This window comes from Lycorma delicatula, chromosome 13, assembly GCF_047948215.1.
Source record: "Lycorma delicatula isolate Av1 chromosome 13, ASM4794821v1, whole genome shotgun sequence".
Taxonomy (NCBI): domain Eukaryota; kingdom Metazoa; phylum Arthropoda; class Insecta; order Hemiptera; family Fulgoridae; genus Lycorma; species Lycorma delicatula.
This window is the reverse complement of record NC_134467.1, coordinates 26,845,256-26,917,344: the sequence shown is the minus strand read 5'-3', so window position 1 is coordinate 26,917,344 and position 72,089 is coordinate 26,845,256. Positions and strand designations below refer to the sequence as shown.

The 72,089-nt window shown below is 31.3% G+C and overlaps 1 protein-coding gene across 1 annotated transcript; it reads left to right on the top strand.

The window, feature by feature from the left end:
- The first annotated feature begins 14,274 nt into the window (after positions 1–14,274).
- On the top strand, positions 14,275–61,802 carry hry (bHLH transcriptional repressor hairy). The gene is made up of 3 exons (XM_075381029.1): positions 14,275–14,615; positions 57,230–57,325; positions 60,474–61,802. The coding sequence occupies exons 1-3, from the start codon at positions 14,451–14,453 to the stop codon at positions 61,563–61,565; spliced, it is 1,353 nt and encodes a 450-aa protein (XP_075237144.1). The 5' UTR covers positions 14,275–14,450; the 3' UTR covers positions 61,566–61,802.
- Positions 61,803–72,089: the final 10,287 nt, after the last annotated feature.

The following is a 72,089-nucleotide window of genomic DNA, read 5'->3' as shown; positions in this document are numbered from 1 at the left end:
ACTGCTAGATTTGAGTATATATAAAGATTAAATTAACAGAAATGAAAATTTGATAAAACATTAACAAAATGAACATTACGGAATTCACAAAATTTAACCTTTCACTTAATCCCTTTTCTCCCTTTTACTCTTTTCCCCGTTTCTATTTTTCCCCTTTTCAAATTTTCCTTTTTCCCTTTTCTCCCTTTTTCCGAGCGTAAATCGGTCCAGTAATTTTTTTACTCTGCAGCGGACACATATACAATCATTGCCTTTTATATATATATATAGAAGAAGAAGGTTTGTTTGTATAATTGTTTGTTTCATACATATCTCGACACCGGCGCCGCCTAGCGAGTTTTAAAAAAATAATTTTCACGTAACTAATATACAGTGTCCCATATAAAACGCAACCCATCAATCACTCATCCATGAAATGTCAAAAGTCAAGCTTACTCCCCTACTCGTTACTGAAATGGACTCGTCCAACATCTGAACATCGCGGCGACGCAGTAGAACACTACCGATAGTAACAACAATGCAATCATAACATTCAGTGTATTTCTAGAGACAAGATGGTGTTTTCGCTAGATGATCGTGTTTTCATTGTCGAGTCGTACTACAGTACGAAATCAGCGGTTGCAGTGCAAGATTTGTTTCGCCATAAGTACCCAGATAAACCAGCTCCTAACAAACATCAGTATTAAGGTAAGTTGCAAAATTTAGAGAGACCGGTTCTGTTAATAACAAGGAACGCAAAAGATCTGCGTCAGTGTTGAATACAGATACAGTCGCTGAAATCAGAGACCGATTACTCGCTTCGCCAAATAAATCGATCAGACGTTTGTCTGCTGAAATTAATTTGTCTAAAACAACTGTTCACCGGCGACCAAACGATTACAATTACGACCTTATCGCATTCAAACGGTTTATCGACTTCTTGAGCCCGACAAAGAAAAACGGCTACAATATTGTCAACGGATCCGTCGATTTCTGCGTGATTCATTATTTTTCACAGATGAAGCACGGTTTCATTTGGACGGCTAAGTAAACAGCCAAAACAGTAGAATTTGGAGCGCTAAAAATCCCCACGTTTATCAGACACGAAGACAGACACTGCCGGCTACAACATGACGGTGCGACATCGCACAACGCAGGTTCAACTTCTGATTTCGTTGAGGAATTCTTTGGTAATCGTGTTATCGGTCGAGGCTTGTGGCCACCAAGATCTCCAGATTTGACTGTGGCGGATTTTTTTCTACGGGGTTACCTCAAAGAAAAAGCCTACAGCAACAAACCACGAACACTTGAACGATTGAAAGTCAATATTGAACAAGCTGTATTAAATATCCGGCCAAAAACTTTGAAAAAAGTTGCAAGAAATGCTGTAAAAAGAATTGAAGCTTGTATTGAAGAAGACGGCGGCCACTTCCAACATTTACTCTAAATGTAAGGTAATGGATGGTAATAATAAAAATTACATTTACATTTACACATGCCTTTTTATTATTTCAATATCTACCAATATAAGGTTGGGTTGCGTTTAATGTGGGACATTATGTATATTCTGAATATGAGTCAAATCGGGCCATAAATACATTTTTTCAAATATCTAAACCCCAGCGCCACCTAGCGGGTTCAAACTAATTTAGAAACCTTCGCGGGCACGCACACAACAACTCAATAAAGTTTAATTGCAATCGGATAAATGGTATAGGAATGCATACAGGACAACTAAACAAATATACATTCATTTTTATATTTATAGAAAATTATTACTGTACTGCATTCCTGCAATGTCCCACAAAAATTAAAAATGTTTAAATGGTGAGAAATATATCTCATCCCTTTAGCTGGAAAATTTCAAAAATTAATGACATAATGGTAATTAAAATTTTCTTAATTATTAAAAAATGTATTTATTGCTAAACGATGGTTTTTACGAAGTAATATCTAAATATATTGCTTAAGTTATTAAATTGCCGGCCTCTGTTATCGACTCGGCCTTTCATCCGGAGGTCCCGGGTTTGAATCCCGGTCAGGTATGGCATTTTCACCCGCTAAAAATCATTCATTTCATCCTCTGAAGCAATATTTAACAGTGTTCCCGCAGGTTAAAAAAAAGAAAAAAAAAAGATGTTATTAAATGAAAAAAAAAAAAAAACTAACTAAGACTAGACTAATTTAAAATTTAAATGTTACGTATCGAAAAATATAAAGGAAAACGATGTTTTACTAATCGTGAGAATATATTTGTTAAAAGAGTCCCCAAAAAATTTAATGACCATCTTACATTATAATATATGTTATACGTTTAATCTGTTACAGAAACATTGGTACGCCACAACATAATAAACGGAACGTGGTTCAACCAAAAACTACAAAAAAAAAAAAAGAAGTGAATTCCTGTTGTCACGTCTCAATCTGATAAATGTTTCCCATCAAACCCCCCTTCCGTTTCCACACCTCCGTTAACTGAACCGTATAACACCAAATCCTTAACCTATTGGGTTATCCGCTTTTTTTATCGGTCTCACACACACATACGCGCACGCACGTCTATTTATATTTCTGTTTCATATCCACAACATCTATCGTCATCTTTTATCCTTGTTGTTCCGGCCACAAAATGACCATCTCCCATAAATAAAAATCTATATCTACAAGAAACAGACAAGTCACAAGGGAGCACCACATCCTTGGTCTAATCTGTTGACTTTTCATTTCAGAGTTCACACCCTCCAACTAAATTCAAACAATTTTTACAAAAACCACCTACTGTGTTAAAAAGCGTGAGAGAAATAAAATTCAGTGTGACATAATATATTTTTAACAAAGCATATCATACAAATGTAAATATATATATATATATATATATATATATATATATATATATAACAATGTGCCTGTAAAATAATAGTGTGGTGTCTAAATGGTTATAGCTTCGAAACAAAGCTTTGTAGAGAGATGAACAATCGTTAAATGAAAGAGAAACACTCAAGTTTCTTATCTGTTTAGTAGATTTCGATGTGTGCTTCCGTAGTTGCCCTGCAGAGACGTCAAGACGATTTTCAACCCTTGTCATAAATGGCAGAGAACATCCGGCGAGAGAGAAGAAACAGTTTCATTGATTCTTTCCTTTAAATTGTTCCAGGTTTTGTAATAGAACGAAATACACTTATTTTTAAATAACCCCACAAATATAAATCTATGGGATAAGTTCTGGAAACCATAGGGCCAAAGTAATCCACCCTTCTCCATTCGCTGAGAAAATTTTTCACTAAGAAAATTCTCCACGATTGCGAGAAAATATGTAGGAGCTCTATTTAACTAGAAAATGAAATGTTTCGGTATTTGGGACGCTGCAATTCCTTCTAACATATCAAAGAAGACGTTCCTCGTTATTATTTTTTCAGCAATAATACAACTGGTTTATAACTCTGTTTCGTCCAATATTACACCACATATACACATTTCCAGTGTCACAATGATATTCAATAACGGCATAAGGAGGTTCACTGCCGATGTATTCGTCCAAAAACATGAAACGTTGATTCATCACTGAAAATGAACATGTTAAAAAATCATTATCCTGCTCTAACCTATCCAGAATGTCTACAACAAACAAAAAAAAAAATTATTGGATTTCACACCATATTTTTCAAAAATTATAACAGATACGGTACTGGGACATATTTTATTAGATTTTCCATATCAAAACCCATAATAAATCTTTAATTTTATCTCTTAATTAAGCTTCTAAAGATTTCAGTGTGTCCTCATTTCGCCGGGTACCTGAAATCCGAGCGAAATCATTTACTAGCCGTAACTCACAAAAGAAGCATTTTAGAATATATGTTTATATGAAGTTTTTCCATTATTTTTACGAGTTGAATAGGTTATGAAATTCCCGGGGGAACTTCGGGATACATTCAGTGTATATATATATATATATATATATATATATATATATATATATACTAGCTCTACCCGCCACGCTTCAATGTGGCACATTGTGGTTGCATGGATGAGAAATGAGAAACAAAACAAAGCATACTTTTCATAGACGTTTAATTTTGCAATACTTGTGGATATACAATATTTTTTTGTTTTTCCACTGTCTGCGTAGATATAAAGGCTATCTGGTTTGCCGACTCGGGAACACGCAACATGCAGTTGCCCATGTGAGAAGCGATCCGCATCTAAATCTAAACCACACAATTCTAAAGATTGACCTTAAGCTTTATCGATTGTGATTGCAAATGCCAATCGAATGGGGAATTGCAATCTTTTAAATTAAAATGGTGTATCGGTCGGGATTATGGGTATTCGAGGAATGAGGACATCTTCACTTTTGAAAGGCCCCGTTAAAATCGTTGCTTCCACTACGTTATTCGTCAATTTCTTAACTGCAAGTCGCGTGCCGTTGCAGAGTTTTGGCTGATTAATATTCCGCAACAGGATAATTGTCATTTTTTGATCGAACCGTTGCTAGAATCGATCTAATAAGGAATGTTTTCCCAGTTCCTCCTGGCGCATCCAAGAAGAAGGTCCACCCAACTCCGTCATTTATCATTTGCATTATGCGATCGTAAATGCCTTCCTGTTCACGCGTTAATTTGGAAATGTTTGATCGGACATATGACTGAAGATCACCAATGTTGTAACTCTGTTCACGGCGTAAATCCACATCAAATGAAGCAATCGCAGCTCGGGTGGGTATCCTCAGCCATATGCGATCGATATCTTTCCCGTAACTCTGTGGGAGATGAAGGGAAGCAAGCGGTCAATATAATTGCGAATAATGCGTGAATTTGGTTTGGATGTGCAGTGTTGCACGCGTCATTAATACATATATCTCACTGTTGGTCGTTTTCTAATAAATTCAGAGCTTGGTGAAAGGCGCAGCTCAATCAAGACACGATCACACAAAAGTACCTCGATTAAAGTGAATATTTAATTCAGATTGTATAATAATCTGAATCAGATACAAGTGGATACGTTTTTTTTGTTTGTTAATAAACAATGTAATTGGGAACAGGTATTGTTTCATATGGGACTGCGGTTGTCGTTAGCTAGTATGGCGAGTGTTCCTCTCGCTTCCGGCAGACGGCGCGGTCACTGGTATACAGCTGAGCTTTAAAAAAACTGTTTTCTCGCTGTCGCGGATATGTGACTGATGCGAAAAATAGATAAAAACAATCTTTGATGCGGGTTATATATCGTGCTAAAATTTGAGCTCGATCGGTGCAGAACATTTTGAGTTTTCGAAGCGTACACAAACGAACTTAACATTTTTATATATAAAGATTTGTGGGCTGTGAAAAAAAGCCCTTAAGTCGTGCGAAAAAACACATCAGTTTAAATGCTTACAAAAGCAGTGTAATGCTTACAAATTACAGAATAATCAAACGGCGTTGATTTCAGATGTTAATAAACTGCTAACGTAAGTAGAAGTTGTGCTACTACAATGTACAATGTGATTCTCGAAAATGAATCTACTAATGTATTACGGTCTCCAAAGAAAACAAAACCCCGCAGGTTAATTGAGAAAAAGGTGAGATTTTGATAAAAACGCGATTCATAAAAAAATTACACGAATTTGAATTATTTAGAAATAGTTTAGCGGTGTATTATGTCCTTTGGAAGAGAATTCGGTTATTGTCTTCGACAACGCTTCTTATTATTAAACGAAAAGAATACCAGCCGTGTTATAGAAAAACAATGATATCAAAATGCGGCTTAGTTCAAAAGGAATAATTTTTGAAGAGGTTTAAGTTAATGTTCAATCGTTGCAAAGGGTTTCGCGTATTAAAAGTAATTATAGTCCGTATAAAATTGGTTTGACACACAACGCCATATTGGTAAGTCGTGTTTTTATTCGGCTCCCAATGAATATGTTTGCCGACCTCCGTGGCGCGAGTGGTAACGTCTCGGACTTTAATCCGGTGGTTCCGAGTTGGAATTCCGGTCAGGCATAGCATTTTCATACGCTATAAATCATTCATATCATCATCTGAAGCAATGGTGGCATCCATAATGGTGGTTTTGGAGGTTAGAAAAAACAAAAAAAAAAACGAATACTTAGTTGTGTGGTTTCACTGTTACTATTTGTGAATTTTGTTCTTTGCTTTTACATAGCAAAGAACGGTAAATGACCAAAAAACGATTGTTTGGTCATATATATGTAAAAAAATCACCTAACAAAGGATTTTTTGCTCATTATGTAGGGATATTATTTTCTGTGTATTTGGTTATTTTGAATTTTTTTGTTTGCATAGTCTTAAGTCTATCTGGGCTATAAGAAAGTTGGGTGTTTTAATTTATTTACTGTAAGTCATCCCTTCTTGGTGGCTTTTCTTTTTGTTTTGGTGTTTTTTTTTGTTTTTTTTAATAAAATACAGATGTTTTAGCTGTTAAATATAATTCAAAGAAATTTGTTACTTAATCAGTTGTGATTTTGTTTATATTGGCAATTGCCATACGGGCTCTTTGTGATTGGTAAAAAGAAGTTAAATAAAAAAGGAAATGAAGTCTGATTCAAACCGATGTGACTTGTAAGATCCAAATATTTCATTAATTAAAATCTTATTTGCTTATAACTCTGAAATCAATGCAAATAAGTCCACTTATGATACATCATTGAAAAGCTCTCAATGAGGGCTTATTACTGCAGTTAATAAAAGATCCAAATTCTTGGATTTTGGGCTTTTTTGGACACATTTGGTTCAGTCGATTGTAATTAAAAGGGGAGGTGCACAACTAGATAGTACAACAGTCCTAAATACAAAATTTCAACAACCTACGGCTAATCGTTTATGAGATATGCAAGATATATAAGTGCGTACAGAAGTCACGCTGAAATTAGTCAAAATGGATTCAGGGATGGTAAAAATGTATATTTCCGTTGTAATCTGAAAACCGAATTTTTTCGCGATCACAATACTTGCTTTACTTAGTACAAGGAAATAAATATGAAAGTGGAACGGCACGCGCATACGTCACCAGGCTTAACCTGTAGACTATACTTGTGAAACCACTCGAAATCATTAGTTTATAAACAAAAGCGTAATATAGTTATTAGAATTATCATTCCGGTACAATTACTATAAAAAAAAACCTTTTGAAATACGATAAAGACGTAAAGACGTCACACCGAAACTAGTCAAAATGTTTTCAGGGATGGTCAAAATGTATATTTCCGTTAAAATGTGAAAAACCGAAATTTTTCGCGATCACAAATGTTCCTTTACTTCGTACAAGGAAGAAAAAAGGAAAAGTAATAAATTCTAAATTTAGAAAATCCAGTATTATTCAGGAGAAGATTAAAATAAATCATGGAAATGAGGATTATCTAAAACAAACAAAAAAACATACATCGTGTAAAATTACGTCAATTGATAAATTTATTAGAATTACTTCTGTTAATTCTCCTATTGTGTACAGAAATATCAATCATATTGATCAGAGTATTTTAGGTTTTTTTCTTTTTGTTATTCTTTGCATTGTAGCTATTCATTTAAAATTTGTAATTCCTCTTATTACTGTAATAGGATAATTCAGGAAATACTTAAAAATTACTGGCAGAAAAGAAAACACAGTATCTCTAAAAATAATTGTTACCATATATGGGAAAAACGAAAAAAAAAAACAAATCTGACCTTTAATCATAAAATATATATATATATATATATGTATATAAAAAAAAAAAAAAGTTAAATGTGATATTTATTAATTTTATTATTTTTTTATATCGTTAATAAAACCAGTTGTATCATAAAAAAATGTATGCGCGATTGTAAAATAAATTTCTTTATAAAAATATTTATATGCACTAGATTTTTTTTTTTTTATATCTGCATAAAGAAATATTTTTATAGGTTTAGATTACTTGAATTTCACTGGATGATCTTTTCTTAACAATTTATTTTTACTGAATTTTTATATATATATATATATATATATATATAAAACCCTGATGCATTTTAATAATGTTATACAATGCAAGAAAAAAATAAAAAATAAATGAAATTGCATCGTCTTAATTAATTCTACGAATATATTTCTTTTTATTATTATTATTATACACTGAATGCTATTTCATTAAACTTTTTTTATACATTTTTATTTTTAAAAAATGATGACAACGAAGAAGTTGTAATACTTTTCTGGCATTGGTTATTTATTATTATAAAGTGGAAAAGTAATTATTAGAGACCGGATTATATGCATTTGCATATTAATGTCATTATCACCGCTTATTGCACATTTTCCTTAAAATCTACTGATGATGCAAATTTTTGTTATGTTTATAATATTTTTCGGTAGGGTACCTAGTTAATGATGTTAAAGAACAATTTAGATTCGGAGTAACAGTACAAGGTGCAAAGATAAAGACGCTACGATTTGCTGATGATATAGTAATTCTAGCCGAGAGTAAAAAGGATTTAGAAGAAACAATGAACGGCATAGATGAAGTCCTACGCAAGAACTATCGCGTGAAAATAAACAAGAACAAAACAAAACTAATGAAATGTAGTAGAAATAACGTAGATGGACCACTGAATGTGAAAATAGGAGGAGAAAATATTATGGAGGTAGAAGAATTTTGTTATTTGGGAAGTAGAATTACTAAAGATGGACGAAGCAGGAGCGATATAAAATGCCGAATAGCACAAGCTAAACGAGCCTTCAGTAAGAAATATAATTTGTTTACATCAAAAATTAATTTAAATGTCAGGAAAAAATTTTTGAAAGTATATGTTTGGAGTGTCGCTTTATATGGAAGTGAAACTTGGACGATCGGAGTATCTGAGAAGAAAAGATTAGAAGCTTTTGAAATGCGTTGCTATAGGAGAATGTTAAAAATCAGATGGGTGGATAAAGTGACAAATGAAGAGGTATTGCGGCAAATAGATGAAGAAAGAAGCGTTTGGAAAATATATAGTTAAAAGAAGAGACAGACGTATAGGCCACATACTAAGGCATCCTGGAATAGTCGCTTTAATATTGGAAGGACAGGTAGAAGTAAAAATTGTGTAGGCAGGCCACGTTTGGAATATGTAAAACAAATTATTAGGGATGTAGGATGTAGAGGGTATACTGAAATGAAACGACTAGCACTAGATAGGGAATCTTGGAGAGCTGCATCAAACCAGTCAAATGACTGAAGACAAAAAAAAAGTCTTTACTACTTTGCCTATGTATTTTAAATCGGTTAAAAATATACAATAAATAAAGAGTTATCTTTTGATTTTGGAGGAAGTAGAAATTTTGAGACAATTTTTTTTTTAAATGGTAAAGTAAGAATGCATTCATGTACTGAGCTTAATATAAAGTGAGAGTAGGTTTGCGAAATTTTGAATAAATTAACTCCAAAAAACAACCATCCCTTAAAGATATTGATCCCAAAATTTTACCAAAAAATTGGCAAATATATATAATCCTCTGTGTAAAATTTCATCAAAATCGGTTTACCCAGTCAAAAGTTATTAATATTCAAACACGTCAACACATGTATGCGGAGTATTCAAGATATATTCGCCGAACATCAGGAACTGATTCGGACATAAAAATGAGGAAAAAAGTTTATATCGACATTTGTTCAAAGTTTATCAACAAAAAAATTATTTCTCAGGAACGAGTAAACCTACTCTAATTAAATTTTGCAAATCTAAGAATTTTGTTTTGTTCTACAAAATAAAACATTTTGCAAACTTCACCATCAAAAATGTTATACGGCGACCATCTTAATATTTTAATATTCAATATATTTTTAATTATACAGGGCGTTTCATAATGTTCTTCGGAGATTCAAAAATTCATTAACAAAAAACTATTTCACTCATAAGAATAAAACAAGTACTGTACGAAAGACTACTTTGAATAGTTTTTTCCACATATACTAGGCAGTTAGTAAACCATTTGCTTGCTAGGCGTCGATAGTAGAGAAAATGGCTGCCACGGAAAACGAGAAGTCGTTTTGTGTGTTAGAATTTCACTTGTCAAAGTCAGTAATTTCTGTGTAACGTGCGTTTCGGTTGAAATTTCATAAGGAGCCACCAAGTGACAATTCAATTCGTGCATGGTATAAACAATTAAGTGAACTGGTTGCTTCTGCAAGCGAAAATCAGAAGTCAATGTCGAACGTGTACGTGCAAGTTACATTCGCAACCCGTCAAAATCGACTACGGCTGCAGGCAGAGAATTAGGAATTCCGAAAACAACAGTGTGGAGAGTTCTCCGTAAACGTTTATTATGCAAACCGTACCGTCTTCAATTAATCCAGCGTTTTTCGGATGGAGATAAAACACGTAGGCTCGATTTTTGTTTATAGTTACAGGAAAAGATGTTGTTAGATAAAGGTTTTCTAAACAAGAAAATTTTCAGCGATGAAGCTACTTTCCATATTAGCGACAAAGCAAATCATCATAACGTGCGAGTTTAGGGAACTGAAAACCCACACGCTTATGCGGAACACATTCGGGATTCTCCGAAAGTAAACGTTTTTTGTGTTATCTCTAGTGAGGTAGTGCATGTACCGTTCTTTTTTATGGAAACGACACCTAGTTCTTTTTTATGGAAACGATATACCTGGATATGTTACAATTATGGCTTACTCCTCAGCTACTCAACGACTTCATTTTCCAGCAAGATGGTTGTCCTGCCCGTTTTCATAACGAGGTTCGACAGTACCTTATCATAAAATTACCTCAGCGCTGAATAGGACGTGCGTCTGAAGAAGAACAACACATTATGCTTTGGCCACCAAGATCACCAGACCTCACGCCATATGATTTCTTTCTCAGGGGTTACGTGAAAGATAAGGTGTTTATCCCACCGATGCCGCACGATATCACTGAGCTAAAGGATCGCATAATCGATGCGATCAACTCTATCGAAAATGACATGTTAGAACGAGTTTGGCAAGAGCTAGACTTTTGTGTTGATGTGTACCGTTTCACCAGAGGAGCACATATTGATCATTTATAGATTTTATCAAAAACTGTTTGAGTCCCTGCATCACTTCATATAACTTTCATTTAGGTAATACTTTTTTTGTACTGAATTTTTGTAACTCCTAAGAACATTATGAAACGCCCTGTATTTGTTTGATAAAACTTTTATTTATTACAAAATCTATTAAGTAAATTATTTTGAACAAAATGACAACTCATTTGTAAAAATCCGTTGATTAATTTATTATTACAAATTTTTATTACATTTAGTGAAGGAAATAAAAACAGGCAAATAATTATCAGGTTACATTACGGCGCGCAAGCGTACTTCCGGGTTAATTGTGCAAACACTGTTTGCTCCCCACTCTTCAGGCCATTCATCACGTATAAGAAAAAAATTGGCAAAAACATGAAATTTCAAATTTGAAGCAAATGAATTTTTCACATAATCTTACCTCCACCATCAAAATTTGTTATCAAATCCATTCTGAGATACCGTCATAAAATTATTTTTTAACTTTTAGTGCGTTTAATTTAAGAGTAGTGTTTAACATATTTTTTTTTACATATTTTTCATTTATGTGATTGGTTTTCTTCATAAAATATAACCAAAAAGTAGGCCCCGGAATGTACCGATCACTAGCGGAAAATCCCGTTTCGTTAACATAAATTTCTAGAGTTAAATTTCTAATTGAACTTTCGTTATATCAATTTTCATCACTCAAAAAAAAATATTTTTACACCAGAGGTAATCAATTTTTGACACCTAATAATCCCATTTTGAGAAGGCGCCCGCTAGGGCAACCCACCCGGAGACCTACTTTTCACTTTAAAAAAAAATGTGTATATGTAATTTTATTAGGCATACAAGGAAATAATGTGGTGACTACATCAGATTTTTTATTGATCAAAATCTCTTAATTTTTATTATAATTTTTTTTGTTGTAATATTCTTCATCACTTAAAATGCTATTAAAATTAAATTAGCTATGGCACATTTGCATATATTATATATATATATATATAAACTAGAGATCTGGTCCTTCGCGATTTCTTTCTTTATTTTTTAAAATTCTTTACATTTATTATTTTCCTAAGTGTGTAAAGCCATTTCTCGTCATAAGAGATTAATTAAATCTCAAGTTATTGTAATTTTCATGTTTTTAGAATATTCTTATCACATTATAATAAAGAGAGTACCAGTGTTTACTCATATCTAGTCTCAAAATCGAGGAAAAATGTTTGGTGAGGCCTGATTACGTATAACTTGATTCTCCAAATATGTCTATATCCCGTCCTAGTAGATCAATTAGGTATCGAGTTATTAAAATTGTCGTGTATTCAGCATTTTTTCTTACTATTTTATAATATAGAGAGGATATATATATATATATATGCACACAAACACACACATTGTATAGAGGATTTGACAGGAGAGTGGCAGAGGTGTTAGGAGAAGATCAATTTGGTTTCAGGTAAAGTATAGGAAAAACTAAAGGGAAGAAATTTTAGCGCTCAAATTAGTAGAAAGAAAATCAAACCACATACATAGCGTTTATAGATTTAGAAAAGGCATTTGATAACGTAGACTATAATAAAATGTTCTACACTTTAAAAAATTTAGGGTTCAAGTATACACATAGAAAAACATTTACAGGAACCAAACTGCAACAGTAATAAGCGAAAAACATAAGAAGGAAGCAGTAATAAAAAAAAAGAACTCTGACAAGAATGTTCCCTATGCCTGTTACTTTCTAATATTTACATAGAACTAATAGTTAATGATGTTAAGGAATAATTTAGATCCGGAGTAACAGTGCAAGGTGAAAAAATATACATACAATTATTTTCTGATGTATAGTAATTCTAGCCGGAGTAAAAAAGATTTAGAAGAAACAATGAACGGCATGGATGAAGTCCTACGCAAGATCTCCGCATTAAAAAAAAAACCAAAAAAATGAAATGAAATGTAGTAGAAATAATATAGATGGACCATTGAATATAAAAATAGGAAGAGAAAAAATGATGGAGGTAGAAGAATTTTGTTATTTGGGAAGTAGAATTACTAAAGATGGACGAAGCAGGAGCGATATAAAATGCCGAATAGCACAAGCTAAACGAGCCTTCAGTAAGAAATATAATTTGTTTACATCAAAAACTAATTTAAAAAGGAAAAGATTTTTGAAAGCATATGTTCGGAGCGTCGCTTTATATGGAAATGAAACTTGGACGATCGGAGTACCCAAGAAGAAAAGATTATAAAATTTTGAAATGTGATACTATAAGAGAATGTTAAAAATCAGATGGGTGGATAAATTGATAAATGAAGAGGTGTTTGCGACAAATTGTTGAAGAAAGAAGCATTTGGAAAAGTATAGTTAAAATAAGAGAAAAACTTATAGGCCATATATTAAGGCATCCTGAAATAGTTGCTTTTATATTTGTAGGACAGGTAGATGGGGTAAATTGTGTAGGCAGGCAACGTTTAGAATATGTAAAACAAATTGTTAGGGATGCAGGATGAACGAGGTATACCGAAATGAAAAGACTGGTACTTGATAGGGAATCTTGGAGAGCTGCAAGAAACCAGTCAAATGACTGAAGATATATTTATATATATGAAACCTTATATTCGCGTGTGTATATACTATAGTACCTGAACACGCAAACAAACAACAAAATCTTTCAACGTAAAATTCTTTGAAAAAAAAGAGTTATTGGGTATAAAATTTATATTTTTATTTTTCAATTGAGTGTAACAATAAAAGTATGTGAAACGCACTTAGGTTTTGCCATGTTGTTATTATAAACGAAAGGCTAAAAGCAACAAGCAGGTAGAAAAAAAGTAGCAAAGAAAAAACATTGCGGTACGGTACAGGTTCAGACAGGTAAAGTGAAGAACGAGATAAGGTAGCAGTGTTCGTAGGGGACTAGGGTGGTACGTAGGTAGTTAAAGGTTTGGTAAGACGGTAGAGATAGATGATGAAGTGAGGGGTGGTAAGACAAGTTACGAGAAGTAGAAGTGCTTCGTTAGAAGAAGCCTGTTGCCTAAGGAACTCCTCTTTCAAATGTGTGTGTATGTGTGTACGAGCGACAGAGAAGGTCGAGTACGAACGGATCTCGCCGCGTCCCACATGCACGCATAAGCAATATACATGCGCCTTTTTCGAACAGCGGCAGCAGGTGAGTGGCATGGCATGATATATACCCCCACCATAACGACCAAAGTACACACGACTTCTCCCACTCTAGATCTAATCCTACACGCGCCCGCACGCGTGGATCGTACGCCAAGACTCTCTCTATCCAGTGGACTACTCATTCTGTGTATCGGCATCGCGGCAGCTTCTTTTGAAAGAGCGCGCAACCGAACAGTCTGGGTGCTTCACTCACCCGAGTCGGACTATTGGATGTAACTTTGGTACCGTTCAGTTAATAATTTCTTTTTTAAAAAATATATAAATTAAAGTGATTTAAATTTTATATATATTTATTATAAACTAAAAGTGTGAAATGGTGACACATTGTATGGGTGAAGCTAATAGTATGACATCACAAGGTGTTACTGCCTCCGGAGGCGGGACCGGATCACCAGCAGCCTCACCATCACCGACACAAATTGATACGTCTACGACATCTGTACAATCACAACCGAGACGGACAAATGAAAATCGAAGGGTAAGTTTATTTTTATATAATTTTTATTAAATTAAATATTTCAAAATTATTATTTTTTTAAATAAATACAAAAATGAAAATTATAGTTAAAAATTAAGAAATAAACTTAAATTCTACTCAAAATGTTGCAATATAATATATAAATAATATCTGGTAACGTATAAAAAAATCTAAGTTTGACCGGGACTGAACCCGGAACTTTCTATATGAATTACAAATTTACCTCAAATGTTTAATTTTATTAAACATTAAAAAATCCAGAGTAGTTTACTGAAAATTTACAAAGAATAAAACAAAAAATTATAAGTCAAAAAGTCACTGGTTCGATTCCAGTTTAAGATTATAATAATACCATTTAACTAAATTTAATTAAAAGTAATTTGTTTTGATAATATTCAATCACCCTTTTCTGTACCGTTGGCTGAAATATATATTTACCAGCATTTTATTCTTATACCTTTATAATAATAATATTATCAAGTAATTACTAAAATAATTAATTCAAATAATTGTTAGAAAAATTCCTTATTTAAACCAAATTGATAATAGCGGGAGAATCAAGATAAAATATTAAATCATAGTATTATATATATTTTTTTAATAAAAATCAGATTTAAAATAAAAAAGTTAACGAATCAATTACTTAAAATATATTTTATGTTAATTTTTTTTAAATATATTACCAAAATATGTTTACAAATTGACGTATAATACAGTATACTGTTTTTAACATTTTTATTTACAAATAAATTAAAGAATTATTTTAAATGAAAAAAAGCATAAATAAAAATATAGGCATAAATTATTTATTAACTAAATGCTTACCCAAAAAGAAGGCTTTTCAAAAAAGCATTATTAAATTGTTATAAAGCATTTAAAAAATGCTTTGTACTTTAAACATTTTAATTATAGATAATTCAAAACATTAATTAAAGTTCTTTTCAAAAGAGAATAACTTTTCATTATTTTGAAAGAAAATTCACCTGTCCCTGAAAAAAAAAAATTATAATTTAAAAAAAAAATTAACCCTTTTTTTAAACATATATATATTTTTTTAATAATAATTTAATAAATAGTAATAAGTCTTTAAAATAACAATATTATTTAACTAAATTAATGTCAACTTCAGATTAAAAGCTGACAAAACAATTGTAGGATTTCTTGTCACGCGGTTTTTTTCTGCCGCACGACTTACACACACCATTAAAAATATTAATAATAATTTTATTTAAATACAATATTTTTCCTTTATTTAATTCTATGATTTTTAACTAAACCGCACGCGGATACCGGATTTCATTCGCACTGTTCTGGTGGTACTAACGGTCACTTTAAATAAATTTTTATACTTTAAATATTATTTATTTATTTAATTTTACCAGTCACCTGTGACGTCACAACATAGTGGACGACTACATCAGTAGTCCGGCCGCTATTACCGGGATGTGGGGTGTGTAAGGGTGGATTAAGACTGGGTTAAGACCCCGCTTTGATCCAACGAGGTGCTAATAGAAAAAACTGCAACGAAAAACACCCATTGTACTGCCTTCTACAACGTTTTAAAATTACTATTTTTTTTTTGTAATGGGAGTGTAATTTAGCAAAAAAAAACCTTTTGTACAACAGATGATTTTTTTTTAATAATTTTTCACAAAAATAATTTTAAAAAAAATGAGTTGAAAATCACCCCTTTTAACTCTTCATAATTAAAACTATTTTTATGAGTGGGGGTGAAATTTAGCCAAATTTTTTTACAAAAGTTGTTTATTAATATTCACAAAATTATAAAAAAAAAAATAGTATAACCTTAATTATGCAAAATCTGGAAACAATTTTGTTTTTCCCCTGTATCCCTTACTCATAGACTTTTTGAATTGAAAATTTAATAGCATCAATGCCCCCCTATTATAGAAATATTATAGTTAAAATTGGTGAAAATTTCCGCATATTTTGTCGCGGAAAATTCGATGTTATTTTATGGTTTTCTGGGGTTCTTAGGAGTCAATTCGTCGAGATTCGGAGAAAACCGGATATGCTCAATTTTGACCAATTACATTCTTTCCCTTCTATATAGCTATTACTGCTATATAGATAGGGAAGTAAAAAAAAAAAACAAACCTTAATTTGGTACTAACGTTAATCAGTTTTAATTTAAAGAATTGAAAAATTATCTTTTTTTTTTAATTCCAACTGATTTTTAAAAAATCTTAATTTTTATTTCTTTTTAATTAAAAAAAGAACCGTCCTTACGAAAAAAACAGTCTGTAGGAAATACAAAAAAAATCATTTTTAGTTGCAAAAGTTATTTTAAAAAAAAATTCAAAAAAATATTTTTTAGTATGTCTATAAAGTGTACTATAAATTATACTTCAACCTCCCGGTAACTTTAAACATTCGACCGGTTCCAAAATTAAAAGTTAAAAATTACTCCTCCCTAACATATACAGAATAGTAAAAAATTTCAGGAATTTATTTTCAATGTTTTACAAATTACTTAAACCCTGAAAAAGTTCAACGTATACATAAAAAAAAAACCTAGATTCTTTTTTAGAATTTAATTTTTTTTTCTTTTTTAGTTGAAAGAAAATTCATCTGTCCCTGGAAAAAAAAATTATAAACATTTATTATATTAAAAAAAAAAAAAAAATAGTCATTTTTTATAAATGTATATATATTTTTAATAATAACAATTAAATAAATAATATAATACAGTCCTTAAAAAATCTGATGTGGACACCACATGACTTCCTTGTACGCCTATTAAATTACATTTAAACATTTCTTTTTAAATGAAAAGCGCATAAAATTTTATTTCACTAATAACTTCTGATTTTTTTTTAATTGTTATTATTGAATTATTATTTATTGTAATTTTTTGTTTACAATCAGAGGTTAATAATTATTAATAGATCAATATATTTAAATTAAAAAAAGGAGATGAATTCGGATTTGAACCCTTCCCCTTGTAAGATCCAAAAATTTCATTAAATAAAATTTTACTTGGCTATAACTCTGGAACCAATGAAAATAAGTACCACTTATGATATATCGTTGAAAAGCTCTCAATGACAACTTATTACTGCAATTATGAAAAAGTCCAAAATCCAAATTGGATTTTGGGCTTTTTTGGTTCAGTCGATTACAATGAAAAGTGAAGGTGCACAACTAGATGTTACAACAATCCTAAATCCAAAATTTCATTATCCTACGGGTAATCATTTTTGAGTTTAGCGAGATGCATATGTACGTACAGATGTTACGTCGAAACTACCCAAAATGGATTCAGGGATGGTCAAAATGAATATTTCCGTTGAAACTGAAAACCGAAATTTTTCGCGATCACAATAGAGGAATTAGAAATTAATATTGTATCTTATGGAAAACATCAAATCTGACCGGAAATCTAATCCAGAACCTTCGGAATGAATGGTAGAGATGCTACAACTTTGCTACGAAGATATCCATAAAATAATATGATTTATTTATCTTTATAAATTTAGAGAAAAATTTAAAGATTTTTTTACTAGTCAAAATTAGCCAAAATGGATTCAATGATGGTCAAAATGGATATTTCCGTTGAAATTTGGAAACCGAAATTTTTGGCGATCACAGTACTTCCTTTATTTCGCACAATGAAGTAAAAAACAAAATTATTTATAGAACGTACGTCTTAATCGAAAATTTTCTGTTACCCACCAATGTAATGCGTACAATTTTTTTGTTCCGCCAACGTTTGCAGTCATTTGACAAATATTTTATTCTTGAGAAAACCCCAACGAAATAAATCCGGTATTTGGTAACTGAAAATATCTAAACGGCCAAAAGATGTCTTCATATTTACGTAGATATGATATAGTTATATGAAAAACGTTCACTGAAAGTAGTAGTAGATGCATAAGGGGATTTACTTGTAGCACCGTCTTGCTAGAACAACGTAATTTGTAGAAATCAAAATGTTGTATGACGGTTGTAGCATTTCCTTCATCGTCTTGTAAAACATTACGGGTTAATAATACTAGATAATGAAATTTCTCACCACATTGTGACCTTCAGATTATACAACGGTTTCTCATGTAACTGTTACGGATTTTCAGAGTTCCTCCAGTATCAATTATTTTGTTTATATACGTAGCCGTTCAGTAACCAAATCGAAAGAAAAACAAATTTAATGGATTATATATTCTGAAAAACCTTATTTTTTGTATTTTAATATTGTTAACCGAAATTATTCGTTAAGTTTACACTCTCATCATACCTACGCATGCCTTCGTAATCATTATCATTAAGAGTGTTCGTTATTTGCCTGATATAAATTTATTTAAACATGTCCACTAGGACAGGTGGTTCAATTGGAAGAAAGCCCGCTTAATATTCAAGTAGAGAAACCCGGGTTCGATTCCCGGTCGGTGTCATGAATTTTTTTTTACACTTATTTCAAAGTACTGTGATTGAAACTATTACTGTTCCGTAATGTAATTTGTTTTTAATTTTATTTCTTATTATATTTTCTAGTCGTTAAAATCTGTAGGATTAATTTTTAAAGCAAAAAGAGATAAGCTTTGAATATCCGGGGAAAAATAAATAAATCCACCGTATCTGTGGCGGAATGGTAGCGTCTTAGCCTTTCATCTGGAAGTCTCCCGTTCTAATACCGGTAGCCCAACGAAAGACCGTGCTAAAATCTTCATTAAAACAGTTACAGAATATGTTAATTATATATTTTTTTAAAATCCTTGTGAAATTCCGCGTAAGAAGACTGACTCTTTATTAATTTATTTTGGTTGTTATTTTTTTTTAAATTCTTTTAATATTATTAATAATAGAAATTGTAGATAAAGAAATGCCAGTGTTCTAACTTGCAGCATCATAACGAACCACGCTTATAATTTGCCTCTCTTAAAGGTTTTCGATCTTAAATTAAACTTAACTGAAGAACAACTCAATCAATATTCATCAAATTTTTACATGCATAACTTCAAATTCACAACTACAGCACATTTAAATTGCAATGAAATTGATAAAATATTTTTGCAGTTTTTCGAGCCATAAAATTTGATATATAGTACATTAAGAAACCCTAATTTAAATGAATGATATTTTCGTATTCCTCATACTTAAAAAACGTAAACAAAAGTCATTTTTATCCCCACTTCCACCGTGCGATCGAATGTAATGCCGTACTTTTCTTCGAAAAGTCGGTGAAAATTGTATAAACCGTTAATTTTATGTATTAAGGTGGATTTTACACTTATAAATTTGTAAGCAGCGATTATTTTCCTTCGTTAAAAAAAAAAAAAAAAAAAAAAAAAAAAACGTTTTAACAGATTGATTTAAAATATCTATATAAATAAAAATGTAAATGTTCGTTTATTCAAAATCTTAAATCTCCGAAATTTCTTCATCGATTGTTCCGAAATTTTGATACAACATTGCATTCGATTATGCGCGTGTTTTTATACAATTACTATTTGTATACCTAAGATGTTACACCTGTAACACGTAAAAACATGATTTTTAAAAGAAAAACAACGCTATCTATTGGATTTAAAAGCAACACACGCTATACATTGTCGAAAAACGTGAACCCCCTGATTTAAAGGTACTCTCAAAAACAAAATTTTTGACGCGTTGATAAACCCTTTCCGTTCGAAAAAGTCATCCCCCACTCCACTTGAATTTTAAAGGGGATTTAACAAGGGTTTTAATAGGTTTTAGGTTATTTTCAAGTCGTGACGATATAGCGCTAGCATGTTTCATCAGAAAACTTCAAAAATAACGTATATAAGGGTTTTTGGGGTCGGAGAACACGAATTTGAAGTAAAAAAACTCATTTTGGCTAGGTACGCTAGCTCTTTTTGATGAAGACATCTCAACCGAATTAAAACTGAAAATGGTTGAAAAACTAGCAATTTCGGGTGAAACTTACGAAAATTTATTATCTGCGACACGATGATGATTGTGATTATGATAACGAACCTGCTCACACGAAACGCTACGAAACTAAAAATGATAACGAATTGTTAAACAAAGAAATCGACTTTTTTTTCAACACGGAGTCCTTGAATTTTTTTAAACGATTCGAACTTGCGACTAGCTTTCTAGAAATTGATCCGTGTAAGTGGAGCGAAAACGAAGATTATTTGGCTGCTTTGAATCGTGTTAAAAATCTAAAGGTCGTCAATGACTGCTCAGAAAGAACGGTTAAGTTGGTGAAAGAATTTAGATGTAAATTCACTAGAGATGAAAGTCAATTGCAATATATACTACAAATTGTAAATGATCATCGCAAAAAAAATCCAAATGTATATAATTACATTACATATGTAATGTAATATAATAATAGAAATAGAAATCGTAAAATTTTAACAACATTATTTGAATAATTATATACATGAATATAAAATTTTTAAAATAAAATGAGAGTTGATCTTTTTGAATTTATCCTTCAGATTTTTTTTAATTGACTACGACTTCAACAGTTTTAATGTGTCAAAACAATTTTTTTTCACTTCAAATTCGTGTTCTCCGACCCCAAAACCCCTAATTAACGTTGTTTGTAATGTCTAACATTGATTATTCTACATAAAAAAGCTAGTTGTCAATTAATTGGCAGCGATTTTGACAGTTTTAACTTGTCAAAATAAGTTTTTAACTTAAAATTCGTGTTCTCCGACCTCGAAAACCCTTATTAACTCTATTTGTAATGTCTACCATTGATTTTTATACATAAAAACGCTAGTTGTCAATTGATTGACAGTTACAATGTGCCAAAATAAGTTTTTGACTTCAAATTCGTGTTCTCCGACCCCAAAAACCCTTATATACGTTATTTTTGAAGTTTTGTGATGAAACATGCAAGCGCTATATCGTAACGACTTGAAAGTAACCTAAAACCCATGTTAAATCCACTTTAAAATTCAAGTGGAATGGGGGATGACTTTTTTCGAATGGAAAGGGTTCATCAACGCGTTAAAAATTTTGTTTTTGAGAGTACTTTTAAATCAGGAGGTGCACGTTTTTCGATAAAAAATTTGATCTATTTGGACCACTCTAGTCCACTATAGACTAAAAAATTAGTGGATCGATTTACACGCGGGGAAAAAGGGAGAAAGGGAAAAATCAGAAAAGGGATATTCGAGAAGGTAAAAGGCAAAAAATGGGGAAAAGGAAATGGAAAGGGAAATGAGGAAAGGGAGAGAAACAAGATAAAGAGAAGTGGTGGAAAGATAGGTAATGGAGGAACAGGGGAAATTGGGAAAGGGAATGTGAAAAAAATGAAAGGAAAGGGAGAAAGGGAAAATTGAAATAGAAAAATGGGAAAAAGGGAAAGGTTAAATTTTATGAAATTCTGTAATGTTCATTTTGTTAATGTTTTATCAAACTTTCAAATGTGTTCATTTAATCTATATATATATATATATATATATATATATATATATATTATTCAAATCTAGCAATTGGCGAAGCATTGCCGGGTCTGCTACTTAGAAATAAATATAATTTATTTCTTGAATAATAATAATAATAGAGAAATTATTCAAATTTATATTTAACCGTGTTCATAGAGAAATAGTTTTTTTTTTTTATTTAAAAGAAATAGTATTTTAACAGGCTATAAAACGTTGAATAAAACAAAAAAAAATTAACAAATTATCTGGAAATCTTAAGTAATCTTTATTAACGTACTTTAGTTAAAAGGAACATTTAAAATTCCTGTTTTTATATATTTTTTTATTTTTTAACATGAAGTTTTTACAGTTTTCTTTTGAAGTAATATCATTATATATATATATATATATATATATATCGGATGAGTACCTTTACAGTCTACGCACTTTTATTTATCACAAAGATTAAGAGTACAAACGCATGCGTTGGAACGATGATAAGCGTTTAAACTTAAAGAATAATTTTGATTAACACTAAATTAAAATACAATAATAAAATTTTTCAGAATATATAAGCCATAAAATTAATTTTTTTTTTTCGATTTGGGTAATATAAATCGCGGTAAAATTTTTATTACACCTTATTCTCGTGGTTTTTTAAAAAATATTTCTTCACTTCACTGTAACATATATTTTTATCTTCTAATCAATGAATCTAAATTCGTAATTTTTATTGATTTTAAATTAGAAAACTCCTAATTTTTTTATATTTAAAAAAAAATTATTTCTTTTACGACTTTTGATAATCAAGTTAATTCAGTTTTTCTGTTTTTTACGTGAAACGTCTTTAAAATCACCTCGAAACATATAGGTACCAGAACAGAAATTTGTAGCGTAACGAAAAGGTCTTAATAACTACCTAACTATTAATCTCATGTAGTATCATTTTATAACTTACATAATCAACTCGCCGATACGACTTTGAGTTTGCGTCACTGGTGAGAGGTTTTGAGGGGAGAGAGAACAACTCAGATTGGCTAAAACTGACGCTCTCGCTCATTTTCATTCAGTCAAGGTCACGACTTAGACGTGATTCGTGTGTTTGTGTTTAGAATTTTTCTAGACAAATCGATTTAAGTAATAATAAGTGTATTCTGTACAATATTTGTGTATAAAAAATATAAAAATTCAATATTTTAGGCTCTGCCCGCGCAAAAGCCAGCCGAAAATATAAATTATGCATATCTTTGGAAAGGGAAGGTGTTATGGGCCACGGACAGGTAATCCAATGTCCGGTGCAAGCGAAACTGTTTCGGGAGCGTTGCAAAGCTGGCACGGCACGCTCAGTGAACGATGCCGGGGACGCGAGCACCTCTACCGCTGCTTATTATGCTTTGTGTCTCTTACTTCTTATATCACAGACCGATGTTAAACAAAATTTTCGTTGAATATTAGTCGAAATAAATATCATGTACCATTTAGTGTCTTTTTTATGTAAAAATTACATTTAATATGCAGTCAATGTCTAGTTTTTATTTCGATCCGATACACTAAATGTGACTCGCCGATATATAGACCGACCGATTTATCTGTAGAGTTGGCCAAATCAAGGAACTAAAATTTCCCATTGGATAGTTTCAGTTTAAAAAAAAAAATTCGATAATGACCATCCCATTGGTAGGTCTGTAGCTCAGAGGAACTTCATCCAAAATCTGTAATGTTTCACGTTAAACCAACGGCAGTGCGCCCCTACACAGCCATACCCGTTTTTTTTTTGTTTTTTTTTTAAGAAATGAAATATTTTCTTTATCCCTTCTTAAAACTTTCCCGTAAAATATTAATTTTACGAGTAATTTTTTCCGTTTAGATAAAAAGATTTTTTTCTTATCAAATCAAAAAAATTTTGTTTTTTGTGATTTCAATATTTGGGAATTATTTTTTTGTTTGGTTATTAATTCATTATAGAAGATTTGAAACCAATCAGAATATAGATACGGGATTTTATTGCATATGAAAAATTCCATGCGTAACCGGGTGTCGAACCCGGGACCTCTCGGATGAAAGGCTGAGATGCTACTATTCCGCCACGATCAGGTTTTTTTTTTTATGTGTTATTCTCTTTTTGTGGATCCTAGAGTTTTTTTTTAAATTATTTATCTATTCCTTTTTTGGTACTTAGGTTTAAACAATAATATTTATACGTAAAAACTTTCCAGTTTAATTATTGTGTTGTAATGTCTTATTTTTACGTTTAACGAGGTACTAACGAAAGGAAAATAAAATCTTTAATAAAACTCAAAAAAATTAATCATACCATTCTGCCGATATTCATGGTGGAAAGGTGGCCTCTCGGACTTTAATCTGAAGATCCTGGATTCGAATACCAGTTATACAAATCATTTTACATACGGTACAAAATTCCATATTTCAAGAACCAGCTTCAGAAACTTCTATTTAATTCATCAACCAAAAAATAAATAAATAATACAGCAGTTTTTAATAGTACAGGGTGTCCCATATAAAAGGCAACCCATCAATCACTCGTCCATGAAATTTCAAAAGTCAAACTTATTCTACTACTGGTTACTGAAATGGACTCGTCCAACATCTGAACATCGCGGCGACACAGTAGAACACTACCGATAGTAACAACAATGCAATCATAACGTTCAGTGTATCGCTAGAGACAAGATGGTGTTTTCGCTAGATGAACGTCTTTTCATTGTCGAGTCGTACTACAGTACGAAATCAGCGGTTGCAGTGCAAGATTTGTTTCGCCATAAGTACCCAGATAAACCAGCTCCTAACAAACATCAGTATTAAGGTAAGTTGCAAAATTTAGAGAGAACGGGTCTGTTAATAACAAGGAACACAAAAGATCTGCGTCAGTGTTGAATACAGATACAGTCGCTGAAATCAAAGACCGATTACTCGCCTCGCCAAATAAATCGATCAGACGTTTGTCTGCTGAAATTAATTTGTCTAAATCAACCGTTCATCGGGCGACCAAACGATTACAATTACGACCTTATCGCATTCAAACGGTACATTGACTTCTTTAGCCCGACAAAGAAAAACGGCTACAATATTGTCAACGGTTCCGTCGATTTCTGCGCGAGGGAATTAATGTTGCGGATTCGTTATTTTTCACAGATGAAGCAAGGTTTCATTTGGATGGCTACGTAAACAGCCAAAACAGTAGAATTTGGAGCGCTGAAAATCCCCACGTTTATCACAAAAAACAATTACACCTGCAGAACTTGGGCGTGTGGTGCGCGATATCGCGGAAGAAAATAATCGGTCCTATTTTTTTCGAGTACACTATTAATGCAGAACGATATCAGAATATTTTATTTCGGTTCATCGCACTCTTGGAAGAGGAAGACAGACTACAACATGACGGCTACAACATGACGGTGCGACATCGCACTACGCAGGTTCAACTTCTGATTTCGTCGAGGAATTCTTCGGTAATCTTGTTATCGGTCGAGGTTTGTGGCCACCAAGATCTCCAGATTTGACTGCGGCGGATTTTTTTCTAAGGGGTTACCTCAAAGAAAAAACCTACAGCAACAAACTACGAACCCTTGAACGATTGAAAATCAATATTGAACAAGCTGTATTAAATATCCAGCCACAAACTTTGAAAAAAGTTGCAAGAAACGCTGTTAAAAGAATTAAAGCTTGTATTCAAGAAGATGGCGGCCACTTCCAACATTTACTCTAAATGTAAGGTAATGGATGGTAATAATAAAAATTACATTTACATTTACACATGCATTTTTATTATTTCAATACCTACCAATATAAGGGTGGGTTGCGTTTTATATGGGGCATCCTGTACAATATAATATGTAATTACAAGTATCATTAAATATACTCCCTCCCACACCATAACTAAACTGGTGAGAATTCGACCTATTTTCCGGATATTTACATAAAATAATTATTTTATTTATGAAATATATGATAATCTGAAATCTCCAGTAATAATATTATATATTATAAACAGAACCACAAATTTGACGTTAAGGAGTGGTCGTGCCGTATCCAATCATTTATTAAATAGTCTAGTACATTTCCGATCATTTTAATTATTTCACATTTCTCTTATGTTAAATGATTTTTTTACAATAGTGTTTATATATATATATATATATATATATATATATATATATATATATATATATATATATATATATATATATAATTTTAATTATCTTGCGGGAGGAACACACAATAGAGATATATAGGTCATAATATACAGTAGTAGTTCATTCCATCATTTTATTTTAATATTTTTTTTTTTTATATAAATTTATTTTATCTTAAAACAATAATTTAGTTAAAAGGGAGGGAGAAAATATTCAAAAAATATATAATATATTAAAACATAAATTGAACTAAGAAAAAGCGTTATAAATAAGTCAACGTAAAGGAAATCAAAAAAGAGAGATAAGAAAAAAAAATCTATTCAACAAAACAAGCGGTTCCTTATACGGAATAACTAATTTATCTTTTGCATTAAAAATGAGATTATAAAAAAAAATAAAAAACAAAACTACGTTCTATTCATCCTACATAAGCGCTCACACACGTGGCCGCGCGCACACACACATATGACATAAGCTCAAGTTTTTGGTTGTTTTTTTTTTGTTTTTTTTTTATAAATATCCAATATAGATTTACATGTAAAACTGTTGACCGCTGTCATTTGTATTTAATTAATTACTGAATTAAAAAAATGTGATATTAAGATTTCATTTTTATAAATAATATTTAAATAAAAATTTGTTTCAAATCATTTTATATGATCGATTTTTATTTTCTTTCTCTTAGCCATTTTTATATATAAATTTATTTAAATTTGATATTTGATATATGTATGAATTAATTGGTATTTAAATTTGTTTTTATTAATAAAGATGTCAAATATAATTTTTTTTGTTGATTAATTTTTTTGTGGAGCCTGTTTTATATAATATTTCAATCCTTTCTTTTAAAAAGGAAGAATTTTTTATTAAATAAATAAATAAAAAGATTAATAATAAAAAAAAATAAATATTGAACATAGTTTTTTTATTTGAAAAAAAAATCTCTCTCCAAAACCAAACATAATTTTAGTAACTAATGGTCTCTGATTAGAATTAATACGTACGACTTCATTTGAAGGTAGTCCGTATTAAAGTACGTACACAGCTGAATACATTTTTGCTGTTGAATCCTTCTACGGTCTTACATGGCATCCGAGAGAACGTCTTCGAGAAATCATGTATCCTGAACAACAGATAAGACCAAATCATCCTTACTCGACTCAGGAACGGGCACAAATTAGCTCTCCTCAGTAGAACTTTAATCACACCTCGTACGAGGTGTGATCCAAAAATACGGTGAATAATTTTTTATAAAAAAAAAATAATAAGGTTACATAGAATTCGATTTAATCTCCTTCAAAGTACTGTCCTTGGCTAGCAATGCACTTATCCCAACGTTGACTCCATGACTGGATGCATTTCTGGAAGGCGTCTTTCGGAAGGGCTTTCAGGTGCTCGGTCGTGGCCCTTTCAACGTCAGTAATGGTGTCAAAACGTTTTTCTTTAAGCAAAGTTTTAATTTTTGGGAAGAGCCAAAAGTCGCATGGTGATAAATCCGGTGAGTATGGCCGGTGTGGACAGACAGGAACACTTTTTTCGGCCAAAAACTCGCGAATGATAAGCGAGGTGTGACACGACGCGTTGTCTTGGTGAGGAAGGAAGCTATTAGTCCATTTTTCTGGTCGCTTTCTTCGTACGTCGTTTTGCTTTGAACACTTTGAACGGATCCGTACGAGATGTTAAGGTCTTTTTGATAGCTCTCGAATAGTCATTCGCCTGTTTGAACGAACCATTGTTTCCACTTTTTGCACATTTTCAACTGTTTTTGAGGTTACTGGACGTTCCGCACGCTGTTCGTCTTCAACAGATTCATTTCCGTTTTTAAATAGGTCATACCACTTGTACACAGTCTTCAAAGTTATCGCATTATCGCCGCACACAGATTCTAACATTTCGTGAGCTTCCTTGGCACTCTTTTGCAACTTAAAATAAAACTTAATGTTAATGCGTTATTCAAAATCCATGTTGCGCGACAGATACGATAAACACAACCTCACTCTAGCGGCTCTGGCAGAGCTGACTGGCAAGCTCGAACGTGTTACGAATTGTCCCTGCCTGTCTCAGTTGATCACGCTATTGGACAAATTACAGCATATGGATGTAGCGTCGGCAGTTGCCGCTATAAAAATTCATTCACAGTATTTTTTGATCACACCTCGTACAATGTAAAATGTTCCGTAAACCACTTAATCATAGACTGCTCAATATATGTGTATATTCGACGACCTGGGTTCAGACGTGAAAGTTGGTGGTGGTTACTCAACCACAAGAAATAAATCAAAAGATTTTTTTTCCTGTTTAACCTCCGGAACCACCGTAAGGTATTATTTCAGAGGATATGTATGAATATAAATGAAATCTAACCTTGTAGTGTCAGGTCGACCGTTCCTGATATGTGTAGCTTATTACAACCAAACCACCAAAGAACATAATAATCCAGAATCTAGTATTCAAATCCGTATAAAAGTAACTGTTTTTTACAAGGGTTTTTACCTTAGAACTCTCGACTTCGAAATCAGGTGATTTTTGATGACCAGTTAATGAATAGGTCAACCACGTGTGGGTTTCTCTATGGGATGAACTTAATTTAACGGATATGCTTACGTAAAATTTCTTCAGGAATACTGTGTGCGCAGCGATAATAGTCTAGTAGTGATGTTCCCATATTTATCACCCATTTCTTATTCATGTTTCAGTTTGTTGTTTTTGTATTATCATAAATAGACCGCTTGATCATAAACCAGCCTGATTTCATTTATTAAAGAAAGAATAATCATAAGAATTGTATTATTTCTGTAAATGTGATATGTTTTACATATAAATGAAATCGGGCCGGTAAGAGTTTTGTAATAATTGTTTTTTTTTTTTTTGCTTTTTATATGGAACGCTTAAACAGTGTTTAAAATCTACTAATGCATATCTATTGTCTATTACATATAACATGCATTTTTTTTTTAAAAAGAAAATTCTAAATTAATAACAGATATTGGATAATAGAAATGTAGTGTCTTACCTTTTTTGATATCAGTATCGTTTTGTTAAAAACAATTTTATTTATATTACAGAAATTATTGTTTTTTGAGCTGATGAAATGATATTTGCGAGACTTAACGTACGGTTTACAATTTCATTGTAATTTTTTTCGGATCGTGTATTCAGTTTTGTGAAATTATTCTTTTATTTTATGTGTAGATTTCTGATTTTTTTTTTGTCTTTTGGATTTATTATTAAAATTTATTGGTAGAACAAACAAATTGAATTTCACAGCCAATTTTTTTGTTGTTGATAGTAATATCATTCACTTCGTAACATATTTTTCCTTTTTTAATAAAACTAGTATAATTTTTTACGTATCGAAAATCCGTTTGTACGTTACATATATTTATTACTTTGTAAGTGTAACCCTCAATTTTTATCGTTAAATTCGATTTTAACAATCGAATGTATTTGTGTTTTATTCCTTTTTTAATAAAACTAGTAAAATCGCTTGTAAACTAATACTTTTATTTATTTATTTTTTTTTTAAAGAATAATGGGAATTAAAAAAAAAATATTTCATCTTCAGTACTTTGATTTTACATAACAGCATTTACTATTAAAACGAGCTGTAGTATATTTTCTTTTACATTTTATTATTTCAACTACATTATCAAGTTTTTGTACGCTACCTAGTAATATGAAGTACTGCTATCTAGCGGCACGATTCATAAGGTATATTAAAAAATTAATAAAATAACATATTCGAGTCCCGCGGTTCCCAAATGAAAAAAAAAACGTTGTCTTACAAAACTTGAGGTATTTTTTAAAGTATTCTTTATTACAAATCTAACTGAACTGAAATATAATGTTTTCACGCTTATTTCCCCCCCCATTTTCATTTTGCTGTTAGGTTAGGTCATGTTAGAACTGTAAACGTAGTTCGTTGATTTTGTCGGCTCTTACTGATAAACTTCGTGATTGTTTAATTCGTTATTTAATATTTTAGTACTATGTTTGAAATATTTAATTGCTCTATAAATTAATGAATTGAAAGTGGCTATTTTCTCATAATTGTTTTTTACCAACAACGCCTTGTTAGAAAAACTTAATGTAAATTTTTACTTGAAAAGGAGTCTCTTAGGTGCATATACTCGTGTGTGTGTGTGTGTGTGGAATGGAATGCAAAGTTGGCGGGATTTTATTTCTCCCTACGTATCGCAGAACCTGGACAGAGTCCCTTGCTTCTGGATGATTCTAATCGGGCGTGTTTTTTTTAAAGGTTTATTTTAAATGGCGGGTCTAATTTTTCAAGTTTTGTTTATTATTTAGTATTTTAAGGACGGATTTAATTGCATTCCAATCCGTTGTTAAACCAGCGATATCGAACCCATTTTATGGGCCGACCGCGGGAGGCTAGACTTTTAAAACCTCTCCTCCCGACGTAATTCCCCTTCAGACCGTCCACTGAAGTCATTTCGGTACTAACGCTTCATAGGCTAGCAGGAATACGCCACAACGGGGCACTAACTATATGGAGGGAGCAATGCGTCCCCTTTTCCGGAGGAGTCGCAATTGCTGATTTGTGTTAATTTATATGTAAGTTTTAAAGGAAGGGTTGTGTAGAAGCTCTTCATCCACTTCTGTTATGGCTGCTTTTCAGGACGCATCTCTGCTGGGCTCTGCTCCGGACTCCTGTCCGTGATGTTGAGACGTGTGTGTGTGTGTGTGTATTCGTATATCGTTAAGAATTAGCATGGTACAAGAAATAACACATAAAAACCAGTACAAGAATAGATGCACATATAATTAAGTTAAAGTGTTCTAACTTTTTTTTTAAATTCAAAAGATTGTCTTATTGTTTGCACAAAAGATAAAGAGAGAGATATTTCGAGAATGTAAGAGAGTGAGGGAGAGAGAAACCATATCGTTAAGGACATGTAAATACATATATATTGTACTAAGAAGGGTCACATGACACTTTATAAAAACCGTTATAATATAATTGGCCGGGTATAAAACCAGTGTGGGGTGAGGAAGTGGAAATAATGAATATACAAATGACAAACTGAGAAAAACACCTGTTTAAATAGATTTGCATATGTATATATTTCATTCACGTTGTCATTTAAAAAAATAAAATAAAATGAAAATAAACGAGACACTTTTTTCAAATTTACTTAACATTTTGCTACAATAAAAAAAAATGGCGACTTCTAAAAAAAAAAAAAAGAATTACGTGGGTTTTTATTCAAATATGAGTAGAACAGCAATATTGGCTGAATCATTTTCAAACGATTAACTCTGAAATACATTCTGTAGTAAAATAAAATTAATTTTCCTCAAGATATAATTATTTATTTATTTTATAACTTACAGGTTAACCAACGAATTATAATTATTTATGAAAAAATCTGATGTGGACACCACATGACTTCCTTGTATGCCTATTAAATTATCTATATTTTTTATTACATTTTTTTGAAAATATTTTATTTTATTATTGAATTATTATTATTTATTGTAAAAATGTTTTTACAATCAGAGGTTAATAATTATTAATAAAACAATATATTTAAATTTAAAAAAAAAGTTAAAATAAAAAGAAATGAAATCTAGTATTTGAGTCGTTATTCTTCCTCTTGTAAGATCCAAATATTTTATTAATAAAAATTTTATTTGGCTATAACTTTGGAACAAATGAAAATAAGTCCACTTATGATACATCAGTGAAAAGCTCTCAATGAGGACTTATTACTGCAACTAAAAAAAAAGTTCAAAATCCAATTTTTTTTTTTGATTTTCGGCTTTTTTTGGACATTTTTGGTCCAGTCGATTACAATCGGGAGCTGTGCACAGCTACATAGTTCTAAATCAAAAATTTCAACATCTTTCGGCTAATCGTTTTTTAGTTATGCGAGATACATATGTACGTACAGATGTTACGTCGAAACTACTCAAAATGGATTCAAGGATGGTCAAAATGAATATTTCCGTTGAAATCTGAAAATTGAAATTTTTCGCTATCACAATAGGAATTAGAAATTAATATTGTATCTTATGGAAAACATCAAATCTTACCGGAAATCTAATCCAGAACCTTCTGAATGAATGATAGAGATGCTACAACTTTGCTATGAAGATAGCCATAAAATTTACGATTTATTTATCTTTATAAATTTAGAGAAAAATTTAAAGATTTTTTTTTTTGTAAAACAGTTAAAATAGAGTTCAAAATTTTGTAATTTTTTAAAAATTTATTTTATAAAAATCTGACATTGATTATGACCAAAGACGTTTGTGAATATTCCATTTGCACATTTCTCGAAATTTTTTTTAATATCATATAAGAACAATGGAAAAAATATATCTTAAAAAAGTAGAATACAGCTAAAACAAAAAAAAAAATCTACGTAATATTTTACATTGGAAAATAACTTTTTAATTTTGATAAAATATATATATATATATATATCTTAGGTGAATTGAAAAGACAGGGTTATTGCAATGCACTCGGCTAATTGGGAAATAGCCGGCTAAATAGAAATTATTGATAATATATAATCAAACTTAACCTACGCTCGCTTCGTTCGTTAAGCTTTGCTCGCTAGTTAGGTTAGCGAGCGTACATTAAGTTTGGTTACATTATAATTATAAGTAATAATGAAAATAACCTAATTTTCCAATTAGCCGGGCGCATTGAAATAAGCTTGATTTTTTAATTCGCCTACGACGTATATTTATATATATAGGAAATCTCAGAAGATAATTCTATTACTAGGACTTGAACGCGGGAACTCTCGACTTCCAAAACAGCTGATTTTGGGAAGAAGCGTTCACCACTAGACCAACCCGGTGGGTCACACAAACACCACTGCACTCACACTACTGCATTAACACTTAAATACCTGACAAATGGCAGCAATAATCAGTAACAACATATACATCCACTAGTCGCGCTAGTTGTATGAGAATCTTTCATAAATAGTGTTGGGAACGGTTTCATTTTTCATTATGGGTTCGGTTTTATGTTGCTCACCCTGTATATATATATATATATATATATATATAAAGACGAAGAGGGTTTTTGTTTGTTCGAGATAAACGAAAAAACTCGATCAATCGAAACCAAATCTTAACCCATATTTCTTGACATAGCTGAGAATGTTTTTAATATATATTTCAACTTGAAAAATCTCAAAGAACACCAACTGATCGATTGCTTTCAAATTTTAAAGATACATTCCTATTATAGCATGGAAGTTTTAACCCATCAATCAAGGCCGTAGTTTCCTTGAAGGATCAAATAATTAAAAATATATATAAAAATAGGAAAAAAGATCAATTATTTTACTTTATTATATTTCTGTCTCCATGGCAAAGAAATAAGTTACGAATTTTTCGTCCTCAAAGATGTGTCTACTTTAGTTACCATAGCTGCTATGATATTGATACCGAGGGGTGTCGGTTTCGATGATCGACCGGGGATTCCGGGGTCCTTAGGCTGGGATGGGGCAAAATAAAAGACCCAGACCCGGCTGCTGGGTTGAGGGCCCGGGGGTGACTTGATCAAGCTCGGTTCTCCCTGGTCAGTAGTTAGAGGCGTGAGGCATTAAAAAGTATAGAACGATACCCGGTCTCCGGGTAAGGCCCCGGGAACGACATAATCGGGTCCGGTACACCTCTTCTCGGAGATTAGAGGAAGGTGATAAAAAAGATCCACCGGGCGGGTTGAACTGCTATGCTGGTAGGTGGGGAGAGCCTCTTAGAGTTGAAGGAAGCTCTCTTGGGCTGAGCTTTACTTGATTGTATGTCCGGCCCGGGAGAGTAAGAGATAATAAAAATTTAAAAAAATTTATTTTGTTACCTTTTGTAATTTAGTGTCTTTTTCAAGTTTCTATAAAGCGTTTAATTGTTATTTATCGGTATTATTCTCACAATCATGAGGATAACAGTGTGGGTGGTCCAGAGGGTGGAGCCCTCTGAATATACGGGAACGGCGACCGAAGTGAGCTCTGCGAGTGTTCAAGGAGCCGTCAACCTAAAACACGCAGATTGAGCTATGCGGCCCTGGGGTCGGCCGCGTGGCCTCGGCAGGCCCCCTGAGTAGTCTCTAACTTGGCTCCGGGGTACGCTTTGACTTATCTGGGCTTTGAGAGGGTCCAGGTTGTTACTAGACGGGCTAGCGAGTTAGAAAGTTATATATATATATAACATAATAATTATACGTTTGGTAGAAGTAGTACTCACTGTTTCTATATTGAAATGTTTTTTTTATACAACATTATATCACAGCGCGCGCACGCGATATGTTTCCTAGAGAGACGTTTTAATAATAATAACTATATGGTAAAACATAACAAAAACTATTACTGACGTTTATAATTACATATTAAGAATTACCGTTAACTCTTTTAAATTAATGCTATGTAGAATACAGTAAATGAGACAAGTGAAAAAGACGCTGTTCTTTTACAACAAATTATATACAAAAGTATATAACTGCTTAGTTATAACATACGTGTCATAATAATTTGAATTTAAAAATTAAAATAACTTGAAACCTGTCACAAGATAATTTAACTTTATTTTGTACTTATTTAACTGTCTTTTTTATTTTTTTGATAACGTATATATATATAAATTTAATTTAAAACATACGCAGGCACTCAAACACCGACTCTAAATAAGTTATCAGTTTATCTGTAATTATTACTTTAGGAATTTATATGCTTTCTTTATGTAATGTTAGGTTAGGTTTGAATTGATACTTTATTTATTCAATTGTACATAAGGAGGTAATGCTTTTTCAGAAGGTCTATGTAATTTTGTTTTAACAAAGATCTCAAAAATTAATTAATTTAATATACAGAGTTATCATAAAAGAATGGTGTGGTTTTGAATATGGTTTAAATTAAAACAGAATTACTTACAGTTTATGTTTTCTATTTTTCAAATTTGTCGTCTCAAACATTTTTTACATAATTAATAAATTTCAATATGTGCGCCCTTAGTCGCTCGACAAATGTCCAAACGATACTCAACTTCTTTCCAAACATTAGTTAATATTTCTTCGTTAATAGTTGTCATTGCTTCATTAATCCTGCTTTTTATGCAGTTTATAGGTAGCGAATTTTTTGTGTATAAACAACGCTTTTGATGTACCCACACAAGAAAAAGTCGTAAGGTGTCAGGTCTGGGAACTCTTGGAGGCGAAAGTACGGATCCTTGCCGGCCTATCCATCGATCTCCAAATTTTTCGTTCAAAGCGTCCGTAACCGACGCATTGAACTGCAGGGGAGCACCATCTTGTTGGAAATGAAGTCGATGAATGTTTTCGAGTTTATCCGGCTGAGGAAAGCAATAATCGGTTAACATGTCAAGATACACGATTCCATTAATTGTTTTTTCAGCAAAGAAGAAAGGCCTTATTACACGATTTTTCATCACACCACACCTAACATTAACTTTAGGCGAATCGCGTTGTTTCTCGATAATTGCGTGTGGGTTTTCAGAGCCCATATTCGTGAATTGTGTCTGTTAACGCATCCATTTACATGGAATGTAGCTTCGTCTGTAAAAATTATATCGTCTAAAAATTATTCGTTTTCACTTATTCTGTCCGACATTTCAACAGCGAAATTGTAACGTTTTACACCATCATCGGGTTACAATTCCTGCAGTATCTGGATTTTATAAGCGTGTAATTTCAGTTTTTTATGTAAAACTTTGTGAACTGTTGATTTTGGAATACCTAATTCGACGATTCGACGGGAGATGGACTTTCCAGGACTTCTAATTGCCGATCGTCTAATTAGTTCAACCGTTTCGTCCGGTACACTCGGTCTGCCGGTTGATTTCTGTTTCTTAACCGATCCGGTTCTTCGGATCGTTTGAACCGACGTGTTATGTTATTTTTGTGTGGCGGATCTCTTCCGAATTCACGTCGATACGCAAGTTGAACTAAAATTACGGATTTTAATTCGGCCATCAATAAAACACACTGCTTTATCTTTATCCGAGAACATAGTAACTCACTAAACTCACCGCAACAACAATACAAGAACTGACGTTGTGGTTACAACTGCAGATAAACAAACTTTTGTGTTGGAGGCTTTCAGGGATGCCTCTAGATATATAACATCTAGAAATATAACATCTAGAAATTTACCTACAATCTTTTGTAAAAAAAAATTTTTTTTGCAAATAGTATTTTTTAATTGTTAAAAAATGTCCCTAAGAAAAATAACACCTTAATTAGACGAAATCTGGAGGTTCTAAAAGTGACCTTGCTCTACAGCCTCACCCTTTTGATATTTTAAGATGAAAATTTAATAGCATCAATGCCCCATATACAAAAGTAATCATTGACCAAACTTGATCTAAATTGGTCCAGTAGTTCTAGAAATATAAGGTGTGATACACCGAACACGTACATACGAACATCCGGATAATTTCCGTCCGGTTTCTTAGGTGTCAAAATCCGGTGTAAATTGCATTCGCCCAAATTTGGCCGATTATAATAGTTTCCCTTCTAGAGCTATAGCTCTGCTATAACAGATGGGAAATTACTAATTACTAAGTAATTTTTATTTTACAATTGTGGTACGATTGGCAAAATTAATAACTTTTCTGGCTAAGCGGTACCGGGTTCGAATCCCGATAAGATTTAGAATATTTCATATACTCCAAATATTCTATACAATATTCATAAGTATGAGGTGAATAATATTTACAAAAAAAATAATAATAAACTATAAAAACTATAGTATCAGATTTGTTTATCAATTTTATAAAAAAATAATACCTTTTTTTAAAAAGTAAAATACCCTATTGCATTCAATGCTAATATAAACGTATATATTAGCATATGGTCTGCATAAATTTTCTTAAAAGTCTTATTGTTTGCTTCTTTTTTCTTTTGTAAATTTATCTTCACTTATTTTATATTTATTTTCTCTTATTTGTTTTTTTCTTTAACATTTTTATGTTTTTTTTCACACTCTTTGTTTACCTTTGTTATACAAAGGTATATATATATATATCTATTTAAAACTTTTCAAATGTTTCTTCTCTGGTGGAAAAAAAGTAAAAAAAAAAAATAAAACGAAAAAAAATAATCTTGTATTGAAAACGTGATGTAAATAGCAGGCAGAAGTTCAAGGTCATATCAAGGTAAATAAATTCGGTGGTAACAGGAAGCAGACAATACTATGAATTCTATTACAGTTATTACCCGATATATGATAAATTCATACAAAAATATTACTTTAATGTTTAATTATCTCATTTACCAATTATAATGGTTAAATTAACGCCATTATTATACATATATATAATATATATATATATAGAGTGAGAGAGAGAGAGAGAGTGGGAGAGAGATAGTTTAAATGAACACAATTAAAAATTTGATAAAAAAATTAAAAAACTGAACTTCGCAAATTTTACCTTTCACTTATTCCCCTTCCCCTTTTCCCTTTCACTCTTCTCCATCGCCCCTCACCCCTCTCCCAGTTTACCCTTTCCTCTTTCCACCTTTCCCCCGTTTTCCATTTTCCATTTTCCCATTTTTCCCTTTTGCCCGCTCGTAAATTGGTCCATAATATTTTTGGTCTTTAGTGGACACACACACATACGAACATGCCTTTTATATATATATATATATATATAGAGAGAGAGAGAGAGAGAGAGAGAGATTGAGAGAGAGAGAGAATAAAAAAGTCTGCTTGTATATTTGTTTGTTTCGTAAATATCTCGACACCGGCCCCACCTAGCGGGTATAATTTTTTCAAAAATATTTCTTTTCACGTAACTAATATTCATATTCTGAATATGAACCAAATCGGTCCATAAATATAATTTTTCTAAATATCTCAACCCCGGCGCCATTTAGCGGGTTCATTTTTTGCTGAGTAAGCTTTTTCTATGTAAGTAACTTGTATTCTAAATATGAGGCAAATCGGACCATAAATACAATTTTTCGAAATATCTCAACGCCAGCGTCACCTAGCGGGTCCAAACTAATTCATAATCCATCCCTGGTATGCGTCCAACCATTCCCCAAAGTTTCATCGCTATCGGATGAACGATTTAGGAAGGCATAAGAGACATACATACAGACAAACATTCATTTTTATATATATATATATCTTATGACGCTTTCGGGAACGTTAAGTGTTCCAACGCGGAGTCATACATCTAAATCGGTTCAGCTGTTGAGCTGAACGGGTTTAAGAAACATACATGCATGAATATACTCTAAATACATTACACTATATTTTGGGCAATCGTATAAAAATACTAGTTATTTAAAATAACATTGAATTATTTTTAATTTAATTTAAAGAAAAATGTTAAATTCTAAATTTAAATTCAACAAGCAATATTTATTAATCGTGTTTTAAAATACCAAATTTTAATTAAATAATTGTAAAAAATTATTTATTTATTAATTGAATTTATAATATTCTGTAGCTCTATAATTAAATCTGGAATTTTTAACTACAAATAAATTGTACAACTTAATTAAAGTATATTAAATGAATATTTAATACCTGTTATTATAAAATTACGTAAGAAAAATTAATTAAAGGTAATTAAATCTATTCCAGTCTCAAAAAGAAGGCGTTACTATGCATAAAATATAAGTTAATACGACAATAATTATCTATTAAATTAGAATAAATTCATTTTGTTATTACTATTATTATTATTATAATTTTGAATTTAGATACCCGTACTTTATAAGGGTTCGGGCAAATATTCAATTTTTAATATCATACTTTAATGTTATATCTTTATCCATCGGGTTTTTAATTTTAATAATTCACTTCATAATAAAAATAAAAAAAATCAAAGGGGGTTTTACTTTATTTCCCAATTATTTTTCTGTTAACATACATTTATATTTTAACGGTTAAAGGCTTATTGCTATTTTCCATTCGCTAAAATTCACTCGTCACGAGGTTGTTCAATTCCAAATAATAAGTAGTAAAATGATCTTACACTAAATAGATATTACTCTTAACGATTGACTAGTTTGCTGGTGTTTTTTAAATTAGTTTGTTATATTTTAAATATAACCAATATATAATACGAGAGGTAAAGTCGATAGATGGGTGGAATATATTGAAGAGTTATACGGAGGAAATGAATTAGAAAATGGTGTTATAGAGGATGAAGAGGAAGTTGAAGAGGATGAAATGGGAGAAACAATACTGAGATCTGAATTTAAGAGAGCATTAAAAGATTTAAATGGCAGAAAGGCTGCTGGAATAGACGGAATACCTGTAGAATTACTGCGCAGTGCAGGTGAGGAAGCGATTGATAGATTATACAAACTGGTGTGTAATATTTATGAAAAAGGGGAATTTCCGTCAGACTTCAAAAAAAGTGTTATAGTTATGATACCAAAGAAAGCAGGGGCAGATAAATGTGAAGAATACAGAACAATTAGTTTAACTAGTCATGCATCAAAAATCTTAACTAGAATTTTATACAGAAGAATTGAGAGGAGAGTGGAAGAAGTGTTAGGAGAAGACCAATTTGGTTTCAGGAAAAGTATAGGGACAAGGGAAGGAATTTTAGGCCTCAGATTAATAGTAGAAGGAAGATTAAAGAAAAACAAACCAACATACTTGGCGTTTATAGACCTAGAAAAGGCTTTCGATAACGTAGATTGGAATAAAATGTTCAGCATTTTAAAAAAATTAGGGTTCAAATACAGAGATAGAAGAACAATTGCTAACATGTACAGGAACCAAACAGCAACAATAACAATTGAAGAACATAAGAAAGAAGCCCTAATAAGAAAGGGAGTCCGACAAGGATGTTCCCTATCTCCGTTACTTTTTAATCTTTACATGGAACTAGCAGTTAATCATGTTAAAGAACAATTTAGATTCGGAGTAACAGTACAAGGTGAAAAGATAAAGATGCTACGATTTGCTGATGATATAGTAATTCTAGCCGAGAGTAAAAAGGATTTAGAAGAAACAATGAACGGCATAGATGAAGTCCTACGCAAGAACTATCGCATGAAAATAAACAAGAACAAAACAAAAGTAATGAAATGTAGTAGAAATAACAAAGATGGACCGCTGAATGTGAAAATAGGAGGAGAAAAGATTATGGAGGTAGAAGAATTTTGTTATTTGGGAAGTAAAATTACTAAAGATGGACGAAGCAGGAGCGATATAAAATGCCGAATAGCACAAGCTAAACGAGCCTTCAGTAAGAAATATAATTTGTTTACATCAAAAATTAATTTAAATCTCAGGAAAAGATTTTTGAAAGTGTATGTTTGGAGTGTCGCTTTATATGGAAGTGAAACTTGGACAATCGGAGTATCTGAGAAGAAAAGATTAGAAGCTTTTGAAATGTGGTGCTATAGGAGAATGTTAAAAATCAGATGGGTGGATAAAGTGACAAATGAAGAGGTATTGCGGCAAATAGATGAAGAAAGAAGCATTTGGAAGAATATAGTTAAAAGAAGAGACAGACTTATAGGCCACATACTAAGGCATCCTGGAATAGTCGCTTTAATATTGGAAGGACAGGTAGAAGGGAAAAATTGTGTAGGCAGGCCACGTTTGGAGTATGTAAAACAAATTGTTGGGGATGTAGGATGTAGAGGGTATACTGAAATGAAACGACTAGCACTAGATAGGGAATCTTGGAGAGCTGCATCAAACCAGTCAAATGACTGAAGACAAAAAAAAAAAAAAATATTTTAAAACAGCCCCTTTCAATTTTTGGATTTTTTTTCAAGGTTTTGTTTGAGTTAATTTATTAAATATTGGGTGTTTGTTTTAAAACGCACCTGAAACAAAATATTTAAAAAAAAAAAAAATAATACAATAATTTCGGATGAAGAAGTTGGCAGCACTATTTATTATTATTTTATAATAAGCTGATATAATTTTCTATTTATTTTTGTGAACTGTTAGTTATTTTTGGTTATATATAGAGTGTTTCAAAAAGGACGCAACCCCTTTGTTTGACAATGTAAATTTCTTACGAATGTTAATAAAATAATAGTACAACAATATTCAAATTACCTTTAATAACTTTACAAAAAATATTCAAAATGATTTCCTGTTACCCGATATGGGTAACATTTGCAGCCACTTTTTGTAATGTTTGAAATCTTACTTTCAATTTAACCTTCAATTCCTAAAGTGTATGAGGATTGTTTTAAAAATAATGTTTAAAAAATTTTAAAAACTTCCTTTATCCTTTTTAGTAATACTTTAATCAAATTATAATAATACATTGCATGATTTTAATTAGAAGATTAACTTAGATTTCAAAAGATAATATCATATATTGAAACTCCGCATAGCCATTATGCAGATTTTGACATTTTTTACTCCCGCACCTTTAATTTACCTTCTTACGGGGGAGGATGTTTGTAAAATAATTTTTGTATTGTCACCCGACCTTAGTCAATGTGTAAAATTTCATCAATAGGCAATCTCAGGAAGTATTTTAACTAATTATACCAGCACCCTAAATTTACCCCCGTACGAGAGGATATTTTTAAAATGAATGGTTGAATATTATATTTCTACTCGACCTTAGTAACTGTGCAAAATTTCATCAATCGGCAATGTCAGGAAGTATGTTAAATTAAGGATGTAAGATTTGAGGACAAACATGAAAAAACAAAAACATTATGAGTTAAAGAAAAGCAAATAAATACACTTTTTAAATAGCGCCAAAGGGAAAAATACAGCAGATGTAAGATCTGGGAATCTTGGAGGCAACAACCCTTTTGATATCAAACGATGGTCAAAAAATTCCTGTAACATATCCAGCGTTTCATTAACATTATGGACACGTTGCGTCATCCTGCTAAAACATTCTCGTTTGTGTAAATCTTACATGGTAATAAACTGTATGATTAAGTTGCGAAAAACCATACCGTCTACAGATTTGTCAAAAAAGAAAAGCCTTATTACATGACGCAGGGAAATCGCACATCAAAAATCATGGGATAGTTTAATGCCTTCGGTAAGAAGGCAGTACTTACTTATTTCGGTTCGGAAGAAGAGCCTCCCCGGCGTGTGAATATTGTACGCAAGTAGACACACCAGAGCACACGTTTTTTAACTGTGCTCGGTGGGATCACGTCAGGGTACAGATGAGACTGACGTGGCTCCCTCCAGATAACCTCGTGGGGTACATGCTCCTAGGCAGAAGGGAATGGAACGCCGTGGAGAAAATGGTCGTCAGAATTCTGAATACGAAGGGTAGGCGGCTCTACAAGTCTAAAAGCAGGACTTTATGAGGAATGCTTGCTTAAGGAAGTAACGGTCATACGATGCTTGACGACGCCGCGATCAAGGGGATTTTTATTTATTTATTATTATTTTATTTTACAGGTGGAGAAGAAGGGTGAGATGTACTCATGTATGTGTGACGGAATGTTATAATTTAAAAAAAAGGGTCGATGCGTGGCGACGTTTAGGGCCAGGAAGGTAGTTTTTTTGCCTAGGGTGATCGGGTCCGCTCATATTCAAGAGTGAGGGGTCGGGACTCCCCGATGATATATAGAACCCTCAAGGTATGAATGGGTTGCGAAGTGAAGGATGTGCGAAATGTACATCTGAAACTGTTAGATTAGGGAGAGGATGGGTAGTAGCTCCTTAGCGGAAGGGCATAACGGCTATCCGGAAGGTCGGGGTGTGTCCTAGTGATGTTAGAGAGATCTCGGTGGGAAAGCCCCAGAAGGGGGCTAGCTAGGTTGGACAGAGACTGCTGCCACGACACTCCGAGGTGATTGTATTTTGGTTAACGGCGAGGACCAGTTGCCTTGGGGGATTGAGTAAAAATTCAAATACATCTTATTTATTTGTTCTATGAACAGATTGTAAAGCCGCTGTGTCGTTATAATAATAAAAATTCTACAATATTTTTATACCATATTTCTATGCAAAATTCTTAATTTTATAACGTTAATTAGTTTTAATTAATTAATAATTATTAAGTAAATTTAAATTACCTCTAACAAAAAAATTATATTTTTTCGAAAATATAATTTTCGGAAAATACGTTATTAAGAATCTTTCCTTTTTTTTAATTATAAAAAGCAATAAAAAAAGAAAATTAAAGTAATTAGACTAAAAATTGTACCACGAAAAAACAAAAGAATTGAAAAAAACTATGAAAAGAAATGTTCAGGTAAAAATTCTCTCACCCTTCGAACCGTGAAGCCACGTGAATTATATCACGTGTCAATCCCACGCTTTTAATATAAGTTGAAATAAAAGATTTTTCCTTCTCTTTTATCAATCATTCGCTGTACGTTGCGAAAAGGAAAAGACTTTTTTTTACAACTAAAACGTTCTGGTTTCGAATCTCGGTCATAGTCGATAATTTTTTCCGATAAATTCTTTTTAGTAATAAAGGTAAATTTAATCTGCGTTCATTCTCCATGTATTACGTAGACGAACGAATAAGCATTTAATCATTTTTTTCCTTTACGTTGATAGAAATTCCTTAGCGACGTTTTGATATAAAATGGTGCAACCATCTATAAATTAGTTTCAGTTGTCATTAATCAGATAATTTTATTGGTTTTTATATTATTTATTTGGTTTCTATTAACAGTAAATTATGCAACGAGCCTGTAATGACTACCACTGATGCACAAATTCGAAATTAACGGCACGAGCCTTGGCGAATGTAAACTTCGCTTCGAATGCACTAATGGCCATTGTAGAGAGTTGCGTACCGTATTTTGAGTCTGAACGTTCTCAAACTTAATCTTTTTCAAATTGAAGTATGTTGAAAAATATGATATATAATTAATAAAAATACAATCTTCTAAAGTCGGAAGAGTAACATTACCTTGGTATTCTTCCTGAGAATCTGTAATGGAAGTAGCGTTGTTGGGCAATTCCATCGTATAGTCAGGATACAATATAAAGCTGTCTAGTGGCCACCTAAATAGGTAAAATCTTTTGTATATTTAACCTTAATTAGACGAAGTTAGTGAGCGAAGGTTATGTTTTTTCCCCTCCTGCCTTGTGAGGCAGATACTTCAGTACTTCCTTTTGCCTTGTCATGGTTCTCGTCTTTTAGTAGCCATCTGATCTACAACCGATAGATCTGGTTCTGAGTTAGAGGATCTCCTGCTAAGTTTAATACCCCTAGTCATTTTTTTCATCTTGTCGTTTTTACGGTAGCTGATAACGTTTTTTGGCCTGCCATAATTTTCTATGTAATTTTTTGTGTCTCCGAAAAAAGTAGAATTTTTTTTTTGGGGGGAAGCAAGGTCTTCGAGCAAAAAAAAAAAAAAAAGAGGCGGCCTGGAACCCTTGAGTGTTTGTGGCTCGGGGCCCTGGGACAGTGACACAGGGAAACGGCTGTTTCCCTGTATGTTTAGAGAGAAAAAAAGTTCTAAGTTTTTTTTTCTGACGTTCAAAACTCGCGCTAGATTCCAGTGAGATTAAAATCTAGTTCAACAAAATCTATTGCCAACTTAATTTCAACACTAGATGTTGAAAACTAGCTGTGTGTCTTGCCTACCCACCGGGTTGGTCTAGTGGTGAACGCGTCTTCCCAAATCAGCTGATTTAGAAGTCGAGAGTTCCAGCGTTCAAATCCTAGTAAAGTCAGTTATTTTTACACGGATTTGAATACTAGATCGTGGATACCGGTGTTTATTTGTGGTTGGGTTTGCAATTAACCACACATCTCAGGAATGGTCGAACTGAGATTGAACAAGACTACACTTCATTTACACTCATACATATCATCCTCATTCATCCTCTGCAGAATTATCTAAACGGTAGTTACCGGAGGCTAAACAGGAAAATGAAAGAAAAGCGTATGGCACCAAAACACAACACCAATTATAGCCAAAAATTACAAAAAAATTAATATAAGCTACTTATTCTGGAGTCACCATCAGGAAATCTTCAGGAGTCTATTCATAAGCTATCCTAGGCCAAACTTCTATGATGTGTTTAACAGTTTGATTTTCACCACACTCACAAAGGAGCGTCGGTGTTTTACCCTATTTATACAGGAAATAGGCGCACCTACCATGCTGAGTTTGTATTCTGTTTAGCGTTGAACCGTTGAGTAGGGTTGAGTATTCTACATTTTAAAAAATTTATAAAAATATTTAAAAATATTAGTTTTTCTGCAATTACTCAATAACTTATTTAGTTACAGACTTCATTGGGTTCTTAAAATACTTATTACATCAAGTCCAGATAACCAGCGCAGCACCCTACGACAACGCTCACTCGGTTACGAGAGGAATTTTACGGGAAAATAACTTTTCTAATACTCAAAACTGTACCTCAAATGGCATTCAAATCTCTGTAATTAATTAACCAGTGGCTAGTAACCTAGTAAAGACAGTTATTTTTACACGGATTTGAATACTAGATCGTGGATACCGGTGTTTATTGGTGGTTGGGTTTACAATCAACCACATATCTCAGATATGGTCGAACTGAGAATGTACAAGACTACACTTCATTTACACTCATACATATCATCCTCATTCATCCTCTGAAGAATTATCTAAACGGTAGTTACCGGAGGCTAAACAGGAAAAAAAAAAGAAAAAAAATGTGTGCCTAGCCACACATGAGTGGCTATTAACAACTCAGTGTCCGCCAACTCATGGCGGACTAGCCATGAGTTGGAGGACGTTTTTAGGTTATGTCAACCTAACACTTATTTAAGCTATTTAAACTACTTAAACTAAAGTAAACGTCTATACTAATATTAAAAATTTAATCTACATCTTTGATATTATTGTTTTTAAACTAACAGGCTATTTTAAATGATCTATTTAATTTAATATAAGATATCAAAAGTCACCTTGCTTATAAACACCACGTGTTCTTGTACTAAAATCTTAAAACATTAATTACTTTATGAGTTCTCAACCGTTTTTAATGTTTTACATCTCGTTGCACTCAGAAAACTTAGCTCTAGCACTTTGTTATGTACTTAAACCGCTGCACTAACTTTATACCACTTTTTTTACATCCTTTCAGGACCACTCCAAAGTATGTCCTACTAAAGAATACCTACTTTCTCTCCTCTGTTAGGTTAGGTTTTACTGATATAAACCCACCGGGTTGGTCAAGTAGTGAACGCGTCTTCCCAAATCAGCTGATTTTGAAATCGAGAGTTCCAGCGTTCAAGTCCTAATAAAGTCAGTTATTTTCACACGGATTTGAATACTAGATCGTGGATACCGGTGTTCTTTGGTGGTTGGATTTCAATTAACCACACATCTTAGGAATGGTCGAACTGAGACTGTACAAGACTGCACTTTATTTACACTCATACATATCATCCTCTGAAGTATTATATGAACGGTAATTACCGGAGTCTAAACAGGAAAAAAAAGAAGGGTATATGATATAGTGCGCGATACGTCATTACACGGAATCAACATAATCTAATCAAACATAACCTTCGCTCGCTAACTTCGTCTAATTAACATTAAAAATAAAAATGATATACAATAAGTTATACGTATAGGTGATTTTATTTTTATATACGCAAACAATTGGATTTCAGTAGAAGTCCCGTATAACCGATATTCTTTTTTTGTACACCCTGTAAAGTCCAAATTACTGTTTCAGATCTTTTTAACAATATAATACGTTGTAGAGTTAGCTAGACCAGTTATCACACACGCCACCTTATTGCTTATCATACAAAAGTATATTCATCCCGGAAAAATAATTGTTAGCGATTGCTAGAAGACATATAATTGTTTGCAGCTCGAGGACTACCAACATTTAGCGATGAACCACAAATATAATTTCATACATCCGGACATGGGAGCTCATACACAGACAATCGAGCGTGCGTGGCGAGAAGTGCATTCAAACGTTCCTCGGTAGGAAATTGTAAGCAGCACTTACACTGGCATCTCGCACAGTTTTTTTTTCAAAAGAAAATACAGGGACTACAAGACCCAAGTATATCATTTATGGTCCAGTCTTGCTTCACTGTATCCTGAATATATGATGGAGTTGACCAACAACGCTATTGTCATTACAGATTCTGAGGAAGAATAATGAGGTAATTTCATTCTTCCGACTTTTGAAAGTTATATTTTTATTAATTATATAACATATTTTTCAACATACTTCAATTTGAAAAAATTAAGGTTGACGTTCAGGTTCACAATTCCCGTATTTTTTCAACGGCTGAGAAAATATTGAAATTATTGATTTAAATCAATGATAGAATACATCGTTTACGGAATATATATTTTTTTTTAATTTCTCAAAAAATACATTAAACAGTACATTTCGGTGGCAATAGATTATTATTAGTCATAAGTTCTGCCTTTTTTTTAAATTTCGATCGGTGTTAAAGACATTTTTTCCTCAGAATCCGACTTAACAAAAGAATAAAGAGTGTAACAGAAACTTAGTTACCGAATGGTTTTCTTTCAAAATAACTTTTACTTCAAAACCATTAAATCTGATTAAAAATCAAAGTAAAAAGAGAAAAAAACAACTATGCATTTAAAAGTTCCCGTTTATAACTGGTTAATAGTTGAAAAGAATAGGTTTTTGATTGATTGAACACCTGTATTAAAATGAAAAATCTGTTTCATAATGAATGACATTATGATAGATTCCATTTGCGTAATTCAAACGTTATAATAAGGCCGTAGAAAAAACAAACATTTTAAAAAGGTCTTTCAACTTGTCATATATATTATCTTGAACTTCTATTTTCAATTATTGAAATAAACTTTAAATAATCAAATATTTCATAGAAAGATCCGTCGATCTCCGTGGTGGAATGTTAACGACTTGGACTTTCATCTTGTGGTCCCGGACTCGAATCTCCGGTCATCATAGAATTTTTAATACGCTATAAAATTTTGATTTCATATTCCCATCCACAAGTTTAAAACTTTTATGGTGAATAATTAAAAAAAAAAAAAGAAGTGAACTACATTTTCCCAGTTTTGAGAAACTGATTGCTCTGTTTATAAAACTAGTTTTCTTGTAATGATTTAAAGATTTTCTTTTACAAAGTATATTATTTTAAGAAAATTAATTAAATTTAAACCATTTTATTTTCTAAATTAGACATATTTTAATTAGGCAAAAAAAATTAGATGTACTGGATGATTCAAAAAGAACTTCACAAATTTAAAAGAATATATAAAGTTATTGAGATAACTTTCAGATTCGGATGAGGTCTCATTTCATAGCAAAACACATCAAGTTTTGACACGCGTAGTTCATTAGTACTGAATTAGTCCACCAACGCTGTCACCAGTATTTTTAAAAATTGTTGCATTTACTGTTGCTCGCTATATTGTTTGGTTTTACGATTTGAAATCGACAATTGCAATTCAACATAATATTTGTAGGAAGTCCCATAAGGAGAGTTCTAGTAGGCATACAATATACTTTTGACACAAAACCTTCGTCGAGACAGTTTGTTCTTCTTCCAGAAGGCAACCGTAAATGGTATCGTTTATATGATACCATCGTTATGATATGGTATCGTTGGATATGATTCAAAATTTTCTAATTCCTGGGTTAGACAATGTTGACCAAACTGGACGCTATTTCTTTTGGCAAGACAGGACACCACGTTACTACCGTCTAGAATTCCGAGATTATCTTGATTCTCGATTCCCAGGATAGTAGATCGGTCGTGAAGTTGCAATTTGTGAAGGCCACTTCGCTTCCCGTATTTGACTCCGCTAGATTTTTTTATGATGTGGTTGGATTTAAAGATCGGGGTTATGTACCAACTTTACCTGCTGATCTTGTTGAGCTATGACTTCGAATTAAAACCGAATTGCTGGCTAAAGTCTGAAGTGAAATCGACTTCAGATGGGATGTATGTCGTATTACAAATTGAATCCATTTAGAACCAAAGTGAGTGTTGGATGACAAACTTCATCTGTTTTTCTATGAAATGAGAACTCAAACAAATCTGTAAGTTATCTGAATAAATTTATATATGCTTTTAAAGTTGTGAAGTCTTTTTTGAGTCAAATAGTATTAAATGATAAATTTCTAGGTAGATGGAATGAATTTTTGCAAATTTTTATCTTAACAATGATATTCCCTACTCTTAGTGATTTTAAATTATAAATAGACTATATAATATTATGTATATAAATAAAAATGTGAATGTTCGTTTGTTCAAAATCTTAAATCTCCGAAAGTTCTTCACAGATTACTTTGAATTTTTGACACAACGTTACAATCGAATACGCGCGTGTTTTTAAATAACTATTATTTATATACCTAAGATGTCACACCTGTGACAGGTGAAACATGATTTTAAAAAAAAAAACAGTTCTATCTGTTGGACGTAAAAGCAACACACGCTATACTAAATACTTTACGATTCCACTTCAGTGTTCCCGATATCTGTGTCCGCTATAGACTAAAAAACGTCTGTATTGATTTACGCGTGGGGGAAAAGGGGTAAAACTGGGAAAATGAAATGGTAAGCGGAAAGAAGAAAAACGAAAAAGAGGAAGGGGAAAATAAAGGAAAGGAGAAGCAAGGGAAAAGAAAATGGGGGAAATGGGGTAAAGTGAAAGGGAATATGGTAAAAATGAAAATGAGCAAAAGGGAAAAAGGGAAAAGTAAAATTTCGGAAAGTTCCGTAATGTTCATTTTGTTAATGTTTTATCAAACTTTCAATTCTGTTAATTAATCTACATATATATTCAAATATAGCAATAGCGAAGCATTGCCGGGTATAAAGGAAAGGAGAAGCAAGGGAAAAGAAAATGGGGGAAATGGGGTAAAGTGAAAGGGAATATGGTAAAAATGAAAATGAGCACAAGGGAAAAAGGGAAAGGTAAAATTTCGGAAAGTTCCGTAATGTTCATTTTGTTAATGTTTTATCAAACTTTCAATTCTGTTCATTAATCTACATATATATTCAAATATAGCAATAGCGAAGCATTGCCGGGTATAAAGGAAAGGAGAAGCAAGGGAAAAGAAAATGGGGGAAATGGGGTAGAGTGAAAGGGAATATGATAAAAATGAAAATGAGCAAAAGGGAAAAAGGAAAAGGTAAAATTTCGGAAAGTTCCGTAATGTTCATTTTGTTAATGTTTTATCAAACTTTCAATTCTGTTCATTAATCTACATATATATTCAAATATAGCAATAGCGAAGCATTGCCGGGTATAAAGGAAAGGAGAAGCAAGGGAAAAGAAAATGGGGGAAATGGGGTAAAGTGAAAGGGAATATGGTAAAAATGAAAATGAGCAATAGGGAAAAAGGGAAAGGTAAAATTTCGGAAAGTTCCGTAATGTTCATTTTGTTAATGTTTTATCAAACTTTCAATTTTGTTCATTAATCTACATATATATTCAAATATAGCAATAGCGAACATTGCCGGGTATGATAGAAAAGATATAAAACTTCACTTAACCATTTTTTTTACATTTTCTCAAATTTTCCAGAAAATATTTCAGAATTATATGGGTCAAATACACGAAAATTAAGAATATTTGCATATATAAAGTGATTTAGTGTTCTACTGGTGAAAATAAAGAAGATAGGTCATATTAACATGACCCACCGGGTTGGCGTAGTGGTGAGCGCGTCTTCGCAAATCAGTTGATTTTGTAGTCGGCAGTTCGTACGTTCAAATTCTGGTAAAGGCTGTTATTTTTATACGGATTTGAATACTAAATCGTGGTGGATACCGGTGTTCTTTAGTGGTCAGGTTTCAATTAACCACACATCTCAGGTCGATCTGAGGCTGTACAAGATTCATACATATCATCCTCATTTATCCTCTGAAATAATACCTGACGGTGATTCCCGGAGGCCAAACAGGGGAGGAAAAAAAGGTCAAATAAACATAGGGTGTCGGCTGGTGAAAGATTTCGCTTTGATTTCTGCATCTTCGGTAAAATAAAGGTAGACTCGGAAATTATGGAATAAATTTAATTAGGGTTTTATATAATACCCCATCTATAAATCGAAATAATAGGTTCCAGTAATTTATTTTTAGTTGTTTTTGAGAAATCTAAGGTAAGAAAACTACAAAAGAAACTATTTTATCATCAATTTCGTACTAATATAAAAAAAGAAAAAACCCATTCTCTGAATGATGTTCTGAGACAACTACAATTATAATTATATATATGTATATATATCAGATCAGTAAACAAGCTTTTTAATCCACATAAGATTCTTGATTAATAATAACATGTAATATTATCTTTATGGTCATAAATTTAATCAGATAACTAGTTACAAAACAAGCTGTTATATATAATTATAGTATTAGTATTTGAAAAAAAAAAAACTTGACACGTGTAAAAAGCGTGCTTGTATATTATATCACATTCCATTATACACAGACACTCATATATATGTATGTATATATAAATACCCAACTGATTCTCCATTTATAGTATACGGGAGTACATCTTTTTATTTATAATTTTTATCGACTATTTTACTTCGCTGGTAAACGAGAGAAAGAGAAAAAATAAAGTAATATATGACAAGTGATATTTACGACGTGTTTAAAAGAATAAAAATGTGTATTAAACAGTAATAGAAAGAAATATATATTAGGCATAAATAAAAATATAAATTAGAAATGTCATTTAGATACAAGCCCAATTGTAATACTAATAAATTACTTTTATTGACTATATGGTTTGATATATATATATATATATATATATATATATACTATACTATTATATATATATATTATACTATTATATATATATATATATATATATATATATATATATATATATATATCAAAACAAATATTGCATATTCTTTTTACTTTACTACAGTCTGTATTTTTATTTGAAAATCCTTACCTACAGATTGATGTTTTTTCCATATGTTAGGGGTGATGAGGGAAGCTTAACTCCAGATTTTTAACATCCTCCCTCCCATAGATTTTTGAAAAACTCAAAAAGTTTTTGAAATGCGTTTTTCTATGAATCTATGAATTTTAGAGAAAAGTTTTTCAAACAAAAAATGTAGAGGACATTCTCCTCTACAATTAATATCTTTGAAGTTATGCCGTATAATTTGAAAATTGAAATACTAGGTGGCGCTGAAGTTGTAAAATACGTGTTTTTTCGGGTTTTTCACCGGAAAAAAATGTTTTTCGTCTGTATTGCATTTGAAAAAGTTGTTAATCTCAAAAAACAGATTTGTTTATATAATTTTCTTGTACGACTTGCCATTTCGAGCTGTAGCTTGTGAAAGTGATTTGTTGCTTTCTATTAATTTACGAGATGAATAGCTATTTTTTTGTTATGTAATGTATGTATTTGCACCATAATTGTAACAGTTCTGGACAGTCTAACATGAATTATATCTAGTACTGTTAATTTGTGTTTTAATTTGAAAATCCTTACCTACCGATTGATGTTTTTTCCATATGTTAGGGGAGTGATGAGGGAAGCTTAACTCCAGATTTTTAACATCACCCTCCCATAGATTTTTAAAAAATTCAAATATTTTGAAATGCGTTTTTCTATGAATCTATACATTTTAGAGAAAAGTTTTACAAACAAAAAATGTAGAGGACATTCTCCTCTACAATTAATATCTTTGAAGTTATGCCGTATAATTTGAAAATTGAAATACTAGGTGGCGCTGAAGTTGTAAAAAACGTGTTTTTTTTCGGGTTTTTCACCGGAAAAGAAGTGTTTTTCGTCTGTATTGCATTTGGAAAAGTTGTTAATCTCAACAAAAAAAACAGACAACTTTTATTTAAACAATTTTCTTGTACGACTTACCATTTTGGAGCTGTAGCTTGTGAAAGTGTAAAAATGTTGTGAATTGGGCACGTATTCGAAACCGGTGTAATCGTTTACAACATTTTTTACAACTTCTGCCCCACCTAGTATTTCAATTTCAAATTATACGGCATAACTTCAAAGAAATTAATTGTAGAGGAGAATGTCCTCTACATTTTTTGTTTGAAAAACTTTTTTTCTAAAATGCATAGATTCAGAGAAAAACTCATTTCAAAACCTTTTTGAGTTTTTCAAAAATTTATGGGGGGATTTTAAAAATCTCGAGTTAAGCTTCACTCATCCCCCTAACGCATGGACAAAAGATCAATCGGTAGGTAAGGATTTTCAAATACAGCCTATTTTGATGACAAATTGCCTGTACTAAAGGAAGTATGTGATCGCGAAAAATTTCGGTTTTCAGATTTCAACGGGAATATCCATTTTGGCAATTCCTGAATCCATTTTGACCAGTTTTATCCTGACGTATGTACGTATCTCACATAAATCAAAAACGATTAGCCGTAGAATGTTGAAATTTTGAATTTAGGACTGTTGTAAAGTCTAGTTGTGCACCTCCCCTTTTGATTGAACCAAAATTGTCTAAAAAAGCCCAAAATCCAGAAAAATTTAGATTTTAGACTTTTTCATAACTGCCGTAATAATTTATCATTGATAGTTTTTCAACGATATATCATGAGTGTATCTAACTTCTTCTTACTTCATTTCTTTATCTTTTTTATTAGTTATTAATGTTTGTTTTTGTGGTCTATATGGTGCCGAAATTATTGGTTTGTGATTTATGACTGAGCTTGAAATTTCATATTTGACTTTAAGTTTCCTTGCAATTGTTTATTGTCTATTATTTACTTCCTTAATATAAGTATTTCCTTAATACAAGGAAACCTTAAGGGTTTCCTTAAGAACCTTCTTATCACGTGCTTTTGTCAGGAAACTTACTTATGGCTCCGCAGGAGAGCCGATTGTAATTATAATTGTTATTGATCAAAAAAAAAAAAATCATGAGTAGTATTTATTTTCGTTGGTACCAGAGGATATAGCCAAATAAAATTTTAATTTAATTTACTAAGCATTTGGCAGCATTGATATTAATATAATTGTATAAATTATATTTTTACAATTAAATTTATATTGCATTTTATAAAGCGATATAAAATGCCGAATAGCACAAGCTAAACGAGCCTTCAGTAAGAAATATAATTTGTTTACATCAAAAATTAATTTAAATGTCAGGAAAAGATTTTTGAAAGTGTATGTTTGGAGCGTTGCTTATGTGGAAGTGAAACTTGGACGATCAGAGTATCTGAGAAGAAAAGAATAGAAGCTTTTGAAATGCGGTGCTATAGGAGAATGTTAAAAATCAGATGGGTGGATAAAATGACAAATGAAGAGGTATTGCGGCAAATATATGAAGAAAGAAACATTTGGAAAAATATAGTTAAAAGAAGAGACAGATTTATAGGCCACATATTAAGGCATCCTGGAATAGTCGCTTTGATATTGGAAGGATAGGTAGAAGGAAAAAATGGTGCAGGCAGACAACTTTTGGAATATGTAAAAAAAAAGATAGGGATGTAGGATGTTGGGGGTATATCGAAATGAAATCACTAGCATTAGATAGGGAATCTTTGAGAGCTGAATCAAACCAGTCAAATGACTGAAGACAAAAAAAAAAATTAAATTTCCACTTATCAACAATTTAATAAGTGTAAATCCTCGTACTTTCGGAGCTGTTACTCCATCTTCAGGAATTATCTAAATGATGTTAAATTGAAATCAGCAATCGTTTTTAAATTAAACTGTTATGTTCATAATACTTGAACGTCAAGAATAAAATTAATTCGTAAGTCAATAAGACAGCAACGTCATATTTATAAGATTTTTGTGACTATTATGAAAATAATCATCAAATCAATAACGATTATTGATTTGAATTTAAATTAACATCCCTGAAGATGGAGTAACAGCTGCGAAAGTACTACGATTTACACCTTTTAAATTGTTGGTACGTGGAAATTGAATTTATACAAAATTTTAATTAATGAAATATTGGATCTTACAAGAGGAAGGAACATCGGTTCGAATCAGACTTTTCTCCTTTCTTTAACTTTTTTTTGTTTTTTTAATTTAAATATAATGATTTGTTAATAATTATTAACCTCTGATTGTAAAAATGTTTTTACAATAAATAATTTTAAAATAACATTAAAAAATAAATAAATATCAGAAGTTATTAATGAAATGAAATTTTATGTACTTTTAAAATGTTTATCTGTAATTTTATAGGTGTTCAAGGAAGTCATGTTGTATCTACATTAGATTTTTTGAGTTTGCCACTATTAACTGTATTACAAGTTTTATTTCGCTTTATCTGTTTGCTCTATCACTGGTCTTTTTATCGACCACTGGATATTAATTCGTGTTTTTACAGACTTTTCAAAGAAAAGTACGCTAATACTTTTGATAGCAATGGAATCGGTAAGGAACGGGGATGAAAATGATTTTTCTTTACGTTTTGAAAGTATGAGTACAAAAATACCACTTACTTAAATTCGGGTTTCCCGATATATATAAAGGATGTCCCATATAAAACGCTACCCAACCTTATATTGGTAGTTATTGTTATAATAGAAAGGCATGTGTAAATGTAAATGTAATTTTTATTATTACCATCCATTACCTTAGATTTAGAGTAAATGTTGGAAGTGGCCGCCATCTTCTTGGATACAAGCTTCAATTCTTTTTACAGCGTTTCTTGCAACTTTTTTCAAAGTTTGTGGCTGGATATTAAACACATCTTGTTTAATATTGACTTTCAATCGTTCAAGTGTTCGTGGTTTGTTGCTGTAGGCTTTTTCTTTGAGGTAACCCCGTAGAAAAAAATCCGCCGTAGTCAAATCTGGAGATCTTGGTGGCTACAAGCCTCGACCGATAACACGATTACGAAAGAATTCCTCGACGAAATCAGAAGTTGAACATGCGTAATGCGATGTCGCACCGTCATGTTGTACCAGCAGTGTCTGTCATACTCTTCCAAGAGTGCGATGAACTGAAATAAAATATCCTGATATCGTTCTGCATTAATGGTGTACTCGAAAAAAATAGGACCGATTATTTTCTTCCGCGATATCGCGCACCACACGCCCAACTTCTGCAGGTGTAATTGTTTTTTGTGATAAACGTGGGCATTTTCAGCGCTCCAAATTCTGCTGTTTTGGCTGTTCACGTAGCCGTCCAAATGAAACCGTGCTTCATCTGTGAAAAATAATGAGTCCATAACATTAATTCCCTTACGCAGAAATCGACGGAACCGTTGACAATATTGTAGCCGTTTTTCTTTGTCGGGCTCAAAAAGTCGATGAACCATTTGAATGCGATAAGGTCGTAATTGTAATCGTTTGGTCGCCCGATGAACAGTCGATTTAGACAAATTAATTTCAGCAGACAAACGTCTGATCGATTTATTTGGCGAGGCGAGTAATGGGTCTTTGATTTCGGTGACTGTATCTGTATTCAACACCGACGCAGATCTTTTGTGTTCCTTGTTATTAACAGAACCGGTCTCTCTAAATTTTGCGACTAACCTTAATACTGATATTTTGTTAGGAGCTGGTTTATCTGGGTAGTTATGACGAAACAAATCTTGCACTGCAACTACTGATTTCGTACTGAAGTAACACTCGACAATGAAAACACGTTCATCTAGCGAATACACCATCTTGTCTCTAGCAATACACTGAACGTTATGATTGCATTGTTGTTACTATCGGTAGTGTTCTACTGCGTCGCCGCGATGTTCAAATGTTGGACGAGTCCACTTCAGTAACGAGTAGTAGAATAAGCTTGACTTTTGAAATTTCATGGATGAGTGATTGATGGGTTGCGTTTTATATGGGACACCCTATATAAGTATGTGGCTCAAAACTCTCAAAGCCTGTAGTATATGATGTTATGCATGTGAAAATTTTACGAAGCTTTGTTGATTCGTTCTGGAGTTACGCTCCGTATAAGATTGAAAATAATTTGACGTTATGTTCTAAGAAAAGTACCATATTTCTGTTCGCATAGTGGTAGTTTGTGGGGGGGGGGATGAAAATAACCTTTCTTTGAAGTATAAGGAGTACGTGTTTCTCATACCTCAAGACGTAAAGAAAATCTATTCAACCCCCAAACTCAAACCATTCGTCCAAAAGTAAAAACCATAACTTTATACGAAAATTTGGTAAAAATTGATAATTATAAATATTTTATTGTATTATAAATAAACATTTTAATTTATTTATTATTCTTTTTTCTTTACAGAGTAATAAACCTATTATGGAGAAAAGAAGAAGAGCCAGAATAAATAACTGTTTAAACGAATTAAAATCTTTAATACTGGACGCCATGAAAAAAGACGTAAGTGTTTTATTTTTTTCTCTCTTGACTTTAATTTTTAATATCATATAGAAAAACTGTTAGAAACAAAATATACAGAATGATTTTAATTAAATATGATTATATAATTAATAATTAAAAAAACCCACTTGCCAATAATTCTTTTTCAATACGTTCAAACGCTTTCAGAAAAAAATTCCATCATCAGGAACTTAAAAAAATGTGTCATATAATTTTAATAAAACTAAAACTTCTTCGTCATGTAAATTTTCTCCGCCGAGACATTAATGTTTCGGTGGCGACATTCATTATGCTATTTCTTAAACGATTTTCAAAAATAAAATGCCATTTTGTTCAAAATAAAAGGCTTTATATTTTATAAAAACATAAATTTTGATAAAACTAATATTTATGTAGACATAACGAATTGAAAAATAAATATGGCCACCATTTTATAATTTGTGAAGGTATTTAAATCCTGATTTTTTGATAATTTTAAAACTTATTTACAAGACGCTTACGAAATAATAATGTGATTCGTTTATCCGAATTTGAGATATAAATTGTTATACAAAAATGCTGGACAGTGGGAGAACGAAGGAGAAATTACCATTTTTCCTAAGGATATTTCTTGTTTTACAAGTAGAATCCGAAAAAGTATAACCAGCCCACCATTTTAGAAACACTCTGTATATATATGATACCAATAAATACGAACAAAAATGTTATTTAAATAAATAAATACGTAAAAAATTAATACATAAAATTTGTCTGATTATTTTTAAAAATACCTTTTTGAAAATTCACATTTATAAATCTGTTATAAAAATGTTAAATAAACTAAAAATAAAACCAACAAAACCGTTCGTTGATTTCGTAATATAAAATACAATACAACTTCGTAAGGATAATTTCTAAGACCTGGTATCATTCTTTATGCAAATTATATCACATCTTTTATAAGGGACATAATTCTTTATACTTAACAGGTCAATAAAATCACCATATTCTATAAATATTATACTTATTTAGTAAAGTAAAATATGCATATCTTAACAACAAATCAGCTAACGAAAGACGGACATATATATATATATATATATATACTTCAAACGTGTAACAGATATAACATACTTACTGGTTTTATTATTACTGGTTAATAATAATAATAATAATAAAAACCATCTCATTTTATTTTTATGTTTTCACATTATAAAAAATAGATTACGTTCAACAACCATTTGTTATATAAGCAATTTAATACTACTGCTTTTGTTGTACATAAATTTTTTTCTTTGACTACTTTGTACTGTATTTACAATATAAAAAAAAACCCGTTAATATTATAACATAACCTAACTTATTTTCCAACCAGAAGATTATTATATAGATTAACGTTGTGTACAATATTTTTGTTCATATATATAAACAATCATCATAAAAAAAATAAATTTAAAACGATGGAATAATAAAGAATATTCAGTATAATAGTATAAGATAATAAGCAAAACGTATTAAAAAAGGTGATTATATAGACATCGTTTTTTTCCGTTAACGTTCGTGTATGTTCGTTACCATTCGGTAACAATAGATAATTATTTATAAAGAACAAACTTATATTGCGTGATAAAAAATTAAAACTATCCACATTTGGATAGTTTTACGATTTTTTCGATGCTTATACATTATATAGAATGTCCCACGAAGTAACTTTCAGGACACGTTCTATTTGTGAAAGTAATGAAAAAGGTTTATATAGACATATGTACTAAAATACTTACTTCAGGTTTAATTTTCTTAAGATTCGGCATCGTTGGTACCATACAGTTTATATAAAATTAAGTATCCACTTACAACAATTGTGAGTATTGATTATCTAAGCGCTTTCGGATTATTCCTCCATCATCAGGGATTACTGATTATTTTGAATTTTATAGTTGTGCATGTAATTTTTATAAATATGAATTAAAATGAAAATAAAATTTAAAATTATTATGTTTATAACAATTGATTGTCAATAGTTAAAGAAGTACAAATTGTTATAATAAAATACAAAGGGAGTTTTTCAAAAGAGCATTTTTTTTTTTTTTTTGTCTTCAGTCATTTGACTGGTTTGATGCAGCTCTCCAAGATTCCCTATCTAGTGCTAGTCGTTTCATTTCAGTATACCCTCTACATCCTACATCCCCAACAATTTGTTTTACATACTCCAAACGTGGCCTGCCTACACAATTTTTCCCTTCTACCTGTCCTTCCAATATTAAAGCGACTATTCCAGGATGCCTTAGTATGTGGCCTATAAGTCTGTCTCTTCTTTTAACTATATTTTTCCAAATGCTTCTTTCTTCATCTATTTGCCGCAATACCTCTTCATTTGTCACTTTATCCACCCATCTGATTTTTAACATTCTCCTATAGCACCGCATTTCAAAAGCTTCTAATCTTTTCTTCTCAGATACTCCGATCGTCCAAGTTTCACTTCCATATAAAGCGACACTCCAAACATACACTTTCAAATATCTTTTCCTGACATTTAAATTAATTTTTGATGTAAACAAATTATATTTCTTACTGAAGGCTCGTTTAGCTTGTGCTATTCGGCATTTTATATCGCTCCTGCTTCGTCCATCTTTAGTAATTTTACTTCCCAAATAACAAAATTCTTCTACCTCCATAATCTTTTCTCCTCCTATTTTCACATTCAGCGGTCCATCTTTGTTATTTCTACTACATTTCATTACTTTTGTTTTGTTCTTGTTTATTTTCATGCGATAGTTCTTGCGTAGGACTTCATCTATGCCGTTCATTGTTTCTTCTAAATCCTTTTTACTCTCGGCTAGAATTACTATATCATCAGCAAAAGAGCATAGCTTTAGGATATATCTTTCTACGTAAATCAAAATTTAAATAAAATATTGAAGTGTAAACTGTAAAGTAGTTGGTAAAAATATTATTTAAACATTTTATTAAGAATTAAAATCTCATCTTGACAAGATATTAAATCCAAATTGGTACATACATTTTGTTCGAAATCCTTAAAAATTAGTGGTATTACTTTTAAATAACATTAATTATTCATGATATATTTGAATAATATATGATTATAAATAACTTATACATTTTTTAATTCATTACCTAAGTTTTGTGTTTTTTTTTTCTTTTGTTACAGCCAGCAAGACATTCAAAATTAGAAAAAGCCGATATATTAGAAATGACTGTAAAACATTTAGAAAATATGCAAAGACAACAAATAGCAATGACAGCTGCAACAGATCCACAAATATTAAATAAATTTAGAGCCGGATTCAGCGAATGCGCTGGCGAAGTCGGACGATTTCCAGGACTAGAACCGCCAGTACGAAAACGATTATTACAACATCTAGCGAACGTATTAAATTCGTCGACCGGTACTGAAAATAATAATAATAGTAGTAGTAGTAATAATAACAATACATCATTGGTTACAACATCGATGCAGACCACGCCCATATCAACCCAACAACCAACTGTACAATCAGCCGGTGTACAAGTACATATATTACCAGCCAATGAAGCACCGCATAATGGTATATTATTTAGTACGACGACAACGGGTACTGGAATCGGTGGATTACAATTAGTACCTACTAGATTACCCAATGGTGATATAGCTTTAGTTTTACCATCAGCTAATAATAATAATAATAATAATAGTAATAGTATTAATAATACGAGACAACAACAAATTTCATCGCCAACACCAACAGCAAATATGCCGTCATCATTATCAATTACTTCGTCTCCTTTACCTATGTTAATACCAATACCCTCAAGAACATCATCTGCAGAATCATCAGCGTCATCTGTTTCATCTTTATCATCATCCTCATCATCAGGTAATTCATCAACAACAAAATCAACATCAACGTCACCCATATCCTTCGATAGATTAACAGTAAATACAACACCATCACCTCAACCGCAATCACCTATAACTAACCACCCAATTACAACACAATCCCCTCAACAATTACCACTGACAACACGTCAACAAGCACCACAACAAAATTACCTAAATCGAGATGATAATAATCATCAATTTATAGAAAATAATCATCAAACAACAATTTTAAATCATCAACAACAAATACCACAACAACAATTACAAAGAAATAATTATCTAAATCAACATCAGATTGAAACAAAACCATTATCACTTGTTATTAAAAAACGATATCCCGATGTTATTGTCGAAGAAGAAAAACCATGGAGACCGTGGTGATATTTGTATATTACAACAAATGATTTATTATAAAAAAATAATAAATTCTGAATTGTACGAAATACTGGTAGACCGAAGTAGAGATGCAATATATTTTATTTTATTTCATAACTAATTTTATATGTTAATTTAATGATACAGATTTTTTTTATTTAAGAAATATACAGCCTTACAAATAAGCTTTATGCCAATTATGATTCCTTAAGTTCTAAAAATCAGTAGACTGATCATTTTCAAAAAAAAAAAATTAAAACAGGTTTTATTTTTAAAAATAATTATTACAATTTTTTTTTTTGATTTCTAATCAAATTTGAAATTTATTAAAAAATACATTATTCTAAACCTTTTTTAAAAAAAAAAAATGTGTAATAGATTTATTATGATATTTCATTGGTTATAAAGCAGAAGATTAACTTCTAAAACTCATCAATTCTACTACATAAAGCTTAAGTAGTAGTGAAGAAAGGAATATAATTTAAAAATATGTTCTTTTAAGTTTTAATTTTTCTTAATTTTTATCGACTGATTTAAAATAAATAAATGATATAAAATTAAACTTACCATTTCAAAGTGGTTTCTCTTTTTAAAAAATCTTTAATAAATTTCAGAATATCTTAAAACAAAAAAATATATATATATTGTTGTTTTTTTTCTTGGTCAATCATAATTTATTGTATTTAATATAATTTAATTAAATTCTTTTAATACTATAGATAAATATATTTTTAAAAATGTAATAAAATTGTAAATAGAATAATTATTTATTACGTATTATATTGTATATAAATTAATTATTATTATCATAATATAAAATAACGTTGGATGTATTAAATTAATTTTTATAATGTATATTTATCTTTTTTTTAATAAAAAAAACCAGCTGTCTTTCAATTAATATAGTGCCTAATTTAATTAATTAAGTATTAGAATAAAATATTAATTTATTATATATTTTACATGTTTTTTTTTTTTTTTTGCTTTTTTATTCACCAATCAAAATCTTAAAAGTAGTAGTTATATAACAGACCACACCTACTTAATTCAGTAAGTAGGCGGAGCAGTAAAACTTGGTGTGCGTTTATTGGTTATATAACATAATTGGAAATTTAACTCCGCCCACATTTTTTTTTTTATTGGAAAATATTGCTATTTATTATATTTCTATTAAATATTTAATTTAATAAGAAAAAAATTGAAAAAAGGAAAACATGTAATATAAAATTTTACTTTATTAGTTGCATTGGTCTTATTTATTTAGTCGTATATATATTTTTTTAAAATAAAATATTTAAATATTAATAAGTAAAAGGTGATTTAAACGGTGATTTTACTGTAATTCTTTGTATTTTAATAACCTAAAATAACAATTTTTTTTATATATACTAGTAAATATGTATATATATATAGATTTATATTTATTATTAGTAAGTGCAATAATATTGTAGTTTAAAATTTCTCAAAATAACTGTACTACATAGTATACGTATAATTTAAAAACAAAAACAAATTATTTCGTCTTTTTTACGAATTAATTTTCTTTTTATCTAAAATTGTAAATTTTATAATGGGTATTCCAAAGATAAATTCTAAGAATAGTCAAAAATAGGAAAAAAATTTAAGGATTTATATAAACATTAGACGAGGTGCTACAATAAAGTAATGAGACTGATGTGGAAAAAAATGTTGCTTACCGTTTTAGTCATGTTTAGTGTTGTCTCCTTCAAAGTAGTTCCCCTCTGATTGTACACACTTATTCCAGCGCTTCTGCCATTGACGGTAACATTTCTGAAACTCATCTTCTGTAATATTCTCCAAGACCCTCGTCACAGCTTTTTGGACATCTTGTGTTATTTGAAAATGGTATCCCTTGACCGCTATTTTGACTCTTGGAAATAGAAAAAAGTCCACGGAGCTGGTGAATAAGGTGGCTGTGGTAGTACTGACATTTTTTTTTGAGGTTAAAAATCGCTGTACTGACAGAGCAGTATGGGATGGCGCATTATCGTGATGCAGAATCCAATTATCAGCAATGTTGGCACGGACACGAAGAACTCGTTTACGAAGTCTTTCTAAAATTTCTTTGTAGAAATATCGGTTAACTGTTTGTTCAGGAGGCACCCGCTCTTTATGAACAATTCCCTTGGAATCGAAGAAGCACACAAGCGTGCTTTTCACTTTTGACTTTGACATGCGAGCTTTTTTTTGGTTTGGGTGTTCCCTTTGAGCACCACTGTGAACTTTGGAGTTTTGTCTCTGGATCGTATTAAAAAAACAACCTTCATCACCGGTGAATAACACCACTCAACAAATCTGGATCGATTTCCGATTGCTCTAACAGATCGGTTGCCACATTTTTCCGTGTTTCTCGCTGTTGTTATGTGAGATTTTTGGGGACCATTTTTGCACAAATCTTTCTTGTACCAAGATCTTCAGTTAATATTAGACGAACCGATTCTCGATCGATGTCGAGTTCTTCTGCGATCATTTTCACGGATAATCTTCGATCAGATCGTACGATTTCACGAACCCTGGTCAAGTTGACATCTGTCCGTGAGGTTGATGGTCGTCCACTACGGTCTTCATCTTTAATATTCGTTCTGCCTTTACTAAAAATTTTATGCCACCGAAAAACTTGAGCTCTTGACACAACCTCCTCTCCAAAAGCCTTCTGAAGCTTGCCATAAGTTGTCGTCGCGTTTTCACCCGATTAAACGCAAAATGAAATGGCATACCGTTGCGCAATATTTTGCGGTTTCATTTTGGTGACGAAAGACACAAACACCTGTTCACTTATTACAGCACAACTCACGACTGAGCAGTTACATCAATGTGCCGCTTGGACTAGAAGTAGCTTATAGACCAAAGTCAAAGATGGTATTCCTACGCAAGCTGCCGGGTTGCCACATCTTGCAAAGAAAAATCAGTCTTATTACTTTATTGCCGCACCTCGTATAAATATAATAAGCCGCCAATCAGCATATTGGTTTCTATATCAGCTGATCACGGGTTCAATTCTTTGTAATAATTTTTTGATCTTTTTACATATTACTAGCTTATATAATAATCAACGTTGTTTGGGGTTATAATTTCACCATAAGTTCATCCATTTCTTTTTTGTAAAAATTATTACTTAACTTTTCACAACAATATATAAATTTATATTCCTTCTGGTTTATTGAAATCTAGCCTCTACGATTACTGTCGAATAAAAACAGGAATCGTTTGAAGAAAGAACTTTTTTTTTAAACTTTCAAACAATATATAGTAAATAAGTAATAGTAATGTATAGTAAATATAGTAAGAAAGGATCTGGGGGACGTAATATGAAATTCCATGCATAAATAAAACAAATTAAAATGTAACCGTCAAATAAATAATTATCCGCAGTATAAAAAGAATTACACAGTAGCAAGAGACTTTTTTCCAGGCTCTGCGATTATTATTAGAGAGACACATAAATCTCACATTATCCTTGCGTTAGTTCTGTTCTCGTATCAAACGATACAAATCATTCAGCTCATCCTTTGAATTCCTGAATTTTCAATAAAATTCTAAAAATTTTCAAAAAATATTCTTGATTTTTTTTTAAAATCAAATCCGGGACCACCACGGTGGTCCCGGAGGTTAGAAAAATGTCTGGATATCTATTCCTGTTTTTTTTTATTTTTTATCACGATATATTTGCTTTTAACATTACTTTTTTTTTTTTTTTATTCGTATAATTAATTATTAAAAATCTTTTTCCGGGATTCAAACCCGGGACCTCCGAATGAAAGACCAAGACGCTGCTACTCGCACCACGGAGGCCGGTATAAATAAATTTTATTTACTTAAGTACAGTTATTTTTTTTTTTTTGGATTGATTATTAATATTATTTAACCTAGATTAGATTATCTTTTACTCTTCGATTCTGATCGACGATATCACCTTAATTAATATAATTTGACATTTTTTATCTAGTACATATTAAGAGAGTTTTCTTTTTTTTATCATTAATGCTAAAATATTAATTTTATTATTTATAGGTAATCTTCTTTAGTGATCTTCCTTAATTTTCCCCATTTTATTATAATAAAAAAATAAATATTTTAATAAGAAATTTACAACTGAAGAAACTCTTTTCATTTATTATTTTTTAAATTCCTTATCAAAATTTAATCAAATTAGATATATTTTATAAATTATATTTTCATTTATATATTTATAAATTATTTTTAGTTCCTAATGATTAATATAATATTTTTTTTATGAATAGATTTATTTTTAATAAAAGTAGTAATAATTAAAAAATTTATTTATTTTTATTTGATCTACGAGGGTCGTTAAATAATTTAAAGATTTATTTCACTGAATCATTGCATTTTTGTTGACAAACTGATTTTACATAAAAACTCTGAGATGAAAAGAATAAAATGAAAAACTTCCAAAATCGGAACGTAGGAAGATTTCCCTATTCGAATTTTTTGAACGAAATAAGAAAGGTTTTTGTAGTATAAAGGATTATGTCATTTTAGAAAAACCAGCAAATTTCATTCTTATTTCTGGTTTCACATTACTTATTTACGATCTCTCTTGTTCTTCCAAATAACCACAACAAATTTCCGTGACGGTGTGGTAACATCTCGGTCTTATATCCGGGGTTCGAATCCCGGTAACGTATGGCATTTTTCATACGCCATAAAAATTCAGTTACATATTTCTATGGCATAAACTTTAAGTCTTACGTAGTCTCAAAATAACATTATCATAGTTTTACCTGCTAATATGTAGATTTTAAATTATTTCCTGGCAGATAAACGTTGATATTTCCATTTTATACTTCCGACAAAATTGTGAACCCAATATTTATGGCAATTTTTTTTTGTGAGATCTAAAAAAATATTTCCGTTAAAAAAATACCTTTTGGCACTGGAGATATCAACGGTTCTAAGTTAGGGATAAAAAGGAATTTTCACCTTAAAGTTAAGAAAAACTTCAAATTTACTCAAAACGACAATGGTTACATGTGAAAAAAGTTTCTAATGTTTAGCATACCACAAAGAATTCCAGTAATATTTTGGTCATCCCTTGCCGTAAGGGTTGGTCATATCAGAAATTAATTCAGACAAGTTTTTAGGTAATGTTTAGAGGACTTAGGACCACTTTCAATCGATTCGATACTGTGTCTATTAAGGGAGGTGTAACTTTGTTGTCTTCGAAACAAAATTTTTTCACGCCGGAAGGCCGGAGGTTGATATTTCCATTTTATACTTCCGACAAAATTGTGAACACAATATTTATGGCAATTTTTTTGTAGATCTAAAAAAATATTTCCGTTAAAAAAATACCTTTTGGCACTGGAGATATCAACGGTTCTAAGTTAGGGATAAAAAGGAATTTTCACCTTAAAGTTAAGAAAAACTTCAAATTTACTCAAAACGACAATGGTTACATGTGAAAAAAGTTTCTAATGTTTAGCATACGACAAAGAATTCCAGTAATATTTTGGTCATCCCTTGCCGTAAGGGTTGGTCATATCAAAGATTTTTCAGACAAATTTTTAGGTAATGTTTATAGGACTTTAACGACCATTTTCAACTGATTTGATACTGTGCCTATTAAGGGAAATATGATTATTTGTCTTCAAAATCCAATTTTTTCAACCCCCTGTCCCAATGGTTGGTGATATCAAAAATATTTACTTTAACAAATTTTAGACCCTTATCCAAAAAAATAATAGGATCTATAAACGAATTCGATATTTTACTTAAGAAAATTATGGCAATATTTTTTATTATGAAAAGCCATTCTATTTCCACCCCTATGGTTCGATTTTTCTCATTAACGAACTCGAACGAGATTTTGGGTCGTTATATTTTATGTATCAATTTAAAAGTGATTCACGCAAAATTAACGCAGTTATCGTGTCTACAAAAAAAGTGAAATATATATATATAAACTTTTGAACTGACGGTGGTTTAGGAGTCAGAGGGATGTGAAACCCGGAGATATGTCGAAATTTTCCGGAAGTCTCATCATGGTACTCATTACAATAGGTAGTTTTCTAATGAAATTTATCTAAAACAATTGTCTATTACAAATGTAGAATGTGCTATTTTTAATCGATTGTCACGGACATGTTTTAAAAATTAATATAACTTTTTGTGTTTAGAATGGAGTGGATAGTCCAGATACCCTAACTAAATTTCAGCATTTATTTTAATTTTTATACGTTTATCTTTACAATTTTGCAAAGAAATACGAGGGTTATTTTTTTTTTCAAGGTCCGATCGGTCACGAAATTAAAACAACAGTGAAATTAAAAAATTTTTTATTTGTAAGAAGTACTTAAATAGTTACGCTATTTCCCTACATAGTCGCCACTCCGATTTAGACATTTGTCGTAGCGTGGTACCAACTTTCCAATACCCTCGTCATAGAACGGAACCGCCTGTATTTTCAGCCATGTTTCTAAGCACACAGTTTGTGGTAGTGAAGTCTCTCACTCACAATGGTGTAGAGAGCTGACCTTGAAATTTCAGGAAACGAATCGCTCAATACAGAAATATGAAACGAAGATTTTTTCGAATTGCCTCATCCACTCGCTCAACAAAATCATCCGTTGACACTCGCTTCCTTCTCTGACCGCCTGTATCGTGAACATCTGTACCTCCTGCTTTAAAGTTCCTGCTTAATTGTCGCACTTTACTGTCACTCATTGAAGTTTCACCGTACATATTACTTATTCGTCGATGAATTTCAGCCGCATTATACCCCTCAGCCTGAAGAAACGAATTACCGCACGCACTTCACACTTGGCGGGAGATCCTATTATTATTGTAGATAATTTACGTTTTGAGCAACCGGGCTGGTCTAGTGGTGAACGCGTCTTCCCAAATCAGCTGATTTGGAAGTCGAGAGTTCCAGCGTTCAAGTCCTAGTAAAGCCACCTATTTTTACACGGATTTGAATACTAGATCATGGATACCGGTGTTCTTTGGTGGTTGGGTTTCAATTAACCACACATCTCAGGTATGGTCGAACTGAGAATGTACAAGACTACACTTCATTCACACTCATACATATCATCCTTTGAAGTATTATCTAAACGGTAGTTACCGGAGGCTAAACAGTAAAAAGAAAGAAAATATATGTTAACGTGCTAGTTGCGTGTTCAGAACTAAACGAAGTGACGCGGCGTGATTATTGAAGACCTTACTAGAGACGCTGCGCAACACATATGCGCAAAGATTCATCCGATTTTTGCGCTGGTTTTTATTTCGCAACCGATTGGACCTTAAAAAAAACCTCATTGTTGAAACATCTTCCGGTTCTTTTGTTATAATAAAAATCTGTAATTATATTGTTTTAATATCCGCAAGTGAATTTCGATCGATTTCAAATTTTTAGAAAATAAAATCTTAACGCTGTTCTTCCACGGTACATTTTTAAAGCGGTGACATTATGAAATAAACAAAATAATTTATAATAATAATGGAAAAATCTTTTCGAACAACTGATATTTTTAATCAGGAATGCCAAATTGAGTGCTAGATTGTTTCAATTTATTTTATTAAATATTTTCCACTTTTGCTATTTGTCTCTTTAATTATTAAATGACCCTCAATATATTTAAACTACGATGCAATATTTTATAATTATAATTAGTGATAATATTTTAAGATATAAGTGCCTTTTTAACAACAAAATTACAATGTCTTCCATTATAATAATAATTTAATATTTTGGTAATTATTTGATAAAATGGATCCAGTTTATTAAAACTTTATATATTTCCTTTTATGTTTTAAAATCATATTAAAAAAATTGTATTTACATTTTTGTATTATACTCTTATAATAAAATACTTAAATTAAAAAATACCTCAAATTGTGTTAGACAACGTTTATTTTTTCCATTTGACTCAAATATGTAATTTTATTAATTTTTTTACGGGTGACTACGAATAGTGCCGCTAGATAGCAGTACTTGATAGTACTAGGTAGCGTACAAAAACTTGATAAGCTAATATTTCAAATAAAATTGATTTACATTTTGTAATAATTTTTTTACAGTTAAATAACTACGAATTTTCTTACAATATTTAAAAAAATGAATAAATAATAAATGGAAAATTGTAAACGTAATACCTAATGATAAAATAAATAATATTACTTAACTGTATATTTACTGCTAATTCTAATTTTTACTTTCCTGGTATTCATAATTCTAGAACTATCCTGCAAGAAAAGTATGGTAATCAGTAAAAAAACATGGGGTATAGATTTTTTTTTGTAATTCTCGACGTTTCATGATCTAGGAAACCCCCCCCCCCGCCGCCCAAGTGGGGTATAATGTTTCTACGTACGTGTTTTTGTTTGTTTGAAGCTTAATAACTTTTGATTGGATTTTGGAAAAATTTTGTAGTGTATTGTGGGGGGGGGGAACAATTTATTGGTAAAAATTTGGATTTTATATTTTCAGGGTAGTAGATAGTACTTTAGGATCAATTATATCAAAATTTTGCTAAGATAATCCCATTTTATATTAAGTTCAGTACATACGTGCATGCTTATCTTATCATTAAAAATAAAAAAAATTCATTATTTCACCAAAAATTGGAAAATTTGATATTTTTATTTATTGCATATTTATTTTTTGTCTTACTAGGTATTTTAGTTGGACAAGTGACTCCCCATAAAAAAAAAATATATAAATAAATTCTTCGGAGATTTTAATAAAAAAATTTTTTTTTTGGTTTATTTTCATGCATCATTATTTTCCACTGTACAAGAAATTCATTTTTTAATAAAATTTCATCATAAATCATCCCCTTTACTAAAAAAGAAATTTTAGGTCACTTATTTTTGTTTGTACTTTTTTTACAGGATTTTTTGTTTGTTTTTTGAGTTAACAAAGTAGATTTAGAAAAAACAAAAAACAAAATTTCTCGTGGAAGTTGATTTTATAGGTGGAGAAACAGAAAAAATTAAAATATACCGGTTTTTTTTCTTCTTATTTTTAAAACTTCATTTTTTTTAAATTTATTCATATAATGATAATTTTGGAATAAAACATCATTATAAATTACTCTTCACCTAGAAAGAGAAATCATGTAGTTTTTTTCATGTATAATTATTTTTCCATTATATAAGAATACCATAAATAATCAATGCCAGGAAAGTATACAACATTATTGTCCTTTTCTATATGTAAATATTACGTCCACGTTTTAATTAATAAGCATTTAAATCAGTTATACTTTACCAAGAAAAAAAATCATATAGCTGGATCCAAAGTAAATAAATTACTTTTTTTTTTGATTTTATGTATTTGTATGTAAATATATGTTAATATGTATATTTATAAATTGTATTTATTGTAAATAAAATAAATATATATAAATATATATTTTTATAAATTTATAGTGTATGTAAATAGGGAACATTTTGTTTAAATATCATTAAATATAACAACAAATAATAAAACTAGTGTGTTATGTTGCTTTACTATTATTATTATTATTACAACACATATTACTTTAATAATGTTATATTGCATAATTTATACTATTTTTTTTGTAAATAAATAATTTTTTTCTTTTGAAATTGTAATTGAATTTTTTTTCATTTCGACGAAATATGAAGCATATTTAACACTTTTCTTAGCGTCCCGTTCATACCTTGCCTGAAAATACGGTCTTTATCCTGAATGGTTGTGTTAATTTTTTTTTGTTGAAATAGAGATTGTTGATATAGAACAATTAGTTTAACTAGTCGTGCATCAAAAATCTTAACTAGAATTTTATAAAGAAGAATTGAGAGGAGAGTGGAAGAAGTGTTAGGAGAAGACCAATTTGGTTTCAGGAAAAGTATAGGGACAAGGGAAGCAATTTTAGGCCTCAGATTAATAGTAGAAGGAAGATTAAAGAAAAACAAACCGACATACTTGGCGTTTATAGACCTAGAAAAGGCTTTCGATAACATAGACTGGAATAAAATGTTCAGCATTTTAAAAAAAATAGGGTTCAAATACAGAGATAGAAGAACAATTGCTAACATGTACGGGAACCAAACAGCAACAATAACAATTGAAGAACATAAGAAAGAAGCCCTAATAAGAAAGGGAGTCCGACAAGGATGTTCCATATCTCCGTTACTTTTTAATCTTTACATGGAACTAGCAGTTAATGATGTTAAAGAACAATTTAGATTCGGAGTAACAGTACAAGGTGAAAAGATGCTACGATTTGCTGATGATATAGTAATTCTAGCCGAGAGTAAAAAGGATTTAGAAGAAACAATGAACGGCATAGATGAAGTCCTACGCAAGAACTATCGCATGAAAATAAACAAGAACAAAACAAAAGTAATGAAATGTAGTAGAAATAACAAAGATGGACCACTGAATGTGAAAATAGGAGGAGAAAAGATTATGGAGGTAGAAGAATTTTGTTATTTGGGAAGTAAAATTACTAAAGATGGACGAAGCAGGAGCGATATAAAATGCCGAATAGCACAAGCTAAACGAGCCTTCAGTAAGAA

Bases quoted from the DNA above. Each gene is read 5' to 3' on its own strand.
- hry (XM_075381029.1), top strand. From the start codon at position 14,451: ATGGTGACACATTGTATGGGTGAAGCTAATAGTATGACATCACAAGGT. The intron at 14,616-57,229 runs GTAAGTTTATTT...TTTTCTTTACAG, and splicing joins GGACAAATGAAAATCGAAGG to AGTAATAAACCTATTATGGA. The intron at 57,326-60,473 runs GTAAGTGTTTTA...CTTTTGTTACAG, and splicing joins TGGACGCCATGAAAAAAGAC to CCAGCAAGACATTCAAAATT.